General features: G+C 49.1%; 7 protein-coding genes across 10 annotated transcripts; 3 read left to right on the top strand and 4 right to left on the bottom strand.

Annotated features, from left to right (window-relative positions):
* Positions 1–20,794: 20,794 nt before the first annotated feature.
* Positions 20,795–21,754, bottom strand: LOC135998293 (olfactory receptor 5F1-like). Its single transcript, XM_065651449.1, is given in 1 exon segment — positions 20,795–21,754. A coding segment is annotated over 1 exon segment (960 nt).
* A 25,952-nt stretch (positions 21,755–47,706) lies between these two features.
* LOC135998013 (feather keratin Cos1-1/Cos1-3/Cos2-1-like) lies at positions 47,707–48,456 on the bottom strand. Of its 2 annotated transcripts, none has more exons than XM_065651037.1 (2): positions 48,325–48,456; positions 47,707–48,033 (listed from the first exon to the last, which is right to left on the bottom strand). In XM_065651037.1, the coding sequence occupies exons 1-2, from the start codon at positions 48,454–48,456 to the stop codon at positions 47,707–47,709; spliced, it is 459 nt and encodes a 152-aa protein (XP_065507109.1). The 2 variants fall into 2 exon arrangements, with proteins under 2 accessions (XP_065507109.1, XP_065507110.1); XM_065651038.1 differs by having other exon boundaries at positions 47,707–48,014; positions 48,325–48,397.
* A 1,106-nt stretch (positions 48,457–49,562) lies between these two features.
* LOC135997941 (feather keratin Cos1-1/Cos1-3/Cos2-1-like) lies at positions 49,563–50,257 on the top strand. The gene is made up of 2 exons (XM_065650886.1): positions 49,563–49,635; positions 49,950–50,257. The coding sequence occupies exon 2, from the start codon at positions 49,952–49,954 to the stop codon at positions 50,255–50,257; it is 306 nt and encodes a 101-aa protein (XP_065506958.1). The 5' UTR covers positions 49,563–49,635; positions 49,950–49,951.
* A 4,903-nt stretch (positions 50,258–55,160) lies between these two features.
* LOC135998213 (feather keratin Cos1-1/Cos1-3/Cos2-1-like) lies at positions 55,161–55,910 on the bottom strand. Of its 2 annotated transcripts, none has more exons than XM_065651360.1 (2): positions 55,779–55,910; positions 55,161–55,487 (listed from the first exon to the last, which is right to left on the bottom strand). In XM_065651360.1, exons 1-2 carry the CDS (start codon positions 55,908–55,910, stop codon positions 55,161–55,163), a joined length of 459 nt encoding a protein of 152 aa, XP_065507432.1. The 2 variants fall into 2 exon arrangements, with proteins under 2 accessions (XP_065507432.1, XP_065507431.1); XM_065651359.1 differs by having other exon boundaries at positions 55,161–55,468; positions 55,779–55,851.
* Positions 55,911–57,016: 1,106 nt separating this feature from the next.
* On the top strand, positions 57,017–57,711 carry LOC135997947 (feather keratin Cos1-1/Cos1-3/Cos2-1-like). Its single transcript, XM_065650910.1, has 2 exons — positions 57,017–57,089; positions 57,404–57,711. Exon 2 carries the CDS (start codon positions 57,406–57,408, stop codon positions 57,709–57,711), a length of 306 nt encoding a protein of 101 aa, XP_065506982.1. The 5' UTR covers positions 57,017–57,089; positions 57,404–57,405.
* Positions 57,712–62,614: 4,903 nt separating this feature from the next.
* On the bottom strand, positions 62,615–63,364 carry LOC135997925 (feather keratin Cos1-1/Cos1-3/Cos2-1-like). 2 transcript variants are annotated; one of them, XM_065650853.1, is made up of 2 exons: positions 63,233–63,364; positions 62,615–62,941 (listed from the first exon to the last, which is right to left on the bottom strand). In XM_065650853.1, exons 1-2 carry the CDS (start codon positions 63,362–63,364, stop codon positions 62,615–62,617), a joined length of 459 nt encoding a protein of 152 aa, XP_065506925.1. The 2 variants fall into 2 exon arrangements, with proteins under 2 accessions (XP_065506925.1, XP_065506926.1); XM_065650854.1 differs by having other exon boundaries at positions 62,615–62,922; positions 63,233–63,305.
* A 1,106-nt stretch (positions 63,365–64,470) lies between these two features.
* On the top strand, positions 64,471–65,165 carry LOC135997926 (feather keratin Cos1-1/Cos1-3/Cos2-1-like). The gene is made up of 2 exons (XM_065650855.1): positions 64,471–64,543; positions 64,858–65,165. The coding sequence occupies exon 2, from the start codon at positions 64,860–64,862 to the stop codon at positions 65,163–65,165; it is 306 nt and encodes a 101-aa protein (XP_065506927.1). The 5' UTR covers positions 64,471–64,543; positions 64,858–64,859.
* Positions 65,166–68,970: the final 3,805 nt, after the last annotated feature.

The following is a 68,970-nucleotide window of genomic DNA, read 5'->3' as shown; positions in this document are numbered from 1 at the left end:
TACTCTTGGTGCACCCTGCATCGTGGCCCATACTCGGGGGACGTCCTTTCCCTCTTTCAACTCATTAAAGTTCTGCTGCATTCCAGCCTGGGCCTCTGTGTTGTCCTTCTCTGTCCAGATGCTCTCGCCGTCTGCCAGAGTGAAAGGTGTCACTCCGGGGATATATTGCAGGCACAAAGGAGAGCTGGCAGCATTCCAGGAGGAAGTGGAGGGTGAGACAAGGGTGGTGGGATCTTTCCAAGACACTGTCCCTTGCAGCTGAGGAACATGTTCGTGACTCCTGCAGAGGCAGCAGCACTCAGGGCTTGGTTCTCTACATGCCTGCACACAAATGGCCTCCTCAGCCTTCGAGCAAAATCTGTAGATGACGGGGAGCCCAACTGCTGTTCAAGTGATGAGTCCATCCCCCCAGCCACACCGATGGGTGCGGTGGCACTGGGAGCTGGTTCTGCATCCAGCAGCACCTGGGACCACTTGCTGGCTTGTGGTTCTTGCATTGAGAGGGCCCTCTGGCAGGTGTGGGAGTGTTTGTTTTTGTGGATGTGTCACAAGTTTCTCCTCACGTGCCCTGTGCTCCTCCCTGCCACCTCTCCCCAGTGTGCCTCTGCCCACAAGACATCTCAGGCCACCACGTCTCTCTCCTTCAGCTGAGGAGAGAGGTGGGCTGTTCCTTGCCCACCTCCCTTTGTGGCTTCCAACTACAAGCCCACGCTGCTGCAGCATGGCAGCTCAGCTTGCGTTCCCTTAGCCTTCCTTGTAGGTCTTGCAGGGATCTTGTATATCCCCAGTCAGGCTGCCAGCATTTTCTCCATACGGCTAAAAGACATGGAGTTACTAAGTGCAGATGTTGTCTGTTTCCTGGCAGCTCTCTCTCTGTCTCTCTGAGCGTGCGTGTACAAAGCATACGTCGGAGGATTTGTGTTATCTGCAAAGGGGATGTGTAGAGCCTTAATCCCCTTTAACACCTACTATTTCACAATGCGTCTCCCATCCTTTGCCGTGCACCATTTGCAGCGTCCCCTGTCCCAAATGAGAGTTTCAGATTTGATGGAGTTTCAGCACTCCCCTCTTTCCCCTCCAGTGCTGACAATCCCACGGACCCACTGCCTCGCTCCACTGCATCTGACACCTCTGTCACCAACCTCTGCCAGTCCACCAAGGCTGCTGGGAAAGCTGGACCGTGTCACGCTCTTCGCTCAACAAGGTGTCCAGGGAGTTCCCAGGAAACGGGAGCTGAAGCTTCTCACCTCCTGTGCTCTTCTCCCTCTGACAGCTCAAAGACACCTCCAAACCTCAGCCCAAGGTGCAGAGGAAAACACTCTGAGGGCTGCCTGGGATCCCACACCTCTGCCCCAGGGAGCCTTTCTACTCGCATGGCCTAGTTATTAGAGCACTTGCCCAGCCGGACTAAGTGAATGAAGCCGCCTCCAATTCTCTGCCCCAGGCTCCTCAGGGCCATGACCAGGTTTTCCAGCATTCGGAGCTGCCAACTGGTGCAGCCAAGTCAAATCTCAACTTTTCAAAAATGTTCTCAGTCACAAGAGCCCTGGACATCCTTGCAGGCACACATATCCTCTTGTAAAACTGCTGCCTGTTGTAGAACTCCAGGCCAGGCTTCTCAGGGGAAGCGCATGCCTACCACAGGCAGGTAGGAACCTGCTGACAGTTCCCAGAACCGGAACTGCAGTGCTCAGGCAGAACCAGACAAAGGAGGTGGCCAGGGTAACAACCCTCACAGTCATCTCCAGCAGGGCAAATGGTTCCTTGGCCTACTTCTCTAGCCACCCACTGCACTGCTAGAGTCAGGGCAGCATCTGCGTCAGAGCACCATGCTGAGCAGTGCTGCTTTTCTCCTGCATGATGATACCAGTCCCAATCCTTCTCTTGCCTTCTCCATCCAACACCTTCCCGGACATTCGGCTGGACTTCCTTCTCCTCAGAGATTTCGCCCACTTGGTAATTCTGTCTTCCTTAATAAATATTGAGAACGCCACTGGGCTGAAGCCACGTCTCATGACACTGATACTGTTTTGTATGGAAGAAGAGAAGGCAGTAGACTCAGAATGGTAGAAAGATTGTCAGCAGGGTCTCACACAAAACCAGTTCTCTGCACCAAATAAGCGAAAAGCCCTGGCTATTAATGGCAATCCCCCAAGGGGATAGCTCCTCCCCTTCTTGGCTTCTCCATGCCTTTTTGCATCATAACTACCCAGTTATTGTTCCTAGACAGCAAGGGGGTTGCCATGGTGTCGCGGTTTAACCCAAGCTAGAAAAATAACCAAGTGAGCCACTCACTCAGTCCCCTGCCTCCAGCCCCCAAATAGGAGAGAAAATTGAAAGGAAAGGGACAAACTTGGATTGAGATAAACACGGTTTAATACAACAACAAAATACTAATACACTACTAGCAAATACATATATATAATAGAAATAGAATATAAAATAAAACATGCTCAAGGCAATTCCTCTCAAAGTCCATCCGCACTGAGCAGCCAGTCCCAGGAAGCAGTACCCTGGTCCTGAGCAGCTCATCCTGGAGAGAGAAAAGAAGAAGGCAGAAAGGCTGAGAGGCCTCTGCAGCATGGCAGGATGGCAAAAGTCTAGACTAAAGAAAGTCCCAAACAAAACTCCCCCCTGAACAGGTCTCTGTCCCGGCTCTGACAAAGAGGGAGCGTGAGAAGAAAGAGAGAGAGAAACCAGAAGATCTCAGCTCTCCTTAAATAGGAAGCATGATGCTAAGGGGATGGAATACTCTTATTGATCAGTCTGGATGTCAGTCAAGGTCTGTCCCCATCTATGCGCATGTTACTCATCACCTCACATCTGTGGGCAGAGCGCTTGGAACATCCTGGATTCTCAGACCAGAGCAATTAAAAGTATTAACTCTGTCCTGGGGTGGTATCTCCTGTTCTCAGACTAAGGTCAAACAATGACTGTGATAGGTACAAAAAATAAAGTTTTCTAAATGCGTGAAGACAATGACTTCGTTTTCAGTCAAACCAGCAGACATGGAAAACTAAGAGCAAATGCCAGTGACTTCAACCAGGGTTCTGTCTGTGCAGAAAAGCTGGCAAGCTTCAGCACAGGTGTCTTCTCCTGTGATCAGTCCTTTGTACTGGGATGGACTTTGCTCACCAAGTGGTCCCACTGACTGTAGCACGAGGTGTCCACAGAGCCCTACCACCAACAACTATGTCCCGAAGAAGAATGAGCTGGGTTGCATCACCTTGCACCTCCAGTCCAGCCATTCATCTACAATACAAGTCAGCTATACTGTGTTCAAGGCAATCACAAATGCTTCCTGCCACTTACTTGTTTTGACAGAGGAAATCCACATCTAGCTCTTTCATTTGACTATTCTGTCAGAAAATGAAAGGCGCCAACCAAAGAGATCTACATCCTGTATTCCCTTCCCTTCCCTTCCCTACCCTTCCCTTCCCTTCCCTTCCCTTCCCTTCCCTTCCCTTCCCTTCCCTTCCCTTCCCTTCCCTTCCCTTCCCTTCCCTTCCCTTCTCCTCCCGTCCCGCACCTTCCCTTCCCGCACCTTCCCGCAACTTCCCTTCCTGCACCTTCCCTTCCCTTCCCTTCCCTTCCCTTCTCTTCCCTTCCCGCACCTTCCCGCACCTTCCCGCAACTTCCCTTCCTGCACCTTCCCACACCTTCCCGCACCTTCCCTTCCCGCACCTTCCCGGACCTTCCCTTCCTTTCCCTTCCCGCACCTTCCCTTCCCTCACCTTCCCTTCCCTTCCCGCACCTTCCCTTCCCTTCCCTTCCCATCCCTTTTTCTCCTCTGCTGGTTTCCCACCCAGTCCGTGAATCCTTCTCCACTCTTGTTGCAACCTCTTCCCCTCCATCCCACCTCCTGTGCTCCAGAAAGAAACTTGTCATAATTGGGTGCTCCCAGTCCTTCCACCATCTCTGCACATCCTGGCGAAGAACAGTGTTTCCCACTTTCTTGCCACTTGCTCCACCTTCTCTTTCTTTGGGCCCCAGATCAATGTCTTGAGGACAGGCAGCACCAGCACTGTTGAAGACAAACAATCCTCTGTCCCAGGAGAGGCTGGTAGGGCAGTGGGTGAAGCTGAAGGACAATAGCCTAAAGTAGAATACAGCCAGCCCTCAGGCCTGCCAGTGCAATGGCACAGACCTTCCCTCACTCGACACAGGGAACCCCTGGGGCTGGCACATGGCCATATATTGGCCGTAGGACATGACTGCGAGCAGGAAGATCTAAGCCACACAGCTGCCAAAGCAGCTTGTTCTCTCTACAGAGAGGAAGTCCAGCGTCATCTTGAACATTATGACCAGTCACCCAGGCCCAGAATCTCAGAATTCTTGAGGCTGAAAAGTGCCTCTGGAGATGGTCACTTCCAATCCTCCTGCTCAGAGTAGGGTCAACAACAGTAGGTTAATGAAGACACTGACCCGTGGGGTCCTGAATATCTCCAAGAACAGAGGATCCACAAGCTGTCTGGACAAGGTGTCCTGGGCTTGGCCACCACCACAGTACAAGAGTTTTTCCTCATGCTTCAGTGGAAATTCCTTGCACGCTGCTCCAGTCCACGCACAAGGGCGAGTAAGCAAGCACAGTGGCCTACAAATGGGCAACTATGATCTCACTCTAGGATTGGGGTGGTCTGTAGCACCCTGTGGCAGGACAAGGCCCCAGACGCACTGATGGTGCTGGCATTGGTAAGGGACTGCCAGAGAGAGCACAGGAGGCTGAATCGGCACACGAAGGCCTCCGCAGAGCTGTACGACGAGGACGAGAATCAAAAGCAGTGGTGAGGACCACCTGCCCTGCAGAGGCAATGGGCAGTGAGCACCAGAGAGACCTTGGAGGGTGGCAAAAAGGGGACAGGGCACATCGTCTCACTCTGGGGCCCTTTGGCATCCAGGTGAGGATGACAGGCCTGGGAGCAGCAGGGCCCTTCCTGCCAATGGGGCTGCAAACAAGACTACATGAGTGCCCCAGCCCTATGTCCCCAGCCTGCACGTGAGCCTTCGGGGACTTGGAAGTCATCTTCCGCACGCATTGATGTGCTTATGTCCCAGGAATCCTTGGGTCTCCCACTCCAGCTCTGCAAAAGAGCCCTCAAGGCGCAGAGAATATGGTCAAAGAAGGAAATGAAAAGACAGCTGTTCAGGAAACCAAAACACAGCCTGTATCATTAGCTGAGATGTTTTGCATTTTGGATGATCTTCTCAGAAAACTATGAGTTCCTCAAAGGCTTCCTCTGGGCCCGGGGCAATGCAGGACCGGTATAAAAGCCATCGCAGCTCTTCAGTCCCTCATCCACTTCTCTCTCCTTCTTCTCCTTTGGAAGCAAGTGAGTTGGAAGCTCTGTCTTGTACTGGGGCTTGGGGCTGCCAGTCCTGGGATGAGAGCAGGGAGAAGGCCTGGCGTGGAGAGGGGTTGAGTCTGGGCTGTGTGGATTTGTGAGCTGTGGGTTAGGGAAGACCATTTGTGGGCCTGGTTCTCTCTTTGCACGGTGCTTGGGGAGACAAGGAAGGAGGTGCATGGGTCTCCCAGCACTGCTCTCGCCTCCCCATCAGGCAGGTACCTTGGGTCGCTTGTGGAGGGCAGACAGGCCGCACCTCACACACCTCAACGCTTCTTTCTTTCCCTCTCTGCCAGGTGCACCTCCAGCCACAAGACATGTCCTGCTGCAACCCGTGCCTGCCCTGCCGGCCCTGCGGCCCAACCCCGCTGGCCAACAGCTGCAACGAGCCCTGTGTCAGGCAGTGCCAGAGCTCCAATGTTGTCATTGAGCCCTCCCCCGTGGTGGTGACCCTGCCCGGCCCCATCCTCACCTCCTTCGCACAGAACACCGTTGTGGGCTCCTCCACCTCTGCTGCCGCTGGCAGAATCCTCAGCTGTAATGGAGTGCCCATCAACTCTGGGTGCTGTGACCTCTCCTGCTTCAGCGACTGCTACTGTGGCACGAGGTGCCTGCCTTGCTAAAGTTGCCACAGGTGGCCACACTGAACAATTCCCGGGAACCCAGAAGACGGTAACGGACTGAGCATGGAGATCCTGGCCATTGCATTCAGAGGGACTGAGCGTTCTCAGCTCCACCTGCAATGGAAGGCAGGAAGAGGCGTGCCTGGGCTCTCTGAAAACATGGCCCTTGTCTAACTTGCCTTTTTCTCACTCTCTTGTCTCTCTCTCTTATCTCTCTCTTGTTCTTCTCCCCTGGGCTGTGAGTACCTGCTAAGCCTCATCCCAGGAAGGACCTGCTGCCCCGTTCCATCTCGTTGGCAGTCAGGCAGACAGATGCCCAGAGCTAAGTCCACCCTGGCCAAGGGGCAAGGCCCCAGCTACTCTTGGTGCACCCTGCATCGTGGCCCATACTCGGGGGACGTCCTTTCCCTCTTTCAACTCATTAAAGTTCTGCTGCATTCCAGCCTGGGCCTCTGTGTTGTCCTTCTCTGTCCAGATGCTCTCGCCGTCTGCCAGAGTGAAAGGTGTCACTCCGGGGATATATTGCAGGCACAAAGGAGAGCTGGCAGCATTCCAGGAGGAAGTGGAGGGTGAGACAAGGGTGGTGGGATCTTTCCAAGACACTGTCCCTTGCAGCTGAGGAACATGTTCGTGACTCCTGCAGAGGCAGCAGCACTCAGGGCTTGGTTCTCTACATGCCTGCACACAAATGGCCTCCTCAGCCTTCGAGCAAAATCTGTAGATGACGGGGAGCCCAACTGCTGTTCAAGTGATGAGTCCATCCCCCCAGCCACACCGATGGGTGCGGTGGCACTGGGAGCTGGTTCTGCATCCAGCAGCACCTGGGACCACTTGCTGGCTTGTGGTTCTTGCATTGAGAGGGCCCTCTGGCAGGTGTGGGAGTGTTTGTTTTTGTGGATGTGTCACAAGTTTCTCCTCACGTGCCCTGTGCTCCTCCCTGCCACCTCTCCCCAGTGTGCCTCTGCCCACAAGACATCTCAGGCCACCACGTCTCTCTCCTTCAGCTGAGGAGAGAGGTGGGCTGTTCCTTGCCCACCTCCCTTTGTGGCTTCCAACTACAAGCCCACGCTGCTGCAGCATGGCAGCTCAGCTTGCGTTCCCTTAGCCTTCCTTGTAGGTCTTGCAGGGATCTTGTATATCCCCAGTCAGGCTGCCAGCATTTTCTCCATACGGCTAAAAGACATGGAGTTACTAAGTGCAGATGTTGTCTGTTTCCTGGCAGCTCTCTCTCTGTCTCTCTGAGCGTGCGTGTACAAAGCATACGTCGGAGGATTTGTGTTATCTGCAAAGGGGATGTGTAGAGCCTTAATCCCCTTTAACACCTACTATTTCACAATGCGTCTCCCATCCTTTGCCGTGCACCATTTGCAGCGTCCCCTGTCCCAAATGAGAGTTTCAGATTTGATGGAGTTTCAGCACTCCCCTCTTTCCCCTCCAGTGCTGACAATCCCACGGACCCACTGCCTCGCTCCACTGCATCTGACACCTCTGTCACCAACCTCTGCCAGTCCACCAAGGCTGCTGGGAAAGCTGGACCGTGTCACGCTCTTCGCTCAACAAGGTGTCCAGGGAGTTCCCAGGAAACGGGAGCTGAAGCTTCTCACCTCCTGTGCTCTTCTCCCTCTGACAGCTCAAAGACACCTCCAAACCTCAGCCCAAGGTGCAGAGGAAAACACTCTGAGGGCTGCCTGGGATCCCACACCTCTGCCCCAGGGAGCCTTTCTACTCGCATGGCCTAGTTATTAGAGCACTTGCCCAGCCGGACTAAGTGAATGAAGCCGCCTCCAATTCTCTGCCCCAGGCTCCTCAGGGCCATGACCAGGTTTTCCAGCATTCGGAGCTGCCAACTGGTGCAGCCAAGTCAAATCTCAACTTTTCAAAAATGTTCTCAGTCACAAGAGCCCTGGACATCCTTGCAGGCACACATATCCTCTTGTAAAACTGCTGCCTGTTGTAGAACTCCAGGCCAGGCTTCTCAGGGGAAGCGCATGCCTACCACAGGCAGGTAGGAACCTGCTGACAGTTCCCAGAACCGGAACTGCAGTGCTCAGGCAGAACCAGACAAAGGAGGTGGCCAGGGTAACAACCCTCACAGTCATCTCCAGCAGGGCAAATGGTTCCTTGGCCTACTTCTCTAGCCACCCACTGCACTGCTAGAGTCAGGGCAGCATCTGCGTCAGAGCACCATGCTGAGCAGTGCTGCTTTTCTCCTGCATGATGATACCAGTCCCAATCCTTCTCTTGCCTTCTCCATCCAACACCTTCCCGGACATTCGGCTGGACTTCCTTCTCCTCAGAGATTTCGCCCACTTGGTAATTCTGTCTTCCTTAATAAATATTGAGAACGCCACTGGGCTGAAGCCACGTCTCATGACACTGATACTGTTTTGTATGGAAGAAGAGAAGGCAGTAGACTCAGAATGGTAGAAAGATTGTCAGCAGGGTCTCACACAAAACCAGTTCTCTGCACCAAATAAGCGAAAAGCCCTGGCTATTAATGGCAATCCCCCAAGGGGATAGCTCCTCCCCTTCTTGGCTTCTCCATGCCTTTTTGCATCATAACTACCCAGTTATTGTTCCTAGACAGCAAGGGGGTTGCCATGGTGTCGCGGTTTAACCCAAGCTAGAAAAATAACCAAGTGAGCCACTCACTCAGTCCCCTGCCTCCAGCCCCCAAATAGGAGAGAAAATTGAAAGGAAAGGGACAAACTTGGATTGAGATAAACACGGTTTAATACAACAACAAAATACTAATACACTACTAGCAAATACATATATATAATAGAAATAGAATATAAAATAAAACATGCTCAAGGCAATTCCTCTCAAAGTCCATCCGCACTGAGCAGCCAGTCCCAGGAAGCAGTACCCTGGTCCTGAGCAGCTCATCCTGGAGAGAGAAAAGAAGAAGGCAGAAAGGCTGAGAGGCCTCTGCAGCATGGCAGGATGGCAAAAGTCTAGACTAAAGAAAGTCCCAAACAAAACTCCCCCCTGAACAGGTCTCTGTCCCGGCTCTGACAAAGAGGGAGCGTGAGAAGAAAGAGAGAGAGAAACCAGAAGATCTCAGCTCTCCTTAAATAGGAAGCATGATGCTAAGGGGATGGAATACTCTTATTGATCAGTCTGGATGTCAGTCAAGGTCTGTCCCCATCTATGCGCATGTTACTCATCACCTCACATCTGTGGGCAGAGCGCTTGGAACATCCTGGATTCTCAGACCAGAGCAATTAAAAGTATTAACTCTGTCCTGGGGTGGTATCTCCTGTTCTCAGACTAAGGTCAAACAATGACTGTGATAGGTACAAAAAATAAAGTTTTCTAAATGCGTGAAGACAATGACTTCGTTTTCAGTCAAACCAGCAGACATGGAAAACTAAGAGCAAATGCCAGTGACTTCAACCAGGGTTCTGTCTGTGCAGAAAAGCTGGCAAGCTTCAGCACAGGTGTCTTCTCCTGTGATCAGTCCTTTGTACTGGGATGGACTTTGCTCACCAAGTGGTCCCACTGACTGTAGCACGAGGTGTCCACAGAGCCCTACCACCAACAACTATGTCCCGAAGAAGAATGAGCTGGGTTGCATCACCTTGCACCTCCAGTCCAGCCATTCATCTACAATACAAGTCAGCTATACTGTGTTCAAGGCAATCACAAATGCTTCCTGCCACTTACTTGTTTTGACAGAGGAAATCCACATCTAGCTCTTTCATTTGACTATTCTGTCAGAAAATGAAAGGCGCCAACCAAAGAGATCTACATCCTGTATTCCCTTCCCTTCCCTTCCCTACCCTTCCCTTCCCTTCCCTTCCCTTCCCTTCCCTTCCCTTCCCTTCCCTTCCCTTCCCTTCCCTTCCCTTCCCTTCCCTTCCCTTCCCTTCCCTTCCCTTCTCCTCCCGTCCCGCACCTTCCCTTCCCGCACCTTCCCGCAACTTCCCTTCCTGCACCTTCCCTTCCCTTCCCTTCCCTTCCCTTCTCTTCCCTTCCCGCACCTTCCCGCACCTTCCCGCAACTTCCCTTCCTGCACCTTCCCACACCTTCCCGCACCTTCCCTTCCCGCACCTTCCCGGACCTTCCCTTCCTTTCCCTTCCCGCACCTTCCCTTCCCTCACCTTCCCTTCCCTTCCCGCACCTTCCCTTCCCTTCCCTTCCCATCCCTTTTTCTCCTCTGCTGGTTTCCCACCCAGTCCGTGAATCCTTCTCCACTCTTGTTGCAACCTCTTCCCCTCCATCCCACCTCCTGTGCTCCAGAAAGAAACTTGTCATAATTGGGTGCTCCCAGTCCTTCCACCATCTCTGCACATCCTGGCGAAGAACAGTGTTTCCCACTTTCTTGCCACTTGCTCCACCTTCTCTTTCTTTGGGCCCCAGATCAATGTCTTGAGGACAGGCAGCACCAGCACTGTTGAAGACAAACAATCCTCTGTCCCAGGAGAGGCTGGTAGGGCAGTGGGTGAAGCTGAAGGACAATAGCCTAAAGTAGAATACAGCCAGCCCTCAGGCCTGCCAGTGCAATGGCACAGACCTTCCCTCACTCGACACAGGGAACCCCTGGGGCTGGCACATGGCCATATATTGGCCGTAGGACATGACTGCGAGCAGGAAGATCTAAGCCACACAGCTGCCAAAGCAGCTTGTTCTCTCTACAGAGAGGAAGTCCAGCGTCATCTTGAACATTATGACCAGTCACCCAGGCCCAGAATCTCAGAATTCTTGAGGCTGAAAAGTGCCTCTGGAGATGGTCACTTCCAATCCTCCTGCTCAGAGTAGGGTCAACAACAGTAGGTTAATGAAGACACTGACCCGTGGGGTCCTGAATATCTCCAAGAACAGAGGATCCACAAGCTGTCTGGACAAGGTGTCCTGGGCTTGGCCACCACCACAGTACAAGAGTTTTTCCTCATGCTTCAGTGGAAATTCCTTGCACGCTGCTCCAGTCCACGCACAAGGGCGAGTAAGCAAGCACAGTGGCCTACAAATGGGCAACTATGATCTCACTCTAGGATTGGGGTGGTCTGTAGCACCCTGTGGCAGGACAAGGCCCCAGACGCACTGATGGTGCTGGCATTGGTAAGGGACTGCCAGAGAGAGCACAGGAGGCTGAATCGGCACACGAAGGCCTCCGCAGAGCTGTACGACGAGGACGAGAATCAAAAGCAGTGGTGAGGACCACCTGCCCTGCAGAGGCAATGGGCAGTGAGCACCAGAGAGACCTTGGAGGGTGGCAAAAAGGGGACAGGGCACATCGTCTCACTCTGGGGCCCTTTGGCATCCAGGTGAGGATGACAGGCCTGGGAGCAGCAGGGCCCTTCCTGCCAATGGGGCTGCAAACAAGACTACATGAGTGCCCCAGCCCTATGTCCCCAGCCTGCACGTGAGCCTTCGGGGACTTGGAAGTCATCTTCCGCACGCATTGATGTGCTTATGTCCCAGGAATCCTTGGGTCTCCCACTCCAGCTCTGCAAAAGAGCCCTCAAGGCGCAGAGAATATGGTCAAAGAAGGAAATGAAAAGACAGCTGTTCAGGAAACCAAAACACAGCCTGTATCATTAGCTGAGATGTTTTGCATTTTGGATGATCTTCTCAGAAAACTATGAGTTCCTCAAAGGCTTCCTCTGGGCCCGGGGCAATGCAGGACCGGTATAAAAGCCATCGCAGCTCTTCAGTCCCTCATCCACTTCTCTCTCCTTCTTCTCCTTTGGAAGCAAGTGAGTTGGAAGCTCTGTCTTGTACTGGGGCTTGGGGCTGCCAGTCCTGGGATGAGAGCAGGGAGAAGGCCTGGCATGGAGAGGGGTTGAGTCTGGGCTGTGTGGATTTGTGAGCTATGGGTTAGGGAAGACCATTTGTGGGCCTGGTTCTCTCTTTGCACGGTGCTTGGGGAGACAAGGAAGGAGGTGCATGGGTCTCCCAGCACTGCTCTCGCCTCCCCATCAGGCAGGTACCTTGGGTCGCTTGTGGAGGGCAGACAGGCCGCTCCTCACACACCTCAATGCTTCTTTCTTTCCCTCTCTGCCAGGTGCACCTCCAGCCACAAGACATGTCCTGCTGCAACCCGTGCCTGCCCTGCCGGCCCTGCGGCCCAACCCCGCTGGCCAACAGCTGCAACGAGCCCTGTGTCAGGCAGTGCCAGAGCTCCAATGTTGTCATTGAGCCCTCCCCCGTGGTGGTGACCCTGCCCGGCCCCATCCTCACCTCCTTCGCACAGAACACCGTTGTGGGCTCCTCCACCTCTGCTGCTGTCGGTAACATCCTCAGCTGTAATGGAGTGCCCATCAACTCTGGGTGCTGTGACCTCTCCTGCTTTAGGAATCGCTACTGCGGCAGAAGTTGCCTGCCTTGCTAAAGCTGTGGCACGTGGCCCTGGCGAGGGAAACCTGGGAACCCAGAAGACCGTAATGGACTGAGCATGGAGATCCTGGCCATTGCATTCAGAGGGACTGAGCGTTCTCAGCTCCACCTGCCAAGGAAGGCAGCAAGAGTTGTGCCTGGGCTCTCTGAAAACATGGCCCTTGTCTAACTTGTAGTTTTCTCACTCTCTTGTCTCTCTCTCTTCTCTCTCTTGTCTTCTGTTTCCCTGGGCTGCAAGCTTCTGCTAAGCCTCATGTGAGGAAGGACCTGCTGCCACTTTCCCTCTAAAGGGCAGGCAGGGAGATGCCCAATGCGAAGTCCACCCTGGGCAAGGGGCAAATACCCAGAGGTACCGCTGGTGCTCCCTGCACCGTGGCCCCCACTCAGGGGACGTCCTTGCTTTTTTCAATTCATTAAAGTTCTGCTGCATTCCAGCCTGGGCCTCTGTGTTGTCTTTCTCTGTCCAGACACTCTCCCTGTATGCCAGAGTGAAAGGTGTCACTCTGGGGAGATCTTGCAGGTACAAGGAGAGCTGTCAGCGTTCCGGGAGTAAGGGGAGGGTGAGACATGGACAGCAGGCTCCTTTCAAGACACTGTCCCTTGCAGCTGAGGAACATGTCCCTGGCTCCTGCAGAAGAAGCAGCACTCAGGGCCTGATTCTCTACATGCCTGTACACAAATTCCCTCCTCAGCCTTTGAGCACAACCTGCAGATGATGGGGAGCCCCACCACTGTCTGAGTGAGAATTCCATCTTCCTGGCCGCACCGGTGGGTGGTGATGGCACTGGGAGCTGGTTCTGCATCCAGCAGCACCTGGGAGCACATACTGGCTTGTGGTTCTTGCTTCAGGAGGGCCCTGTGGCAGGTGTGGTGTTGGTTGTGGTGATTGTGTGACAGGTTGCTGCTCTCATGCTCCTGTGTTCGTCCCTGCCATCTCTCCCCAGTTCACCTCTGCCCACAAGACACCTCCAGCTACACCTGCTCCACCCCATCGGACATCCGTATTTCACCAACCTCTGCCAGTCCACCAAGGCTGTGGGCAAAGCTGGACCATGTCACACTCCTCGCTCAATGAGGTGTCCAGGGAGTTCCCAGGAAGTTGGGGCTGAAGCTTGTCATTTCCTGTGCTCCCCTCCTTCTGCCAGCTCTAAGGCTTCTCCAAACCTGAGCCCAAGGGATGCAGAGCAAAACACTCTGAGAGCTGCCTGGGATCCCACACCTCTGCCCCAGGGAGTCTTTCTTCTCACATGGCCTAGTTGATAGAAATTTGCTCTACCAAACTAAGGGAATCAAGCTGCCACGTCTGCTGGGCCCCAGGCTCCCCAGAGGTAGCAGAAGGTTTTCCAGTGCTGGGAGCTGCCAACTGGAGCAACCAGGCTATGGCTCAACCTTTCAACTGTCTTCTTGGTCACAAGAGCCCTGGATATCCTTGCAGGCACACATACCCTCTTGTAAAACTGTTGCCTGTTGTAGAACTCCAGGCCAGGCTTCTCAGGGGAAGCACATGCCTACCACAGGGAGGTAGGAACCTGCTGACAGTTCCCAGAACTGGAACTGCAGTGCTCAGGCAGAACGAGACAAAGGAGGTGGCCAGGGAAACAACACTCACAGTCATCTCCAGCATGGCAAAATTTTCCCTGTTCGACTCCTCTCACCAACTAGTGCACTGCCAGAGTCAGGGCAGCATCTGTGTCAGATCACCATGCCGAGCAGTGCTGCTTTTCTCCTGTATGGTGACATATTGGGCTCTTATACATGGACCTTGCCTTGTACTATATGTTCTTCTCCTCCCCTTCATCTCTCCTCTCCTCTCCTCTCCTCTCCTCTCCTCTCCTCTCCTCTCCTCTCCTCTCCTCTCCTCTCCTCTCCTCTCCTCTCCTCTCCTCTCCTCTCCTCTCTTCTTTCCTGTCCCTCCTCTCCTTTCTTTCACAGCCATCCTTTTTTTCCCAGGATAGGGCCCTCACAGTGCACACTTACTCTTCTGTGGAATGAGCTGTTTAAATATTTTGCAAATGGCAGTGGAGACGTTGTATCCCATAATGACGTTCTGCAGGAAAGAACTGAGGATGAGACTGGGTAGGGTCACCACCATGATGGTGTATGACAATGGCAGAGGCCGGTCACCGCTGGACACAGGGCTCATTGCGGCTGTTGGCCACCTTGGTTGGATCGTAGGACTGGCAGGGCAGGCACTGATTGTAGCAGGGTGGTTACTGCTGGCTGGTGGTGCACCTGGGAGTGAGGATGAGGAAAGCTGAGCATAGGTTTGGGTGAGGAGCAGCCTGTCACCCAACAATAAGAGATCCAAGGTACCTGTTGTATGAGGAGGTCGAGGCTATGCAGGGAGACGTGATTTATTGCATTTAGGTCCCAAGGAGTCTGCAAAGAGCAGCCAGGCCCAAGAAGGCTTTTGTCTGTCCCAGATCTCAGAATCCACCTAATCAAATCGCCTATCTTCCTTCATACTGGACCTTTTACTCACTTTCCACTTCCATTACAGACAGCCCCAAGCCTCACCATAGGACAGAGCTAAGATATCTATTCAGGCAGTAGCACAGCCTGGAGGAAGAGGATGGACCTTTCAACTCACCTGTTTCACAAGAATAAGAAGGCGACCAAAGCAGATGAAAGACTGAAACATTGGCCTGATCCCACACTGCTCCAGGCCTAGAGGAATCCTTTGTGCAAGTAATATTTTTCTTAGAAGGTCAGTTGCAAAACATCCCAGTTAATGATACGGCATGTGTTTAGGATTCCTTCCTTGTTATCTTTTGATTCGTGTTTATGCCATGCTAATTCCCCAATGGATATTTATTTTGACAGCTGGAATGAGAATTCCAAGAGTTTCCATGGCAGGGACATGTCATGAGGTGCGTCCAAAGTGCTGGAGGGTTCCCTTACAGGCCTAGGACACTGGCCTGGGGCACTCCTGTGGAATTATTTTCAGGTCAAGTGGCAGAGAAGGCCAGACTCCTCCCATTCATGCAATCCTTGACCAGACATCCAGGAATTCTCATGTGGGAGGACAGCTGCTGCTTTACCTGCAGGACTGCTCCTTCAGAAGGGGTGCCCTGGACAATGGTGAAGACAAAAAGACACATTTAAGGTAACTGATCAGAAACTGGCCCTGAGTCTTGAGGAATTGAGGGCTTCTCTACTGGGACATGAGGTTACCAGCTCCTGAGAGGTCCCCACCTTCTCCCATTACTCTGTTGCACAGGACTGGCACCCTTGTTCCTGTCGATGCCCCTGTGGTCTGACTCAGCCTAGTTGTATCTGGGCGTTTCTGACAGACCCATAAGGTGAGCAGCAAGCACTGCCTGGGACATGGCCATGGGGCCCAGACCACTGCAGACTAACTCCTGCTTTTCTTTCCCCATGTCACTTCTTTGCTCCTTCTCTCTTCTCATCCACTTGGTGCAATGTTTCACAGCTATGTCCCTGAGGGAGTTATCTCCTCTATTGCTGTCAAAGTTTCTGCCCTGGCAACACAAATTCAGTGAATATTTCAAAGGTGCAGCCACTCTCATCTATTAACATAGACCATCCCACTCTCTCTTCTTGCTGGCACATACAGTGAAACACGCTGTGGCCACTGATTTCTTCTTGTATGTCAAAACTGCCAAAGACCCCTTTTTCCTCCATTCTGGCTTTGATTTGTGGATACTTGGACCCAGGAATCACCCTGGATGACAGGAAATTGGAAACAGGATGCAACTTCCTGAGCTGTTGCATGGGCCCCAGATTGAGGGGGATTACTCCTTAGCAATATGGAACACATTAGAGGATGCGGGGTTAAAGCATGATGAGGTTGCTCAAGACTTAGTATGGGATGTTTATGGAAGGAACCAAAGGTGGGCTCCCTTCCCACCTTCCTTCCCATGGAGGATTTATGGAGGAACAAATGTGGCAAAACAGAGGAATAAAGGGATAAAAAGGACTGATCACGTGTAAAGAGGTAGATGGTTAGCAAACTTGTCTGATCATGCCCTGAGCCTAATAATTTCTGTGCCTCCTCTTTTCTCATTAAATTCAATTTCTACTTATTTCCCAGCATGAGAAACTTTGTTCTGTGTAAATTAGTGTGTATGGAGGTCTTGGTGCCAGCAACTGGAGTGTGACCTTGGGTAAGAGGGCCAGTATGTCTGTGGTGTTCATGTCTGCTGGTGGATCCAAAGGACAGCTTCTGAGTGTCTAAGGCAAGCTACTCCAGAGATTGATACTGTATATATTTATGCATATACTTCCCACTAAATGACCTTCTGATCAACCAGAGTGAGGAACAGGATGATGGCTTTAGCACTCTTTTGTTTGCATCTGAGTGCTGACTGTGCCTGCCTGTGTTGAGCTGTGTGGTTTGCTTGTGTGTGTGTGTTCACTTGGAATACATTCTGAGCCTTCCTGCTGGTTGACTTTGGACACATGGAACTATGGAATCATTTCTACTGGGCTACAAGATTTGGTACCCCTTAACAATAAGTGCCGCAGCTCTTCGAGGAATCTTAGCTATTTAGGTCATATTCAGCCTGGCCTTCAAGCTTAGCCAGAGGGGAACTTGGTCACAGGGATAAGTCCTCTACATGGCACTTCTGGTCTTCATGTCCCCGTCTGCATTTTTGTGGTCACTAGGATCATTTGATCTGACAAGGACATCAGCAAGCTGGGACTTTCCTGTACCTCACCATTTGGGAGATCCTGTCGGTTAAGTTGTCTCAAGAATTCCACATTTTTCATCAGCTGGGATCCTTCCTAGTAGCACTCATTCCAAGTTGGACATGATGACTAAGGCACTACATCTAAGTCGGGGGTGGAAGGAGAACTTTTTCCTTCCAGGAACCACATGTTCCAGACCCCAACCCCCAGAAATGACTTGTTAGTGGGTAGAGGGCACCCTCCAGAGGTTGTAGCATGAGGCATGTTATCTCCTTTTGGTCATGTGCAAGGCCTATCAGAGAGTTTTCTGTAGCTTGGTGATTAAGGTGTATTTCCATGTGCTGGGTGAGGAACAAAGGGGTGGAAGTGTGTGCACTCAGTCTTCTGGGATAGTAGTGGAGGAATGGTCAAGGGGGAGCAAGTCAGACATCCTGAAAGTCCACACCTGGCTTTGTTTTCTGAGGTTAAATGGGGATAGAACTGAATGAAAATTGTAGAAGCAATTGCAGTGAGACCCTGAAGGAGGACTAAGCAAAATGAAAGGATATGTGAGAGGCCCCACCAGAGGACCTGATCCATTTCGTCTGAGTACAAGTTGTAGAATGCTACATAATTAAAGTCTGAACTGGGTCGCATCATTTAAGTGCATCTTCTTAGTTTGGACCAAGCAGATCTTAACTAAAAAGAGCATGACCAGAAGCCCATCTTTAAAGCTCTTAAGAAATCAATGGCATCTGCTACCCACCTGTATATTCATCCTTCCCTTGGGTCTAATATTGGTGTTGAATCTGTGCAGTTCACTGCACTACTGAAGAAGTGTTAGACACAAGTGGATCCTCTTAGCACACACTGGTCCACCTAGAGTTCATTGAGGAACAGCTTTTCCACACTAGCATGAGAAGACTCAAGGCTCCTGCTGACTAGGTTGCATGCAATGATTTAAAGACATGTGCAATGCCCCCAAGGAGACCACCCAGCCTTGCCCCTACTGGTGTGGAATGTTTTTTACCACTCATTAAGACTTGGAAGATAGGTCATTCTCATGTGGCTAATTAGGGAGCTTTTCCAGTTTTGTTCATTTGTTCATTTTTATTAGCAAGCAAGATGGTAAACAGGAGGATTTTAATGAGGTCTCAAGACAATGACATTTCTTTCTGCCTTTTGTACGAGCTTTTGCCTTTTGTTTCTAGTAAAGACAATACATTCTGATGTTGCAAATTCAGTGAATCAAGGTGCTTTCATGGGAGATGGAGTATTTACCTCTGGTGAGAATCTTCTGAGCTCAGAAATCTAGTCAATTTTTCACTCACCTCAAACTCCACTTCTCTAGACTGTACCTCCACAGTTTGGCTATAAAGGTAATCTATGATAGAGGGCAGAAAGTGTTAGTGAAGCAAATGTGAACAAAATGTCCACTGATCTAGTTGTAAAATATAAACTAGTTGCATGACCAATATGCATTGCCACGTGTGCATGCCTTGCTTCATCAAATGATCAGAAGTGAACTCACTACCTGCCATACCAATCATACGAGCACCTCCATCTGATTGCTGAACCTCACACCCATGTCAAAAGTACTCTAGGGAGAGAGAGAGCTGGCAGGGAACGGGCTTTTTGTGTGGAGAAGTTGGGCAGGTTGCTCTGATCATCTGCATCTGTCACACAAAGCACAAGCAAATTGCCTTCCTTTATCTACATTGAGACCTTCGACTTGACACAGGAGTTGCAGAGAGTGATTTTGTCATGCCCAACATCTCTCTGTTTTGGCGCTGGATAGTGTAGACAGTGTGTTTTGGGGTGGAAGTTTTCTCAGGAAGACATGGGTATCTACTGTGAACTTTCTTGTGCCTAGGCCACCTTTAGTTTTTAGACTCTCTTGAGCACCACTGGGAGAAAAACTGATCCTTCTAAAACATGGTTTGCCCGACTTGTACAGTAACAATTGTAGGAGGTGAACTAAGGCCTGAGATTGCCCTTTTCTCTCCACTGATGATCAGTGGAGCGAAGGTGAGTAGCTCAGGTGAAGAAATTGATCTCCCTGCTCTGGAGGTCAGGATGATCAATTCCCTTTTAATTATAATTATATCTGAAAAATTCTCAATTATCTCAGAGAAGCCAAATCCTGGAAAACAGTTTTTGCTCATTTATAACATGAAAGGGAGGTTTATGAGGCTGATTCCTTGCTGATGTCTTCACTGAGATGGTAAAGCTACCTGTAGTGTATCAACGGCATTAATCTCAGTTCTTTCCTTCACCCAAGCAAAAAAAGGAGAACTTTCCATGGGTGATCCATCATCTAGAACAAATTACTACCTCTGCATCACCAACAATATCTGTCCCTACTAATCTGAGTAAGGGCACCAGATTAATTGCCTGATGCACAGCTCAGATATTTATTTAGATTGTTATGACTCAGACCTTAACTGTGATAGATGCTCTGACATCTAAAATGAGGTCGAATGAATTAAACCTTAATATTTCTGTATTTAGACCAGTTGCTCACCTAAAAGGAAGAGCTGGGTATGAGGTTTGAAAGCACCTTTGGCTGCAGTGAATATGAGATGGCAGAATTTAAGATCCCGAGAATAGTTAAGTAAGACAAATAGTATCATCAGAACCATGACAGCAGACTTCAACTGGTTCAGGGACCTACTTGTCAGGAGATGGGCTACCCAGGAGGAATATAGATACATTGTTTTTATTACATCCCTGAGCCCAGGGCAGAATCTACATCAGGGAATTATCAGCCACAGAGAAGAAAGATTAAGATAGTGAGCACAAAACCAAATTGGGCCTATGCAAGTCCAGGGAAGCAGATGAGATGTAAGGTCCATTTTCTACCTTATTTAAAAACTAGTCCTATATTTGGATAGGTCTAAAGCATCTTCTCAAATGTTACCTATGAAAACTAAACCTCTCACCATCCAACGCCAACTCCATTTGCAGTCTGGATTCCCTGTAAATAAGTAAATGGTGAAACAGAGAGGAGTGTCACAATAGTGAAAGGGCGTTCACCACTCCACCTGATTCTGCCATACTCCTAGGGCACACTGCAAAAAAGAATTAGGTGCTCGGAAGGCATACTGTGTGTGACCTGTGTTTAGCACTGATCTCAAGGTGAGTTTATGACAAACCTTTTTCCACTGGAGTCTCTGATGTATCAAGTGTGACTGCTGCTGGCCACAGTAAGAGCTAGGGACCCTCTCAGATACCTTCATCTTCCTTCCTACGTCCATTTTCTCCCCATATGCATAGAGGTCACTGCATCATACCCCTGAATCTTCCTGGCAGGGACACCTGGATGTGTGGGATACTCAGTGACATCTCAAACCAAAGGAGGCATCAGCAGGCATGTGAGCAGCTGTGCTGAGCCAAGGATTTCCACTAAATAAAAGTGACATCAGGGTCAAGGTCTGAATGATTTTCTCACTGGAAATGTGCATGGCTAAAGGAAGACAGTTCCCACTCCAGGATCTCACAGTCAGAAAAAATGGTACCACACTTGTCTCAAGACCAAGGTCACATTTCAATCCGGATTGTTTTATTCACTTCCTCAACAAAGAGAAGTTCAGTACTTGGTTTCAGTTCCCACATACAGTAGCCCAACCATTCCATTGCCTCTAAGGAAAAAGCAAGTCAGAGGAAGATATTACCTTCTCTTCTCAACCGAGCATGTGTTTCCCTGAAGACCTCTTTTATCTCTGCGTCTTGTCATTGCACAGCCTAGGTGAAAGCCAGACACTTGCAAAAATATTCCTGGGATGAAGCACATGCCTTCCTATGTTCTCTTCATCAGTCTGCAGGAGAAACAGATATGACCCCTGAAATCCACACCTAGTTGGAGCTGTCAGTGCAGGCAGAAACTCGCCTGAGAACCCTCCCCAGTGCCCCCTTGACCTCGCTGTTCCTCAGACTGTAGATGAGTGGGTTGATGAGAGGTGTGAGGACCATGTAAAAAAAGGAGAACATTTTGTTGAGCTGTCTCAGTGGCACTGTTCTGGGCAGGGTGTAGACAATGATGAGGGCCCCATAGAAAGCAATGATCATAGTGAGGCGAGAGGAGCAGGTTTAAAAGGCCTTGTGCCTCCCCATGCTGGATGGGATCCTCAGGATAGCATCTATGATGTAGACATAGGATGCCAGAGTGAACATAAGTGGGAAAACTACATCAGGGAAAGATAATATGATACCAAGACTTCTGATCATCCCAGTGTCACTGCAGGAGAGTTCTAGCAATGGAGCTTCTTTACAGAAGAAATGATCAATTGCACTGTAGTCACAGAACCTTTGACGAGATATGACAGATGTGATTCCTGTAGAAATTAGCAGTCCAACAATCCATGATCCAGCCACTATTTGGAGACATATCTTCCAGTTCATGAGGCTTGCATAAAGCAGGGGTTGACATATGGCCAGGTACTGATCATAGGACATGGCAGCCAGCATGTAACGCTCAGAAGTTGCAAAAGTGCCAAAGAAGAAAAACTCTGCCATACATCCCGGCACAGAGATGGTCTCGTCTTCAGTCAGGAAGCTGGCTAGCAGCCTGGGCAGGATAGTGAAGCTATAGCAGGTCTCTGGGCTAGACAGATTCACCAGGAAGAAGTGTATGGATGTGTGGAGATGTGGATCTGTGACCACCAGTACAATGATGAGGATGTTCCCTACTATGGTCACTGTATATATAGTGAGACAAAGGAGAAAGAGAGGTGTCTGGAGCTCACGGGCATCCCCCAGTTCCAGGAAGAGGAACTCCATCAACAATGTCTGGTTGTCCCATTCCCCTCTCTCCATGCTGTGCTGTAGATCTGTCTTTTTCCAACTTGCCAGGCAGAAGAGCAGCAATATAGAGCTCGTGTTGTTTCACAAAGGAATAGTGGAGGCAGTTTCTTCTAGAGAAAACATGGACGTTCACACACAGCTGAGAATCTCCATATTCTCAAAAAAAGGAAAACGGAGAGGAGAGGAGAGGAGAGGAGAGGAGAGGACATCTGAATCAATGAGGCAATGAGAAGAAGCAAGATTGTTCTAGAGAAGATCATGAAGAACATATGCTTCATATCTTTTCCCCTTCAGCTGTGTCTAGGCTGTCTCCCTGCAGCAGTACAGCACCTATACCTCCATACTGCAATGTGTCCTCAGAGCTCTCTACTCTGATAGGGAAAGGGACGCCAAGTGGGAGCTGAGATGGGGCAGGACCGGTATCTAGTATTTGATGGAGATAAACACCCAGTAGGCATTTGTGTATATGCACAGGGAAAACCCATGCTGAGAAACAAAGTCCTCTGCCCAATCCTCCTCCTTGCATTTCTGCAAAATTGAGGAGGGACACACTGACGTGCTTATGGTTTCCCATCTGAGGACTTCAGAGATTTTACAGTGAATTGGAGACAACCATGGCAGGCACTGACACACGACAGCTGCCGGGAAGGACTATTACCTCACAGTGGGCAATCACACCAGCTCCATGACAGCCATCTCCTGGGCTAGGAAAAGCTGTTCTGTGAAGTATTTCTGTGGACAGAGAGCCAAAAGTCAGTGCTGTACCTGGAGAACAGCGTAGAGTCTACTGTCAGAAAGCTGAAGATGGGAGGCTGAACTCTGAGACAAATGTGTGATGAGAGAGATAAAACTAAGTTGAATTTCTCTGTGAGAGAGGAAATGACATGCGCAGGCAGACACCTGCTCAGACCCTTCCTGCAGCTCAGCTGAGATATGGGAGTGCCCCCAAGCTGGCTCCTGCATGCAGCTCTAACTGAGCAGCAGCCTCACTGCCAGAGAGCTCAGCAATGCCAAGGACACAGAGACAGTATCTGGAAGAAGGAATGAGCTCAGGAAGGAAGACACCCAGGAAAGACAAGACAGAGGCACAGGTCTTGTGTAACTGACACCAAGCAAACTCCCATGAGCTAGGTAACACCACCAAATTTGGCTGTGCAAATGCAGCACCTACCTGTAACCCTCAGCATGAAACACTTCTCTGATGGTACCTGTGAAAAAGCGATGACTTCTGTAAACACTGCAGCAAAGACAAGGGAGATCCCAGGCAGATCTCCCCATGCAGAAGACTATTTTGGAAGTAACTCCCTCAGAATTAGGCATCTGTGGCTCATGACAGTCATCTTCCCCAGGTCTACCAATGCTCAGTGGGTAGAATAAGAAACAAGCGGAAGGCATTTTCTCCATGGTGACCTGCAAGGTAGGATGGCATAAGTCAGCTTTAGAATCATAGAATCATTTTGGTTGGAAGAGACTCTCAAGATCATCAAGTCCAACCATTAACCTAACTCAAGCACTAAACATGTCCATAAGAACCCCATCTATATGTCTTTCAGACACCTGCAGGGTTGGTGACTCCACCACTTCCCTGTGCAGCCTGTTCGAGTGCTTGACAACCCTTTCCATGGAGAAACTTTTCCTAATAACCCATCTAAACCTCCCCTGATGCAACTTGAGGCCATTTCCTCTCATCCTATCACTTGCTACTTGGGAGAAAAGACCAACACTCTCCCTGCTACAACCTCCTTTCAGCTAGTTGCACAGAGCGAGATGATCTCCCTTCAACCTCCTTTTCTCCAGGCTAAATAGCCACAGCTCCCTCAGCCACCCCCCTAAGACTTGTTCTTTAAACTCTTCATCAGCTTCACTGTATTTCTCTGAACTTTCTCCACCACCTCAAGGTCTTTCTTGTAGTGAAGGGCCCAAAACTGACTCCAGGATTCAAGGTGCAACCTCACCAGTGCCAAGTACAGGGAGATGATCACTTCCCTAGTCCTGTTGGACACACTGTTCTTGATGCATGCCAGGATGCTGTTGGCCTTTTTGGCTACCTGGGCATGCTGACACACCTGGCACTCTGGCCACCTGGACACACTTTGAGGGTGCCAGGCTCTCTTCTCAGAGGAGAGAGGCCACCCAAACCTCACTTTGATGCTTAGGGTCTAGACCTGTCAGGGCTGAAGTAAGCTGAGCTGCTTATATGTCCCCATAGTTTTGAATCATCTTTTCAAAATGAGAAGTCCATAGTGCCTTGAATGGTTCATCTCTCTGCTGGCTGGCAAATTCAAATGAACTTTTGTGCCCTGACTCCTCAGGGTGGGTGAGATGAATCTCAAAGAAAGGGTGAGATTCTGCTGGGAGTCACACTCTGAACTGTGAGTATGAACATGGAGATGCCAACATCTGGACTGCACATGTGTGGTCCTCATCTGCTCAGTAGCGGCTGAAACAGGGAGTCTCTCACCTGTGCACTAAATCATTTCCACTAAATAGTGGGTCTCTTTCACCTCCCACAGCCACTCCAAGAGGGGCAGACTTGCTTCCAACCCTTGTGTCATAAGTCTCTGACCAATATGGATGCCTCAAACAGCCCATGGGTAACATAATTACTTCCAGTGTCCTGTGTTCAGGAAATCCCACCACAGAATGGCATGTAGATGCTTAGCTGAAGGGTGCTGACTTTCCATCTGGATCCAGACCTATGGATTTGGGCCTATGTCTCCAGTTCACTTGAGAGGGCCCAGGGTATTCCACTGACATTCCACTGCTGGGGCAAGTCAACCTGCCTCTCCTAGGGGTCCTTGATCCTCACTGAGAGCCCTAAGCAGGGCCTTGAATATCCCAGTTTATGTCAGAAGCCTACTGATTGAATTGATGTGGAACTGTCTGCAGCCGTCAGTGTCCTGCACTCATCTATGCCTCAGGTCCCTTAGACATTTGAGGTCCTGCTTTTGGTTGCTCTCTGGGACTGAAGAGGGATCTAACAGTCAAACAGGTAGAATTCACCCACAAATGAAATATCATCCCAACCAGGAAATTAAGCAGTTACAGACAGCACAGAGCAGGTGTGATCCAGCCTCAGTGGGCTTTCTAAAGAATTTGCGCAACTACTATCAAGAACAGCAGAGCTGACAATGGTGGACAGTGCCACATCCTTGAGCAGAGAGACATGGGTCCAGCTGCAGACCTCATGTGCATGTGCCTGGAGCCCTGTCCACGGTGATTCAGATGACTTCCTGGCAGTCTGGAGCGAGAGTAGGAGCCAGCTTGGAGAAAGTAAGTGCTAAATGTGGGACTGAGAAAAAATACAGCAGTGCAGATTCCAGCACTACATATGGATGCTCAGCTAGAGGATGCTGTCTCTTCAAGTGGACTCCATCCATGTGTTTGAGTCTGTTTAACCTCCCCCCCTCACACCCTGCACCCTCTTCACCCCTGTGAGCTGTTCTACTCATTGTAATAACTCTTCTTCACTGCTGGAGAATCACCAGCGTGGCAGGAAGTGGAGCCTCTGTTCATGCACTCCTGGGAAATTCCTATTTCTGTGGACTAATTTTTTCCTCTGTGCACAGTGGTTTTGGCCATTTCTCTTTGGTGAAGTAAACAGCTGGCCCTGGAGGGCAGCTGCGGTGGAAGGTTACAAAAGCAGCCATAGTGACCAAAAGTAGTAATTAGTTGGATTTTCTTTTCTGAAGGAGCAAACATGTGGTTGTTTGCAGTGAGGTCTTCTGAGGTGACACACAAAGCTCAGTTTTTGTGCAAAGGTGGGAGTGGGTTAGGTCAGAAGGAAAGACAAGAGAAAGAGAATCAGAGGGAGGCAAAGACAATGGGACACCTGCAGAAAAGAGATGATCTGTGATTGTGGGAAAATGAAAGGTGAATGAATACTTTCATTTGCACACAAAACCAAGGTAGGAAAATTGTGGTCCCACTGTATGCATGCCCAGTAAAAACCCCAAAACTGCTTGAGAGAGTCCAGTGCAGAGCCATGAAGATGATTAAGGGAGTGGAGCATCTCCCTTATGAGGAAAGGCTGAGGGAGCTGGATCTCTTTAGCTTGGAGAAGAGGAGATTGAGGGGTGACTTCATTAATATTTATAAATATGTAAAGGGTGGATGTCACGAGAATGGAGCCAGGCTCTTCTCTGTGACAACCAATGATAGGACAAGGAGCAATGGGTACAAACTAGAACACAGCAGGTTCCACTTAAATATGAGAAGAAACTTCTTCACAGTGAGGGCAACAGAACACTGGAACAGTCTGCCCAGGGAGGTTGTGGAGCCCCCTTCTCTGGAGACATTCAAAACCCACCTGAACACATTCCTGTGTAACCTCATCTGGGTGTTCCTGCTCCGGTGGAGGGATTGGACTAGATGATCTTTCGAGGTCTCTTCCGATCCCTAGCATTCTGTGATTCTATGATTCTATTATGCTAGAATGCATTTTTCTGTCCCTGGTACATCTCATACTAGTCCCTTTATGTTCTTAACCTCCTGGGTGGCCTGTAAAGCAAATGTGAGAACTTAAAATTGCTTGATATTTTGTAGGAAGACTTTTCCAAGGGTGAATAGTCACTAGCAAGTTCAGTCAGAAGACATGTGCTTAGCCTATGTGTTCACACCTTTTGTGTTTCTCTGACCACAGTTGGGGCTGGAGCTGGAAAAACATTGTAGCTGTAGGGATGTCCAGGACCATCTTCCACATGGATATAGGCAAGCTTTCTTGTGTTACCTCCTGCCATGTATGGCTCATCTTCCACAAGGACTGACACATTAAGAGCAGAGCAAATTTCTGGTCTCTTTTTCCTCCTGTCCAGATGCCAGGACAGGAACAGAAAGACTGGCCATCTGAAGATTCTCCCCCTAAGGCTTAACTCAGGAGATGTAATTTCCTATGGGGTCAGGAGCCTTTCGTCTTCTTGAGGTACTGTGGTTCTGTGGTTAATGACTTGCTTGTCCCTGAGAAGCAGAAATGTTCTGTGCTAGGCTCGAGTTGTGCTGGAGTAACTGGATGATCTCTGAAAGCATCAGGGGCCTGAGCTCTGCCTGTGGAGTTCCACACTAGGCAAGGAATTCAGACTTTCCATGGAACTATATCTGGGCCTGAATGTCTGTCCTCCTCTTGTTGTAGGGCACTGCTTGCTTGCCCCAGACTGAGTCTTCACTTTCTAGTTCTGCTTCTCTAAATATTGGATCATACACTTCAGAAAAGCATAGAGGATTGGAGGAATGGGGTCTATGAACATGAGACCTCACCCTTCCTTGTGAGACTTGAGCATTTGACAAGGCACTGTGTGTCCCAGCAATGCTTACTTTAACTACTAGGTCACACCTTTCCTCTAGACATGAACCCACAAGTCCAGCCCTTTGAACTGGAGCTCAACAGCCACCCCTCCCAACCAAAAACCCAGGAGTTCAAACTCCAGCCCCCTGGTGTTCTCTAGACTGTGGGATTCCAGGCTCTGCCCAGATGTGGGATCAAACAACAGAGCTGGATCCACAACAGGCAACTTCCTTCTTCTCCAGCTCTTGGGAATGTAGAGTTTCTTCAATTTGCAATTCTATAGAAAGCAATGTCTTATTCTGCTTTGGCACATCTTTGTCATGCCTAGAGAAAATGCCTGCCCTGACAAAAGCAGGGGTCCCAAGCAGGGGCAGCATAAATTCACTGTCTCCGTTGGCATCAGAGGGCCAAAATACCCCCACTGTTGTAGGTTATGGTAACCAGTTTATGCCAGATGAAGCTCTGATCCTGCTTTACTAGAGGAACAGGTGGCAGACGAGAATAAAGATTACCTTACAGATCTCTGACCAACATTTCCTGTTACTGAATGTCAGGCTCCTATACAATTCATTATGTACATGGTAATTTCAGGGTGCATTCATTTCTGAATTGTCTAACTGGCTACGTCCTTGCAAGGTGAATCATCCCCAGGGCTCACTGGGAAGAGCTAATAACACACACCCATGGCGCCTGTTTGCCATAATTCAAAACCTGTGTGAAGAACTCAGACTGTGTGGTTGGGAAGATGAGGGAAGGCTCTAAATGCCATCCTGTCGGTTCTCCCAGGATTAGCTGGCTTTGCTCCTATGCTGGTGCAGCCACCCATGCTCCAAGGTGTGGGCCTTTGTGCTGGCTGGGGAGAGAGATCTGATGCCGGTCATCTGGCTGGGCCAGCACTGGCCTGCTCTTCTGCCCTTGCTAGCAGAGAAAACAGGTGGGAAACAGGAGTTCTAGGGCCAGCTCCCAGCTCCTCTGGGCACTGTTAGCAAGTTACTGAATGCCCATTGTTACAAAGTGCAAAGAGGCACTGGGCAGCCCTCCCTGGCTGCTCCAAAATAAGGGTTTGTTTTGGCAATGGGTTTATTATAAACTAAAAGAAAGAAAGAAACTGCATTGGATTTGAAGCTGCCAGATCAGCTCCAGGTGTTCAGCCAGACAATAACTATCTGCATGTAAAAAAATTTCCTGGTTTTGGCTGGAATAGAGTTAATTTTCTTTCTAGTAGCTGGTATAGTGCTGTGTTTTGGATTTAGAATGAGAATAATGTTGATAATATGCTGATGTTTTAGTTGTTGCTAAGTAGTCAAGGACTTTTCAGCTTCTCATGCCTTGCCAGGTACACAAGAAGGTGGAATGAGGACAGCTGACCCAAACTAGCCAAAAAGATATTCAATACCATATGATGTCATGCTCAGTATATATTTTGGGGGAAGAAGAAGGAAGGTGAGACGTTTGGAGTCATGGTGTTTATCTTCCCAAGTAACTGTTACACATGATGGAGCCTTGCTTTCCTGGAGATGGCTGAACACCTGCCTGCGATGGGAAACAGTAAATGAATTCCTTGTTTTGCTTTGTTTGCATGTGTTGTTTTTGCTTTGCTTATTAAACTGTGTTTATCTCAACCAATGAGTTTTCTCACTTTTGCTCTTCAGATCCTCTCCCTCGTCCCACCAGAGCCAGAGTGAGCAAGCAGCTGTGTGGTGCTTAGTTGCCATCTGGGGTTAAACCACAATGGGAAAAAAAATAGGACATGTAGAACAACTCCTCTTGGCAAAGACTCAAGTGTTCCTCATGTTTGCGAAAAATAAGCAAACGAATGAATACATGAAACCTTGCAGCTCCCCTGTGATTGTAAACTCCTTAGAGAAAGACGTGGCAGTTTGGAGCTGGCCAAAGTGCCTACGCAGGAAGCCATGCTGCAGCAGTGAGTTGTAAGTCTAGGACAAGCCTGACTTCCCACAAGTTGCAAATGCTGTGGTGAGGAAATAGAAATAAAGCTCAGCTGATGAGGTTTATTCCAGCATTAATTACTGACAAATACACTCCCTATAGAATGCAAAATATTGCTAATTAGCAGATGGAAATTTTTTATCAGCATGTCATTTCACACCTAACATAGTTACACCCCACCCTCAGCAGGTTTTCCTTTCTCACCCCTTCAGCTTTGTTTGTGAAGGGCTGGAAGGTGTATTGGCTCAGAGCACGGGTTTAGTCCCCCTGCTGCAGGGATCCTCAAACAAGGCTTTGAGTGGATGTGTGTGAGCATACCCAGCAAACGTCCTGCAAACTGTTTAGGAACTCACATTTCTCAGGTAGATGACATCCTCTAATGTCTTCTGTGGTTGAAATGTATAATTTGGAAAACTTCTGACCACCCTTGAGACATATAGACAACATCCCATCCTCTCTTCCTGCAATCCAACTCACTCCCTTCGCTCTCCCCACTATACAGGAAAATGTGCCATCCTTAAAGATCATTTTCTGTCAGAGCCACCTCACCATCACAACTTGATGTGGAGCAAGAGGAACACCTTTCCCCAAGAGTCTGTGGGGATGTTGCCCTCTAAGTGCCTCCTGCAGGCCCCAAGGTCCTCACATCTACAGGACACGTTCTATGTCTGTGAGGACAGTTCTTGGGAGAGACAAAGCAAGGCAGGGCCTCATGGACACTTGCTCTGGAGAAACCTTCCTTACCTTCAAGGGAAAGGTCCTGAAAGGGGCCTGTTCAACATGTTCCACTGTACCTTTCCTCGAGGAATGGTGAAGAGTTACCATGTACCACTCTTTACTAGCAGCTTCAGGAGGGGAGACACCTACTGCAGTAGCAGCTGGGCAAGCTGGAGAGGCCACAGTCTCCATGGCATGCTGGAATGGTAGGGACAAGGTTTTCAAGGAAGGAGTGTGTTAATACTGGCAGAATATGTGGACCAAGTACCAGAAAGCTCCCATGTAAGCAGGTGATATTGGCCTGGGTCCAGCTACTTGCACCTGTGCAATCCTCAGCTGGACACCCAAGGGCTTCTTTGTGACAGAACACATTACACCCTTCTTTCTTCCTCCATCCCTTTCTCCCTCTGGTGATTGCAACCTCCCCTGAGCCACCTGAGCACCTGGATGCCCAAGCAAACAGGGTATATCACAGAATCACAGAATCACAGAAAGTTAGGGATTGGAAGGGACCTCAAAAGATCATCTAGTCCAATCCCCCTGCCAGAGCAGGAACACCTAGATGAGGTTACACAGGAAGGCGTCCAGGTGGGTTTTGAATGTCTCCAGAGAAGAAGACTCCACAGCCTCCCTGGGCCGCCTGTTCCAGTGTTCCGTCACCCTCATTGAGAAGAATTTTCTTCTCAAATTTAAGTGGAACCTCTTGTGTTCCAGCATGAACCCATTACCCCTTGTCTTACTGCTGGTTGTCACCGAGAAGACCCTGGCTCCATTCTCGTGACACCCACCCTTTATATATTTATAAACATTGATGAGGTCACCCCTCAGTCTCCTCTTCTCCAAGCTAAAGAGACCCAGCTCCCTCAGCCTTTCCTCATAAGGGAGATGCTCCACTCCCTTAATCATCTTTGTTGCCCTGCGCTGGACTCCCTCCAGCAGTTCCCTGTCCTTCTTGAACTGAGGGGCCCAGAACTGGACACAATATTCCAGATGAGGTCTCACCAGGGCAGAGTAGAGGGGAAGGAGAACCTCTCTCGACCTACTAACCACCCCCCTTCTAATACACCCCAGGATGCCATTGGCCTTCTTGGCCACAAGGGCACAGTGCTGGCTCATGGTCATCCTGCTGTCCACCAGGACCCCCAGGTCCCTTTCCCCTACACTGCTCTCTAAGAGGTCATTCCCCAACCTATACTGGAACCTGGGGTTGTTTCTGCCCAGATGTAAGACTCTACATTTTCCCTTGTTATATTTCATTAAATTTTTCCCTGCCCAACTCTCCAGCCTGTCCAGGTCTCGCTGGATGGCAGCACATCCTTCTGGCGTGTCAGCCACTCCTCCCAGCTTGGTGTCATCAGAAAACTTGCTGATAGTACACTCAATTCCCTCATCCAAGTCGTTGATGAATACATTGAATAAAATTGGTCCCAGTACTGACCCTTGAGGGACTCCACTAGATACAGGACTCCAACCAGACTCTGCCCCATTGACCACGACTCTCTGGCTTCTTTCCTTCAGCCAGTTTGCAGTCCACCTCACTACCCGATCGTCCAGTCCACACTTCTTCAGTTTAGCCGTGAGGATGCTGTGGGAGACGGTGTCAAATGCTTTACTGAAGTCAAGGTAGAAACAATCGAGGAGAAAGAATTCCTATTATGCAAATGTAGAGAGACAAAGCATTGAGGCACCCCGTCCATGCTCTCAAAACTCCTGCTGAATGGGAAAAGAGCCCCCTTCTGCCTGAGAAAGGTAGCAATGATTAATCACTCCTGACAGCTTAATGTGCCTGTGGATCTCCTGATACCCAGATTGTAGTCTGAGTAGGATGGTACAGAACTATATAATCTGAAAAGTTCTGGACATAGATAAATGGTGGAAAGCACCACAAATTGCCTCATCCTAAGTGTGGCCAGAGTGGAAATTTACTGACAAAAGGTAATGATCAATAAATGGTGATCCTAAAGTGAGACCCTTTGAGCTCTCCTGGATTGCATGGGCTGTGATCAGAACCTCCCTCTGATGGAAAGCCACCAGAGCTGACTTCATGAAAACTCAGTAATCATCTGCTGATGATTCTGCAAGGATCTAAAGACCTAACTGAGCAAAGTCTGCTAGCGAAGATAGATTTTTCAAGATTCAGCAAGTGCTCCTTAAGAAATTCACACTAAAAATAATTTCTAAACTCAAGAGGGAAATTTTAGCAATACCTACACATATATTATGCATACATTAAATGTATATTCACATATCCATGGTTTAATGTGTGTTAGTGTGTGAGCGTGTGTGATTTATAACCCTGTATGTGTGGGTATTATCCCCAGATTTATGTATGTGTTTATGCATATATAATTCAATTTATCTCTTTTGTAAGTATAGTGTGACCCTGCCATCATCAAATCTTTAATTAAGTTGCTATATTGATTATAAAAAAAAAATGAATTAAGTTGCATCACTTTATTAATCACCTGTTCATTTGGAGCTATTGGAAAACATATATTAAACTGGTGATCTGCCTCAATAAATCTCAAATCACTGCTACACCAAAATAGTGCTATAAATCCATTCCGTGACACTCCCATCTTGCTCCCTCCCCACTTGCCAGACAGGCATTTGTTGCCACTTCCTCAGGTGAGTGGGCTGTGTTGCTGCGATTTGATTTGAGAATATCGACAGCCTATTTGGCCTCCTGCCCACTCTGGGAAGTCCCTGGGAGTCCTCAGTACACAGTATTGATGTGTCTGGAGCTTTATTCTACCTCAAGGTGCTCCAAATATTCCTTACTGGAATGGAATCCAGCATCTGCTTGCTTAAGTGCACAGTTAATTTGTGTTGATGCATGTGTGCTTGCTTGTGTGAATATTTGTGCATATGGATCTCTGTGAATGCATGCAGGTGCAGAAAATTGTGCATGTGTCCATGCAGATTTTCATGATCGTGTGTACTTGTGTGTCCTTGTATGTCACTCATAATGAGGGAGTATGCTACTCATGGCAGGGGCACTCTCCACTACTCTGACCATGAGCATCACAGAGGAGCAAGTTCTCCAGATGTGGAGGACCCTGAGTACAGGTGAACAGTGATGGCACTGACCTGGCGAAGAGCTGCCAAGTGCACAGGCACTGAGTCCTAAGCCCTCCTTTTCCTGCCTCTCCATATTTCACACTCTGCCACAGCAGATTTCAAGACCCAACAAGGACATTTTCATATCGGTATGGAATCTTAGTTTAATTCAACATAAAAATAATTGGAGTCTTGCAGTTCTACCAGCAAACAACTTTTGCTCTTCATCTAAGGTTGGATATATCTCGTCTCCCCAGTGCTAAGGTGTCTGAAGGAATGAGATTAACTCTACATACAGGGAGACAGACAGAGGAATCCCACCCATCATGTGCAGGCCATCCCTGAGCAAATGCTTCTGATGGATTGCTATTAATGTTTGCAAAGGGTTACAGTCCCCTTGTGACTAAGCCAATACAATCAGCTCATCAACCTGGTTCTGAGTCAGGCAGGGCCTGAGATGAAGGGATGGGGGAGTCCTTATGTTGCTGTGCTGAGAAAGGAAGGATGGCCCCTGTGGGTGTCACAGGGAGAGTCGGAGGAGTTGACAACTCCTTTGGTTTTCAGGCACCAAAATCTTGAAACCTCAGTCTGAGTATCCAGCAACTGCCCCTGGGGGAAAATGGACATCTGATTGAATGTCACACACCCCTAAGCCTGCTGCAATTCCCTGGGTGGATCAGGAAAACGTCCTCTTTACCTCAGGGGCTTCTGGCAGTGGAAGAAAGACCACTTTAGGAGGCGGTGAAATGCTATACCCTTTTGGGAAGGAACTCCTCTTTTGTGTTTCTCCTTGGGCTATTCCTCTTGGTGACTTGCTTCTCTTCTTCCAGGCAGGTTTTCCATATCTGTAGTTATTGCACAGTGATATTTGCTGGTGGGAAACAGAGGATACCACGGCAGTAGGGACCCCTCTTCCTTCCCTGTCTCCCAAGAACACCTCCTCCTATCATGTCCCCATGCACAGATCCAACTCTCCCCATGCCCCCTTCACCTCTGCAAGAGTCTCAGGCATTGGCTTTGGGCTGCAGGAAAGCACCTGGAGGGAGAATCCCGTCCTGCTCAATGCCATTCACAGGAAATCAGTGGATACTGTACCTAGCCCTTGAGATCTTAGAATGGGAAGCCTGCCATCTCTGGAGGCTATGACCACTCAGCTGTCACAGAACAGGGCTGGTGGTGTGGTGGTTTACTCTTGCTGGGTACTCTCCGGGTTGTCTGTTACATTATTCTCTGCTGAAGGAGCCATTTCAGTCTTTTCCCACATTTTCCTCTTTTGCTCCTGTCTCCTGGGCTGCGCTGGAGGAAGGGGAGAGTCCAGTTCCCAAGTGTCAGCACTCCTGCATCTTAGCAAATGGGACTGCAAGCACAGGGGCTGTTTTCCAGATAACATCCAGCAGGGATGATGAAGCAGTCATGGGCAAACCTGCACAGTCACAGCATCTTGCCCCTGTGAGATGTCTGAGTCAGACCACAGTTTCACTGAAGGTTTCACTTGGACCCCTTGTTTTTATCCCAATCTCACCTGTTGACATCACAAGCAAATGGAAGGAATTTCACAACCACATACACAGAGATGCATGTAAAACATGCTCATGTGCACATGCAAAGAGTTCACATATATATGTGGTTATTTAGACACACCTTTATGTATTAGCACAAGCATGCATACACAGATGTGTGTGCACATCTCACACATATATAGGTGAAAACACACACAATGTGCCTCCACAAACAAGAGCATGTACTCACAAGTGAGCATGTAGGCACTGAGTCTGGTTGGAATGGAATTAATTTCCCCTATAGCAGCCCTCATAGTGGTAAACTTCATATTTGTAGCTAGAGTGATGTTGATAAAACGGCAATGTTTTGGTTACTGCTGAGCAGTGCTTGCACAGCAGCAAAGTTGCCTCTCCAACCCACCTTCCCAAAGACCAGTAGTCTGGGGGTGGGCTAGAGGTTGGGAGGGGAGATAACCAGGACAGCAGACCCAGACTGGCCAAGAAGATATTTGATACAATATGACATCATGCTCAGCAACAAAATGCAAGATAAAGGTATGGGGCGGGGGGGGACGGGGCATTTATTGTTCAGGTGTTTGTCTTCCAGAGCAACCACTACATGTGCTCTCGTCCTGCTTTGCAGGAAGGGGCTGAAAATCCCCTGCTGATGGCAAGTAGTGAATAAATACTTTTGCTTTGTTTTGCTTCCACGTCTTACTTTGTTTTTCTTCATTAAAATGTCTTTATCTCAATCCATCAGTTTTTCAACTTACTATCTCCCTCTGCCACTGAGGAGAGGGAATGATAGAGCATCTTGGTGGACACCTGGCAACCAGACAAGGTCAACTCATCCCAGTCTTTTTGATGCTTTATGTGGGGCTCGAGACAACAACAGTTTTGAACTGAGCAGGCCCGTTGTGGTTTGATTGTGGGGTGACAATAAAACCATGGCAAATGTATTGTTAAACCTCTCTTCCCCTCTTTCCCCCTTCAGCCCCTCCCTCTCCCCCTTCCCACTAAGGACAGGCGATTGGGAGGGAAAGAAGGACAGAGAGAAGAGAGTTGGAAAAATTAAATATGTTTTACTAATGCTACCAATAAAAATAGAGAAAATAATACAAAATACACAAAACCAATCTTGAAAGTCCCAGCAACTGATCCAGCAGATGTATGGCTGGCACCCGAAGTCCTGGACTGGACTCTGCAGCCAACCGGAACTGGATTCAGTCTGTCACTAGGCCTCAGTTCGCAGGGACAACTCGCAGGGTCCTCTCCCAGTGTCAGCCATAAGCAAAAGGGACGAGATCCTCGTGATCCCCCACTTTTATATGAAGTATGATGTGAATGGGATGGAACACTTTAGTTGGTCAATTTTCAGTTCACCTCCTACTTGCACATCTCGCGAGATGCATCATTATCAATGACCTTGCATTCCATTGCTATGTCTACAAAAACATGTACCTAACTCAGGAAAACTGCAGTTAATAAGAAGGCTTTAACTGACAGGGAAATTCACTAAAAGAGAAACTTGTTTTTTAACAAAACCAGGACAGGGCCTTAGCTGTAGCAGTTACTGATTTACAGGCCTCTGTGCAGTGCAGGCAGTTTGCTCGCTGCACTGCTTATCCCTTTGTTTTGCTAAGGTTGGGAACATGTTAACAGAACCAAATGTTCTGTGCTTGGTCCTGGCATTGGGGCTCTTACAGTGTTGGGGGAGCTATCTAGTGGGGCGGATGAGGGAATTCACCTCCCTCTTCCCATCTGAGTTGTTTTGTTGTGCGAACTGCAAGGTCCTCATTCACCCTTGAGCTGTTTAATTAACAGCTGTACTCATTAACACTGTTGGCTTCATGTGGGGTTTGTGGAATACGGTGTCATGCTGGCATAAGTGGAGACAACTTTTGGGTAAAGTGATAGTGAAATATGCCCTGAGGTGGCTGGTTCCTCGGTGGCAGGGTGTATGGAAGAATTTAGGCAAGTTCCAAGGGCATTTATCACCTCTCATAGCCTAGAATTTTACACTTGAACAGGGTAGCATTCCTGGTAAATTGACATGCCACCAGATAAAAGGATGCCTTGCCTACCCCAGTGAAAACTAGCAGCTTTTAACAATATATTGAGGCTTGGCCTGTGTCTATCAAACAACGATTCAGTTCTTTCAGGGGCCAAAACACCTCTCAGAATGTCATATTTGATTCATACATGTCATGTTTATTGATACATCTAAGAACATGATGGCTGAGACAGAGACCCAAACTTCATCTGAGGACAACATGATTGAGAAAGGGTGCCAAATACTAACTACAGTAATCATCCCTTCCAACCCAATGAATAATGGTCTATGATTCTATCATCCTATGATTTTAGATTTGTGTTCTGTGGAAACATGTCCATTTGCATTCCTGATGGCATTTGGAGTAGACTCAAGGAACAGAATAGGCATCGTCTGACTGTGGAAGATTTTCCTGTCTACGCCAGGCACTGCAGGGGGACTATGGCTTGGTAGCCTTGTGCTCCCTGTCCTGTCCCACTTTTGTCCCACCCACCCCAACCCTTCAGCCTCCATGGACCACAGCCCCACCAAGCACCCCACTCCCACCACTCTTGTATTCCTGTTGCACCCTAACAGGGCCTAGGACTGAGTGAGATCCCATGTGATACCAGAGCAGAGCACTGTCCCAGAGCAGAGCTGGTGGCAGTGTAGGAAAGGAGGTGGCAGAGAAGAGGCACCGTGGCTGGAGCAGAGATCCAGGGCTGGTAGGAGGAAGCAGGTGTGGGCAACAGGGCAGAGGCATGTGGTTGTACCGGGGTGGTTGTCTGGTGGGGCTGACCGCAGTGCTCCTGAGTGTGCAGGGGGCAGAGGTGAGTGTCCAGGCTTGGAACTGCATGGGGCCAGGACTGGGATTTGGCATGGAGCGGCCCCACAGATCCCTCAGTATCCTGTAACCCCTGGCTTCTTCACAGACCTCTTTTCCAGGATTGTCCTTCAATCCATCCCTCCCTCCACACTCATCGCACCTTCCCTCAGCAAACTCATTGGTCTATTCTTCATCCAACTCTCCCTGTTTCTGTCCTTTCCTTTGTGTTTTTCTGTACGACACTGGAATCCTGCTCCTTTCCCTATCATCTCTGTATGTTCCTGGCTGCTTCTGTGGGATTTGTCCTGAGAAAGAGCAGGCAGGGCTTGGCAGAAGGCAGGTTTTGTCTCCTTGGCAGTGGCTTCAGGCAGAGCCCAGGTAAAGCAGGAGCTGTTGGCAGAGACCATCAGGGGCACCATCACCAGAATCAACTGCTGTTATGCTGACATACAGTCCATCAAATTCATCCATTCTCAGTTCTTAGACTGAGACTTTGCATTCATTATGAGCAGTCACAAAGAATCCAAAGCACTGTCGGACACGCCAGGGCGGCTGTCGGTGGCGGCAGACCGCCGGTCCAGCGCCCTGTGGCTCACCCGGCCCCGGCGCAGGGATGCGGCGGTGTATTACTGCGCCGTGGGAGACACGGGGAGAGGAGCCGGGACTGCGGCCGGACACGAACCGCCGCGGGTGGGGTTGGGCGGGTGTGGTGGGAGCGGGGGGACCTGCCAGGGGGCGCTGCCGCCCTGTCCGCCCCACCCATCCCCAGGGCGGTTCCCCCACCCGGGCGGCACTGGAATCGGCACCAGCATTGGCATTGGGCCAGTAAAACACTGCAGCCCTGTGAGGTCCCCCCACTTGAGCTGTAGATCCGCCCATCAGGCAGAATACCTCTCCTGCCACTTGCACCTTGTTGAGGGGGAATCCCAAACAACTCCTAACAAATAAAGTCTTAAAACAACTTTGGAACTGAAATCAAAACAAAATGGCAGAGCAAATCTAAATGACAGAAAAAAATGCAAGCAGGGGGGCAATCCAAAATCAGCCAGCACTCTGCCATCATTTAGTAAACTTCAGGTTTGATATGCCAGTTGGGGATATTATTACCATATGACCACGCAAGAATGATGACCCACAGTGTGTATGCATTCACTCAGAAGAGAAGCTTCTCATACTCACGGGTACCAAAAAGAAATAATCGCTTGCCTGGTGCGGGGGGGAAAGGGGCTCACTCAAGGATACATCAAGAGGAAATAATCACTCACCAGGGAGAAACTGAGGGCCCTCAATCCCAGGAAGTCTTCCTAGATGGTGTCCCACTCTCAGGGGAGGCGTCTATTCACAGACCCACTATTCCGAGAAGACCAACTCAAAGGAGTTCTTTGGTGTGGGCTCCATTTATTCCCTGGCTGGATCTGGCTGTGGTCATTACAAGCATGACCCAGAAGCTTCTCTGGGCTTGGGCACCTTGTTGGCTGAGGACCCTGTCTATTGATCTTGACTATCTTGTCCTTGCTGCCTTCCTGAGACAATTGCTGGGTATATACTTGCTTTGACTCAAGGTATAATGCCTCTTCTGCCTCAAAACCCCTCACTGTCCTGTCAGGTCTCTGCAGGGATCTGCTCTTGAAGAATCAGAGAAAATGGGAAAATTTTGTCTCTCATGTTTATCCGCATCTTTTCTCAAGGTGTCACCACTGTTGGAAAAGAGAGAGCAGAGAAGTAGCCTTTCCTGATTCCAAATCAGACAGCTTCTCCTGATTTCTTTTCCCAAGCCATCCACTTTTGTCCCTCTCTTCTCATCCACCTGTACCCAATGTTTCTTAAATGTGCTGCCACTCTCTGCTCTCCTGCAGTCTCAAATTTCTTCCTTTGCAAGACAAATACACTGGACTTCTCAAAACTGCCAAAGGGATTCGGAAGTTCTCATCTAACTAACATTATGAGAGTGTCACAATCTGTGTGTTGGCACATGTAATGCAGCATACTCTGGCCACTTGTTTCTCCCTGTGTGTCAACAGTTCTAGGGTTTCCTTTTCCCATCTGTCATTGTTTAACTCTGGCCAGCAACTAAGCACCACACAGTTGCTCGCTCACTCCCTCCATTCCATAGGATGGGGGAGAAAATTGGGAGATTAAAGTGAGAAAATTCAAGGGTTGACAGAATAACAGTTTAATAATTGGGGGGAAAAAAAAAAGTAGTAATAATCATGATAAAAGAATATACAAAACAAGTGATGCACAGTGCAATTGCTCATCACCTGCTGACTGATGCCTGTTCAGTTCTCAAGCAACGGCCTCCCCAAAAAAATTTTCCCTAGTTTATATGCTGTGATGTCATATGGTATGGAATATCCCTTTGGCCAGTTTGGGTCTGCTGTCCTGGCTGTGCTACCTCCCAGCCTCTTCTGCATCTCCAGCCTTCTCATTGGCAGGACATGAGAAGCTGAAAAGTCCTCAACTTTGTGTAAGCACTACTTAGTGACAACTAAAACATCAGTGTATTATGAACATCCTTTTCATAGTAAATCCAAAACACGGCACCATGTCAGCTACTAGGAAGAAAATTAACACTGTCCCAGCCAAAAGCAGGACACCCTGCCTTCCAGCTTTGATTTGCATGAAGCCCACCAATGTGACAAGAAACTGGAAGCAGAATATAACTTTGCTGCAGGTGCCCAGGTCCTTCATCCCCCTGAAGGTGTCCTGATCCCAACACAAGGGCCAGGCACTACAGGATGTTGTCCAGAGGCTCTGAGCAGCAGAAGAGCAGGAAGCTGGAAGCTGAGGCACAGCACAGCTCCCCTCTGGGGCATCCTAACAGGAGATGGGTGTTATTGCTCTTCAGTATCCACACTGAGTCAAGAGTTTTGAGTAAATTCTACATTTTGCAGCTTTAAAAATATTGTGTTTCAAAAATATATATAGTTATATCAACAGACATACAAAAACACACACACTGAGCCATTGCATTTACATATTAGTGGACTGTGAATCATGACTGCATGCCTTCACTGGAGCAGCTCCCTGAGAAGTCTCTCTCTGGGACACCGAACACCACTGCACATATGGATGAACTTTGTCACTGTGCTCTGATTACTCCTCTCCATCCATCTAATGCTTCTTTCTCTAAATCAGGAGATATTGCGACTCCTTCTCCCTGAGAGAAATCATGCCAGGTCTGGTAAGCTAAGCTGTGGGCACAAAGGACAATGCCTGGTGCCTGTTCCCAGTCCTAAGAGAAAACGATAGACTGGATCAAAGCAGGGAATGTAGAAATGCTGGACAGTGCTTCCTAACTCGTGTTTTGACAGAAGCCCAAAGCCTCATGAGCCACTATGTCTGCGCTGGAATTGGAATCAGGACATTGGGCTTCTCTCGAGGCGCTGAGAATCTTGGTAATTTGTGACTACATGCTAGTGATGGACAGCTCATTTTCAGAACTTGCTCTTGATTCTGAATGAGAAGATTTGGTGACTGGAGCAAGAGGGAACTGGATGAAAGGAGCTTGTTTGAGTCTTTGAGTCCCTGGGGAGGAAATTGGGAGGCCAGCACACTCAAGCCAGGGTGCAGGGAGAGACTATTGTGAGTTTATTGCTGACACTGAGTGGAGTGGGGTTTGGCATCCATGGCAAAGTTGTCTAACACTTCAGTGTTTGTATTTTTATTCCTAGACAGCTCCATGGTGACTTTAGCTCTTCTGTTGTTAAATTGTATTCAGTTTTTAGAAAACACTACATATGTGAATGATGCAGGCTAATAGTGTTTAAACTGTGAATAAAAAAAATGACGTGAAGAGATCTGGTTGCTCTTTCACTCATGTGAATCATCAGAGAAATGCAGTATGAGGAGAAATAACAAATTTAACTGTGTTCTGAATCTGAAGAAAGCAAACATTCAAAATATCTTTTTATTTTCCGCTCTAAATCTCTAAGGCAATCGTCCAACATGTTTGCTTTATTCCCTGAAATGTGCCTGCTACTGCACCCCAAAGCTACTGTGATTGGCCAGAGTGAACCCAAATTCTTGAGAAGGTGGGACACTAAGATGTCAGTTGCTGCTTTCCTGGATCACATTTAGTTATCCAGTGCACATGCTTTCCAATCCTTGCATGCTTTTAGCTTCAGGAAATATCTTTTTTTTTCTATTGATCTGCCTTGCTTTCCAGGGTTTTCCACCTCACTCCAGGCTATTTTTAAAGTAGCATCCCATTTTTCCTCAGCCTCTGTCATCCTCTTGCTAAGGATCCTGAGCTCTTTTGGCCTCTTACAAAACACCCAATTCTCCCATGTCCAAGGCATAATCAACTTCTGCCATTGCAGACAGACACTTGTCCATCCTGTGCCCGAAGACAGAATGCAGTGGAATCCCTGAAGCCCTTCTAAGCATCCCACAGATCACATGCAGTTCCCAAGCCTTGTCTGTCTTATGTCTTAACATCTACAGGAGAAACAAATTACATAGGTGCTCCTGATAGTGCCTCTCAGTGAGCAAGTTCCACTCCTGGATAATCCCACTTCTCTTTGCAGTCATTCCCATCGCTGAGCACATCTTCTCATTGATGATCAGAAGAGTTGTGCCTGGTCACCGTTACACGTGGAAACTGAAATGATCTCTGCAAGGGATGGGGAAGTAAGGTCTTTCCCACCACCTTCTTTTGCTTCTCCACAAGGACATAAGAATGTTTTGTGTAAAGTTGCATCTTCCAGCCCGTCTGTGAAGAGGAGCCAGAATTGTCTCAGAAATGAGTCAAACCGTTAAGGGACAGATTTCCATCCAGTCCATGTCAGGCTGGTTCCCCTGAAGACAAACAGACAGCTGTGGGTCCTTCGCTTGACAACATGGTAAATTGATTTCATGTTTTCAGAAATGAACTAAGTGCTCCAGAAGGATGCTTATATTAGTAGGTGTCTCACCATAGCTTAGCTGCCCTGTGCAAAGACATTGGCAGTGTTCTCTTCCTAATCACACATGATAAAATCTCCACACATGGTCTACATTATAGAGGGAACTGGGGTTACTTAATCTGGAGAAAAGGAGGCTCAGGGGTGTTAGGGAATAGACTGCCTTAGCTTATCAAATTTTTGAGTATACTGCTATCGAAGAACTTATTGAGAAACTGCTTACATTGAATACATTTAGTATAAGTAAGTTTGCTTAACAAATTCTGCAAGCTGTGAACCTTTGAACTTTCTGCTCTGTGAAGTAAAAAATGACTCAGAGTCTTTAAGGTAGAAGATAAGGGGAGCTGCATCTCCACAGATAAGTAAAGGAACAGAACTCAAACTAACAGAAGACGAGAAAAAGAAGAATGTTTTAGCTGTTACCAAGAACTTATTTTTCTATAGCTGCAGGTGCAAAATAGCAACTGGAGCTCAGGACTTTGATGGCCCATCTGATGAAAATGAATATATCCAATGAAGAACGGGGAGACCCCAGAATCTAATTTTGCAATTTTCCTGGAGTGGCGTGTGGGGGGCAGGGCTTGGATTGTGGGGGTAATAATTATCCAAATATTTTTCTGCTTAGTGCCTCTGCAGGGGGAACCCAGCTTGAGCTGCCCGTAAATAAATTATTTATTTAAGAAGAATTTCTGGAATCCATGCCTGAGTCTCTGATATCAGAAACCTAGAGAAAAGGAAGTTCCTTAAAAGAGGAGAACTTATGGCTCTCTAGAACTACCTGAAAGGAGATTGTAGCCAGGTGGGGGTTGGTTTCTTCTGACAAGTAACAAGCAATAGGATGAGAGTAAATGGCCTCAAGTTGCACCAGGATATTAGGAAAAATCTATTCATGGAAAGGGTTGTAGGGCATTGGAACCGGCTGCACAGGGAAGTGGTTGAGTCACCATCCCTTGAGGTGTTTAAAAGACATGAAGATGTGTCACTTAGGAGCATGGTTTAGTGGTGGCATTGGAAGTGCTAGGTTGATGGTTGGACTTGATGATCTTAAAGGTCTTTTCCAACCAGAGTGATTCTAAGATTCTACAATTCTATAACTAACACACAACTTGGGCATTTGAACTAAGCAATCAAGAAAAGGCAATTAAGAAACCAATTCACCCAGGAATTGCCACGTATCTGATTAGGTGCAACAGGAGTCAGCCATTTCATGGCAATGGTGAGTTCCAGCAGAGCAGAAATGTTGGTCACAACTCTGCCAGGTCCTTTCTGCTCTGATCTACAATCTACACCTCAGCCCAGGCATGATCAGAACTTTATTTGGGGTGCTGGGTTCTCTCAGTCAGAAACAGTGGCTGATTTGTCCCTCTGAGAACAACAGAAATAATAGATTTAACCCATCACATCTTTGTTCCTTCACTCTTGTCTGGGAAGGTGAATACTTCTGGTCATGTACTGGGTCACGACAAAGGAGAAACAAGACACCTGTAACTGATCTCATTTCCCCTGGGCTTCCCATCCCTCCCAAGGTGGGCACATGGCCCCATGTGCCATTATCTTCTCCATGCATCATCTAAATCTGGTGAAGAATGACCTCATTGTCACTGAGTGGAGCAATCAACACCTGCAGATATTTCTTCCTTTCTTCATCCTCATCAGTTTTCCTTTGTGGAGAGCTGGTACATGTGGGGGACTACGGTGGGTCTGTGGATTCCCTGACGGAGGGCGTGGGAACAGAGATTAGCCTTGAAGGTATTAAGGTCTACCTGAGAGAAAGATGGGAGTAAAGGAGTATCTGGAGATATTAAGGTGTACCCGTGAGAGAGAAGGGAGTAAAAGAGTAACATTGATGATAGCAAAATTAGCCAATGAGATCTTACTACTGCAACTTGTAACCAATAGCAAAAAGACACTTGTGCTGGTAAAGACTATATAAAAAGGCGTTTGTGGCAACAAATGGAGACTGCTGTTTGTACTTAAGATCTTGGTCTGTGTCATCTGTCTGTCTCAACTGCGACAGGTACACCACCACTATTTGTCAAAAATGATGAAGACTCTCTTTGTCCTGAGGAAAACCTTTTGTGTTGCCTGTTGATACAATCAGTTTCATTTTTTCCTGTCTTCCTGGTTATCACTGAGTTCATGATCTTCTCAGTGATGTCAACGTACGCAAACTTCTCCACTCCAACACTCCCACGAGAAAGAAAAATCTGCTTCTTGGAAGCCCTGGTAGCATGGGCGTTTGGATGCTGGTCATCTTCACACAGGTAGCACTTCCACTGACCGGCCATACCACAACAAAAAAACCCATGGCTGGGATCCAATCCCCCAGACTCAGCCTTCACTGATCCTTATCCAGGAGCCACCACCACTCCTGTGAATGTGTCTAATTGGACCAAAGGGCTGGAGAACCTGTCCTCTGAGGGAAGACTGAAATGGTTTGGTCTTTTTCGCCTTGGAGAAGAGAAGGCTCGAGGGCACCTCATCACAGTATGCGAATTCTTAAAGGGTATCTAGAAAGAGGACAGATGCTCTCTCATCACAAGGAGCCAGGTGGAGAAGGCAAAGGCCAATGAGTAAATGTGTCACTGGGAGAGGTTTTGTTTAGACAGAAGAAATACGTATTTTTTTCCCATTAAGAACAATCCTTCACAGGAATGACTTCCAGGGATGTGGTAGAGTCCCTGTCACTGGAAGTTTCCAACATGTGATAGGACAGAGTGGTGGATAATCACACGTAGTCTCTCCTTTTCATGAAAGATTGGACCAAATGATCTTTCAAGGTCCCTTTCAATATAAAATATTCTATAATTCTATGACCTCCCAGTGATGTGCTTCAATCATGATGTCACAATATGCAAACCACTCTGCTGCACCACTGTCATCACAAAGAAAATCCTCATGCCAAAGGAGTTTATATACATTGATACTGGCATATTTTGCAGAGAAAATAGAATGCTGCATGGCCAATGTCCTCTTCATTTCCAAGACTTGTTCAACAAAAGACACATACTCTGCAGGCAGGGAATAGCAAAGAGGGACATGAACCTTTCAACTTCTTCTCTAGAAGGATAGTCACGATCAAGAGAAATGAGAATCCCCAAACTGTGAATCAGCAGGTCCATATGAGACTTTCATCTAGAGTGGCAGACATATGTAGCCAAAGGAGTGTCTTGACTGTCTACGTCTTCTAGATGACAGCTCTCTTGTGCATGCACAGGCTCCATGCTGGGGTCCATTGCCTGGGCCCAAGGCAGAGTGGGTCCATGGCACCACGCTGGGGGCTTGCCTTCTGGGACTAAGGACCGGTACTCATCCTCCCAGTGTAACTCCCCAGACTGGTGCTCTTCCCTGCAGAGCCCCATGTGGGGAGAGGTGTCCTGCCATGAGGACACAGGCCTTCACTTCGGTGTAACCATGTGATTCCCAGGGGTGTGCAGGGTCTCTTACAGGACAGCTCTCCAAGGGCCAGGGGCTGCACTGCTGGGATGACCCTGGCCTGCAAGTGAGGAGCAGTGGTGACATGAGCAGAGCTCGGGCTGGCCCTGCCTCAGAGCTCTTGAGGAAGTACAGGAAGCTGAAGTACCAGCAGGGGCAGCACTTGTGAGATGGATAATGGTGGTGTCTCTGCCCTGAAGTGTGGGCAGGACGAGATTGAGGGGAACCCCATGTTGTCCATGGGTCGCTGTGTGCCTGAGCCATCATTCTGAGCCCAACGGTGCCACCGAGTTGCTTTTCTGCACCCAGGACAACAGGGATATCAGAGGAAAGTCAGGATTTAGAGTAAAAGCCAGGGCGAAGGCCAAGGTCTGTAAAGATACTTTCCAATATCATTGAAAAATAGACCTAAATTTTGACATGAACAGTGAAAGCCCAAACTCAGGGAAGATGGACACCAGAAACAAGCCATGAGAAGGCAAGGGACCACTGGATCGTGGAGAGCCAAAGCTGCTGTGAGGATGCTCTGTACCCTGCTGCCATCTGCCCAGTAACCCTCCACTTATAAAAGGTGGGGTGGTGGCCAGAAAATCGGTCTTTGAACACTGGGTGCTGTCCTGGAGCTGCAGTGACCCATAGGGTCTTTGAGTTCACAGGAAGTGGTGACTCCATTATGTAGCCTGAGTGTGGCTGATAGCAATCCTAACTTGCAAATTATATCAGCCCTGAACGGAGGGTCAACCTGCAGGATGACCTGGAGAAGCTGGCGGATTGGGCTACCAAGAACCTGATGAAGTTCAACAAGGACAAGTGTAAGGACCTGCACCTGGGAAAATATAAACCAGGAGTGCAGCACAGGCTGGGATCTACCTGGCTGGGGAGCAGCTCTGTGGGAAGGGACCTGGGGGTCCTGGTGGACAACGAGCTCAATATTAGTGAACAATGTGCTGCTGCGGCAAAGGAGGCCAGCAGGATGCCTGGTTACATTTGCTAGGGCATCACCAATGGAGACAAAGAAGTCATAATGATGCTCTACTCAGAGCTTGTCAGGCCAAATCTTGAATACTGTGTTCAGCTTTGGTCTCCTCTATACGAAAAAATGTGGACAGGCCGGAAAGGGTCCAGAGAATGTCCACAAAGATGATCAAAGTACTAAGAAGATGCAATATAACAAAAGGCTAAGAGAACTGGGTTTGTTCAGCTTTGAGAAGCTATGGGGAGACCTCAGCACCATGCTCCAGTATTTAAAGAGTGCCTAGAAAGAAGATGGAGACTCCCTTTTTACAAGCAGTCACATGGAAAACATGAGGGGCAAAGGCTACAATGAACTCCTGGTAGGATTCTGATTGGACACAAGGTGGAAATTTTCCATGATGAGAGCAGGGAGATATTGGAGACATCTCCCCAGGGAAGTGGAGGATTCTGAAATATTGGACACATCTAAGATTCAGCTGGACAGGGTGCTGGGCCATCTTGGCTAGCGTGTGCTTTGGCCTAGAAAGGTTGGTCGTGGAGATCCTCGTGCTCCCTTCCATCCTGGTGTTCTATGATGATGATGCAGATGTATGTCTAGAGAGCAGCTGGGCCCTGCCACATGCTGAAGGACTGTATGAGGCTCCTCCATCTCATCTTCCTGTGCCCATATGTGTTGGCCATGCACACTAGATCGGGTAAAGGAGAGAAAGGAATGAGAGAGAAGAGAGTCTGGATTGTCCTCAGGAATTGTTGTTTCCCAGCCCCACTCCTGCCACCCTTTGAAGCCATTTCCTCACTTCTGGCCATTGGCTGTGGAGTGGCCATGAATATCTTCCGCAGCTCCAAGGGAAAGTAAACAAAACAAACTGCAAAGCAGGGAGTCCCCCCATCCTCTTCTTCCAAATTTTTGCCTAATCGGACTGGCAGGGGTGCCTCAGAAGGAAGAAGGACTCAGAGGCCCAGGCTTGAATGCAGCACAACTTTATTGAGTCTCAAGAAGAAAAGGAGGTGGCTCACAGGGAGTACCATGGGCAGCCACAAGGATGCAGTGAAACTCCTGCAGGGTGTCGGTCTGCCTGCCCTGCAGAGGGAAGGAGACCAACAGGTCCCAACTAGGCTGGCCTTGGGAGACAGAAAGAGCAGAGGAAAGAATGAGAGAGAGAGGAGTGGAAGAAGGAAACATTGGTTCAAAGCTCTGAATGCAATGCCATGGAGCTCTATCTCCTTTCAAGGACCATGTTCTGAGGTCTTGGGAGGTTCTCGCTCGAGAATGGTCCCAGCAGCTTTAGCAGGGTCGGCATCTGTTTCCGTAGTAGCGGCTGGTAATGCAGGAGAGGTCAAAGCCCCCAGAGTTGATGGGAACTCCCTCAGAGCTGAGGATGCTGCCAACAGCAGCGGAGGTGGAGGAGCCCACAACGGTGTTCTGTGGGAAGGAGCTGAGGATGGGGCCGGGCAGGGTCACAATCACTGGGGAGGGCTGGATGACGATGTTGGAGCTCTGGCACTGCCTGACACAGGGCTCATTGCAGCTGTTGGCCAGTGGGGTTGGGCCACAGGGCTGGCAGGGCAGACACGGGTTGCAGCAGGACATGTCTCTGGGACAGACGTTCACCTGGGAGACAACATAGGAGAAAGCAGAGTAATGTGGCAGATGGGAAGCAGCACTGCACCCAAACACAGCGGAGCCAAGGCACCTCCCGGCACAGCATACGCTGCCCAGCTCAAATCCTAGGAGCCACCTCCACTACATCCCAGGCTCTCTCTGCAGAAGACCTTCTCTCCCCTTCCCTGTCCCATGAGAAGCAGCTCCCACCCAGGGCCAGGACGGACCCTATCAGCTGAGACACACATTGAGGAAAGACACCTGATCCAGAAGCAGGAGGAGAAGAGGCTTCAGACTCACCTGGTTCCCAAGGAGAAGGAGGCAAGAGAAGTGGATGAGAGAGCAGCGAGTTGGGCTGCCTTTTATAGCAGTCCTGCACTGCCTCAGGCCCAGGCAGCCTTTGTGGAAGTAACAATTTTCTGACAAGCTCATGTTGAATGTAAAACACAGCAGCTAATGGTATGGGCCATATCCTGGTTTCGTGTACTGCCACCTTTTCTTTTCCTGGTTTCTGACACATGCTTTCACATACGAAGGCTTCTTCTGTAATCTGCAGGATGAAGAACATAGGCAGAAGATGAAGCCGAATGCTGGTGGCACCCTGTGCAGGCAGGTGATGAGGACGTGGGTCATTTCTGTGGGCTTCTTTGCAGGAAAGTTGTTAAGAAATGGGCAACGCTTTTATGTTTCACATCCGTTTCCCAAGGACTGCCATTTGGGACAATATGGTATATTATTTTCTGTCGTCAGCCCATATGTCTCTGATGGTTGCTCATTCTTTCACACAGGTGGGTCACTGCTGAGAGGGTTTGACACTATAGCAACAGTGCTCTCAAGATAATTTGCTTGGGCTCCTCCTTGCTCCTCTCCGTGCACTTCCCACAGGTCCTCAGGAAACAACAGGAGCATGTCTGAGCCCTGGGTTTTCCCTGGAATATTTTATCTCCACTCAGTGCTCATGGATACACCAGTGGAGAGTCCCCAACTCTGACCTGCACATTTCCTCATGATGAGGTTCACGCAGGTACAGAGTGACACAGATGTGTTCATGCAGGCCTGCAGGAAACCATGCAAAAATCTTTATGCCCCCAGAAAGACTGGAAAACATCAGCAACTGGGGACTCTGCTGAGGAGATTCCAGGGACCACATATGTAATAACCTCTCAGATGTGATTCTTGGGCATCTGGACCTGAACATGACAGTGTTGTCCATTTCCTAAAAACTTTGCCACAAAGGAGTCCAGAGGAATGACCAAGGTTCATATCACCTGACTGCACAGGATGATGTCACCAGCACCTGAGCTGAGTCTTCTGCCTGTACTGACGTGCATCCCCTCTGGAAATACTCAGAGCTTTCATCCTGGTACTTAGAAAATATATCATAAAAAAGCATATGGTGGAAGCCAGGAAATGAAAAGGTGGCAGTGCAGGAAACCAGGACACAGCCCATACCATTAGCTGGCGTGACTTACATTCAACATTGGCTTGTCAGAAAATTATTACTTCCACAAAGGATGCCTGGGCCTGAGGCAGTGCAGGACTCCTATAAAAGGCAACCCAACTCTCTGCTCTCTCATCCACTTCTCTTGCCTCCTTCTCCTTGGGAACCAGGTGAGTCTGAAGCCTCTTCTCCTCCTGCTTCTGGATCAGGTGTCTTTCCTCAATGTGTGTCTCAGCTGATACGGTCTGTCCTGGCCCTGGGTGGGAGCTGCTTCTCATGGGACAGGGAAGGGGAGAGAAGGTCTTCTGCAGAGAGAGGCTGGAACATAGTGGAGGTGGCTCCTGGGATTTGAGCTGGGCAGTGTATGCTGGGCCAGGAGGTGTCTTGGCTCCACTGTGTTTTGGTGCAGTGCTGCTTCTCATGATCAACCCCTCACGCTCTGCTTTCTCCTATGTTGTCTCCCAGGTGAACGTCTGTCCCAGAGACATGTCCTGCTGCAACCCGTGTGTGCCCTGCCAGCCCTGTGGCCCAACCCCACTGGCCAACAGCTGCAATGAGCCCTGTGTCAGGCAGTGCCAGAGCTCCAACGTCGTCATCCAGCCCTCCCCAGTGATTGTGACCCTGCCCGGCCCCATCCTCAGCTCTTTCCCACAGAACACTGTTGTTGGCTCCTCCACCTCTGCTGCTGTTGGCAGCATCCTCAGCTCTGAGGGAGTTCCCATCAACTCTGGGGGCTTTGACCTCTCCTGCATTACCAGCCGGTACTGTGGCAACAGATGCCAACCCTGCTAAAGCTGCTGGCAACTAATTTGGGCAAGAACATCCCAAGACCTCAGAACATGGTCCTTGAAATGAGATAGAGCTCCACGGCATTGCATTCAGAGCTTTGAACCAATGTTTCCTTCTTCCGCTCGTCTCTCTCATTCTTTCCTCAGCTGTTTCTGTCTCCCAAGGCCAGCCTAGTTGGGACCTGTTGGTCACCTTCCCTCTGCAGGGCAGGCAGACTGACACCCTGCAGGAGTTTCACCAAATCCTTGTGGCTCCCCCTGATACTCCCTGTGAGCCACCTCCTTTTCTTCTTAAGACTTATTAAAGTTGTGCTGCATCCAAGCCTGGGCCTCCAAGTTCTCCTTTGTTCTGAGGCAACTCTTCCGGTCGGGTTAGGGAAAAATGTGGAGGAAGGGTAGGGTGGGGCTCCCTGCAGTGGATTTTGTCACTTGGACACACAGCAAATTAGTTACATGGTTTTATCAATTAACTGCCTGGAGTTGAGCCTGAGCGATGTTCAGCTTAGTGGGTGTTTCTCCCTTCCTGACCTTGCTTGGGCAAAGACACTGGTATTTCTTACCGGACATTCTCTCCGCTGTCACACTCGATGAAATCTCCAACCGTGGTCTGTATTAGACTTAACAGGTACTTTGGACATTTGAAGGAAGCAATTAAAAGGAAGCAATTAATAAACCAATGCACCCAGGAATTACAACACATCCAATTACGTGCAATGGGAGTCTGCCATTCCATGGCAATGGTGAGTTCCAGCAGAGCAGAAATGTTAGTCAGAACTCTGCCAAGTCCTTTCTGCTCTGGTCCACATCCGCACCTGAACCCTGGTATGGTCAGACCTTTATCTGGGTTAAGTGGGTTCTCTCAGTCAGAAACCAGGCCTGGTTTCTCCATCTGAGAGCAACAGAAATAATATATTTAACCCACCACATCTTTGCTCCTTCACTCTTGTCCGTGTTCTGATTACTTCTGGTCATGTACTGGGCCATGGCAAAGGAGAACAAGACACCTGTAATTGATCTCATTCCCCTGGGCTTCCCATCCCTCAAAAAGTGGGCACATGGCCCCATGTGCCATTATCTTCTCCATGTACCTTCTAACCCTGATGGAGAATGGCCTCCATTCTTTATCCTCCTCAGGTTTCAGTTGTGGAGACCTGGTATACCATCACTGTTGTGTGAAAAATAATGGAGACTTTCCTTGTCCTGAGAAAAATCTTTTGTGTTGCCTGCTGGCTGGCACAGTCATTCTCATTTTTGCTGTCTTCCTGGTTATCACTGAGCTCATGATCTTCTCAGTGATGTCTTTTAATTGCAATGTCACTGTACACGAAGTTCTCCATTCCAACACTCCCATGAGAAAGAAAAATCTGTTTCTTGTAAGCCCTAGTAGCATGGACATTTGGATGCTGGTCATCTTCACACAGGTAGCACTTCCACTGACCGGCCATTCCACAACAAAAAAACCCATGGCTGGGATCCAGTCCCCCAGACTCAGCCTTCACTGATCCTATCCAGGAGCTACCACCACTCCTGTGAATGTGTCTAATTGGACCAAAGGGCTGGAGAACCTGTCCTCTGAGGGAAGACTGAAGGATATAGGCCTTTTGTTCTGGGAGAATAGAAGGCTTGGGGGGACCTCATCATAGCATTCGTGTACTTAAAGGGTATCTAGAAAGAGGACAGATGCTCCCTCATCACAAGGAGCCAGGTAGAGAAGGCAAAGGCCAATGAGTAAATATGTGACTGGGAGAGGCTTCATTCTGAGAGAAGAAATATTTTTTTTTTCCCATTAGGAACAATCCTTCACAGGAATGACTTCCAGGGATGTGGTAGAGTCCCTGTCACTGGAAGTTTCCGATGTATGATAGGACAGAGTGGTGGATAATCACACGTAGTCTCTCCTTTTCATGAAAGATTGGACCAAATGATCTTTCAAGGTCCCTTTCAATATAAAATATTCTATAATTCTATGACCTCCCAGTGATGTGCTTCAATCATGATGTCACAATATGCAAACCACTCTGCTGCACCACTGTCATCACAAAGAAAATCCTCATGCCAAAGGAGTTTATATACATTGATACTGGCATATTTTGCAGAGAAAATAGAATGCTGCATGGCCAATGTCCTCTTCATTTCCAAGACTTGTTCAACAAAAGACACATACTCTGCAGGCAGGGAATAGCAAAGAGGGACATGAACCTTTCAACTTCTTCTCTAGAAGGACAGTCACGATCAAGAGAAATGAGAATCCCCAAACTGTGAATCAGCAGGTCCATATGAGACTTTCATCTAGAGTGGCAGATACATGTAGCCAAAGGAGTGTCTTGACTGTCTACGTCTTCTAGATGACAGCTCTCTTGTGCATGCACAGGCTCCATGCTGGGGTCCATTGCCTGGGCCCAAGGCAGAGTGGGTCCATGGCACCACGCTGGGGCTTGCCTTCTGGGACTAAGGACCGGTACTCATCCTCCCAGTGTAACTGCCCAGACTGGTGCTCTTCCCTGCAGAGCCCCATGTGGGGAAAGGTGTCCTGCCATGAGGACACAGGCCTTCACTTCGGTGTAACCATGTGATTCCCAGGGGTGTGCAGGGTCTCTTACAGGACAGCTCTCCAAGGGCCAGGGGCTGCACTGCTGGGATGACCCTGGCCTGCAAGTAAGGAGCAGTGGTGACATGAGCAGAGCTCGGGCTGGCCCTGCCTCAGAGCTCTTGAGGAAGTACAGGAAGCTGAAGTACCAGAAGGGGCAGCACTTGTGTTTCAGCTGCGCTTGGGTTGGTGCTTGTCCTATCCGCTGCAAGTGCCCAGCATCCAGTGAGATGGATAATGGTGGTGTCTCTGCCCTGAAGTGTGGGCAGGAAGAGCTTGAGGGGAACCCCATGTTGTCCATGGGTCGCTGTGTGCCTGAGCCATCATTTTGAGCCCAACGGTGCCACCGAGTTGCTTTTCTGCACCCAGGACAACAGGGATATCAAAGGAAAGTCAGGATTTAGAGTAAAAGCCAGGGCGAAGGCCAAGGTCTGTAAAGATACTTTCCAATATCATTGAAAAATAGACCTAAATTTTGACATGAACAGTGAAAGCCCAAACTCAGGGAAGATGGACACCAGAAACAAGCCATGAGAAGGCAAGGGACCACTGGATCGTGGAGAGCCAAAGCTGCTGTGAGGATGCTCTGTACCCTGCTGCCATCTGCCCAGTAACCCTCCACTTATAAAAGGTGGGGTGGTGGCCAGAAAATCGGTCTTTGAACACTGGGTGCTGTCCTGGAGCTGCAGTGACCCATAGGGTCTTTGAGTTCACAGGAAGTGGTGACTCCATTATGTAGCCTGAGTGTGGCTGATAGCAATCCTAACTTGCAAATTATATCAGCCCTGAACGGAGGGTCAACCTGCAGGATGACCTGGAGAAGCTGGCGGATTGGGCTACCAAGAACCTGATGAAGTTCAACAAGGACAAGTGTAAGGACCTGCACCTGGGAAAATATAAACCAGGAGTGCAGCACAGGCTGGGATCTACCTGGCTGGGGAGCAGCTCTGTGGGAAGGGACCTGGGGGTCCTGGTGGACAACGAGCTCAATATTAGTGAACAATGTGCTGCTGCGGCAAAGGAGGCCAGCAGGATGCCTGGTTACATTTGCTAGGGCATCACCAATGGAGACAAAGAAGTCATAATGATGCTCTACTCAGAGCTTGTCAGGCCAAATCTTGAATACTGTGTTCAGCTTTGGTCTCCTCTATACGAAAAAATGTGGACAGGCCGGAAAGGGTCCAGAGAATGTCCACAAAGATGATCAAAGTACTAAGAAGATGCAATATAACAAAAGGCTAAGAGAACTGGGTTTGTTCAGCTTTGAGAAGCTATGGGGAGACCTCAGCACCATGCTCCAGTATTTAAAGAGTGCCTAGAAAGAAGATGGAGACTCCCTTTTTACAAGCAGTCACATGGAAAACATGAGAGGCAAAGGCTACAATGAACTCCTGGTAGGATTCTGATTGGACACAAGGTGGAAATTTTCCATGATGAGAGCAGGGAGATATTGGAGACATCTCCCCAGGGAAGTGGAGGATTCTGAAATATTGGACACATCTAAGATTCAGCTGGACAGGGTGCTGGGCCATCTTGGCTAGCGTGTGCTTTGGCCTAGAAAGGTTGGTCGTGGAGATCCTCGTGCTCCCTTCCATCCTGGTGTTCTATGATGATGATGCAGATGTATGTCTAGAGAGCAGCTGGGCCCTGCCACATGCTGAAGGACTGTATGAGGCTCCTCCATCTCATCTTCCTGTGCCCATATGTGTTGGCCATGCACACTAGATCGGGTAAAGGAGAGAAAGGAATGAGAGAGAAGAGAGTCTGGATTGTCCTCAGGAATTGTTGTTTCCCAGCCCCACTCCTGCCACCCTTTGAAGCCATTTCCTCACTTCTGGCCATTGGCTGTGGAGTGGCCATGAATATCTTCCGCAGCTCCAAGGGAAAGTAAACAAAACAAACTGCAAAGCAGGGAGTCCCCCCATCCTCTTCTTCCAAATTTTTGCCTAATCGGACTGGCAGGGGTGCCTCAGAAGGAAGAAGGACTCAGAGGCCCAGGCTTGAATGCAGCACAACTTTATTGAGTCTCAAGAAGAAAAGGAGGTGGCTCACAGGGAGTACCATGGGCAGCCACAAGGATGCAGTGAAACTCCTGCAGGGTGTCGGTCTGCCTGCCCTGCAGAGGGAAGGAGACCAACAGGTCCCAACTAGGCTGGCCTTGGGAGACAGAAAGAGCAGAGGAAAGAATGAGAGAGAGAGGAGTGGAAGAAGGAAACATTGGTTCAAAGCTCTGAATGCAATGCCATGGAGCTCTATCTCCTTTCAAGGACCATGTTCTGAGGTCTTGGGAGGTTCTCGCTCGAGAATGGTCCCAGCAGCTTTAGCAGGGTCGGCATCTGTTTCCGTAGTAGCGGCTGGTAATGCAGGAGAGGTCAAAGCCCCCAGAGTTGATGGGAACTCCCTCAGAGCTGAGGATGCTGCCAACAGCAGCGGAGGTGGAGGAGCCCACAACGGTGTTCTGTGGGAAGGAGCTGAGGATGGGGCCGGGCAGGGTCACAATCACTGGGGAGGGCTGGATGACGATGTTGGAGCTCTGGCACTGCCTGACACAGGGCTCATTGCAGCTGTTGGCCAGTGGGGTTGGGCCACAGGGCTGGCAGGGCAGACACGGGTTGCAGCAGGACATGTCTCTGGGACAGACGTTCACCTGGGAGACAACATAGGAGAAAGCAGAGTAATGTGGCAGATGGGAAGCAGCACTGCACCCAAACACAGCGGAGCCAAGGCACCTCCCGGCACAGCATACGCTGCCCAGCTCAAATCCTAGGAGCCACCTCCACTACATCCCAGGCTCTCTCTGCAGAAGACCTTCTCTCCCCTTCCCTGTCCCATGAGAAGCAGCTCCCACCCAGGGCCAGGACGGACCCTATCAGCTGAGACACACATTGAGGAAAGACACCTGATCCAGAAGCAGGAGGAGAAGAGGCTTCAGACTCACCTGGTTCCCAAGGAGAAGGAGGCAAGAGAAGTGGATGAGAGAGCAGCGAGTTGGGCTGCCTTTTATAGCAGTCCTGCACTGCCTCAGGCCCAGGCAGCCTTTGTGGAAGTAACAATTTTCTGACAAGCTCATGTTGAATGTAAAACACAGCAGCTAATGGTATGGGCCATATCCTGGTTTCGTGTACTGCCACCTTTTCTTTTCCTGGTTTCTGACACATGCTTTCACATACGAAGGCTTCTTCTGTAATCTGCAGGATGAAGAACATAGGCAGAAGATGAAGCCGAATGCTGGTGGCACCCTGTGCAGGCAGGTGATGAGGACGTGGGTCATTTCTGTGGGCTTCTTTGCAGGAAAGTTGTTAAGAAATGGGCAACGCTTTTATGTTTCACATCCGTTTCCCAAGGACTGCCATTTGGGACAATATGGTATATTATTTTCTGTCGTCAGCCCATATGTCTCTGATGGTTGCTCATTCTTTCACACAGGTGGGTCACTGCTGAGAGGGTTTGACACTATAGCAACAGTGCTCTCAAGATAATTTGCTTGGGCTCCTCCTTGCTCCTCTCCGTGCACTTCCCACAGGTCCTCAGGAAACAACAGGAGCATGTCTGAGCCCTGGGTTTTCCCTGGAATATTTTATCTCCACTCAGTGCTCATGGATACACCAGTGGAGAGTCCCCAACTCTGACCTGCACATTTCCTCATGATGAGGTTCACGCAGGTACAGAGTGACACAGATGTGTTCATGCAGGCCTGCAGGAAACCATGCAAAAATCTTTATGCCCCCAGAAAGACTGGAAAACATCAGCAACTGGGGACTCTGCTGAGGAGATTCCAGGGACCACATATGTAATAACCTCTCAGATGTGATTCTTGGGCATCTGGACCTGAACATGACAGTGTTGTCCATTTCCTAAAAACTTTGCCACAAAGGAGTCCAGAGGAATGACCAAGGTTCATATCACCTGACTGCACAGGATGATGTCACCAGCACCTGAGCTGAGTCTTCTGCCTGTACTGACGTGCATCCCCTCTGGAAATACTCAGAGCTTTCATCCTGGTACTTAGAAAATATATCATAAAAAAGCATATGGTGGAAGCCAGGAAATGAAAAGGTGGCAGTGCAGGAAACCAGGACACAGCCCATACCATTAGCTGGCGTGACTTACATTCAACATTGGCTTGTCAGAAAATTATTACTTCCACAAAGGATGCCTGGGCCTGAGGCAGTGCAGGACTCCTATAAAAGGCAACCCAACTCTCTGCTCTCTCATCCACTTCTCTTGCCTCCTTCTCCTTGGGAACCAGGTGAGTCTGAAGCCTCTTCTCCTCCTGCTTCTGGATCAGGTGTCTTTCCTCAATGTGTGTCTCAGCTGATACGGTCTGTCCTGGCCCTGGGTGGGAGCTGCTTCTCATGGGACAGGGAAGGGGAGAGAAGGTCTTCTGCAGAGAGAGGCTGGAACATAGTGGAGGTGGCTCCTGGGATTTGAGCTGGGCAGTGTATGCTGGGCCAGGAGGTGTCTTGGCTCCACTGTGTTTTGGTGCAGTGCTGCTTCTCATGATCAACCCCTCACGCTCTGCTTTCTCCTATGTTGTCTCCCAGGTGAACGTCTGTCCCAGAGACATGTCCTGCTGCAACCCGTGTCTGCCCTGCCAGCCCTGTGGCCCAACCCCACTGGCCAACAGCTGCAATGAGCCCTGTGTCAGGCAGTGCCAGAGCTCCAACATCGTCATCCAGCCCTCCCCAGTGATTGTGACCCTGCCCGGCCCCATCCTCAGCTCTTTCCCACAGAACACTGTTGTTGGCTCCTCCACCTCTGCTGCTGTTGGCAGCATCCTCAGCTCTGAGGGAGTTCCCATCAACTCTGGGGGCTTTGACCTCTCCTGCATTACCAGCCGGTACTGTGGCAACAGATGCCAACCCTGCTAAAGCTGCTGGCAACTAATTTGGGCAAGAACATCCCAAGACCTCAGAACATGGTCCTTGAAATGAGATAGAGCTCCACGGCATTGCATTCAGAGCTTTGAACCAATGTTTCCTTCTTCCGCTCGTCTCTCTCATTCTTTCCTCAGCTGTTTCTGTCTCCCAAGGCCAGCCTAGTTGGGACCTGTTGGTCACCTTCCCTCTGCAGGGCAGGCAGACTGACACCCTGCAGGAGTTTCACCAAATCCTTGTGGCTCCCCCTGATACTCCCTGTGAGCCACCTCCTTTTCTTCTTAAGACTTATTAAAGTTGTGCTGCATCCAAGCCTGGGCCTCCAAGTTCTCCTTTGTTCTGAGGCAACTCTTCCGGTCGGGTTAGGGAAAAATGTGGAGGAAGGGTAGGGTGGGGCTCCCTGCAGTGGATTTTGTCACTTGGACACACAGCAAATTAGTTACATGGTTTTATCAATTAACTGCCTGGAGTTGAGCCTGAGCGATGTTCAGCTTAGTGGGTGTTTCTCCCTTCCTGACCTTGCTTGGGCAAAGACACTGGTATTTCTTACCGGACATTCTCTCCGCTGTCACACTCGATGAAATCTCCAACCGTGGTCTGTATTAGACTTAACAGGTACTTTGGACATTTGAAGGAAGCAATTAAAAGGAAGCAATTAATAAACCAATGCACCCAGGAATTACAACACATCCAATTACGTGCAATGGGAGTCTGCCATTCCATGGCAATGGTGAGTTCCAGCAGAGCAGAAATGTTAGTCAGAACTCTGCCAAGTCCTTTCTGCTCTGGTCCACATCCGCACCTGAACCCTGGTATGGTCAGACCTTTATCTGGGTTAAGTGGGTTCTCTCAGTCAGAAACCAGGCCTGGTTTCTCCATCTGAGAGCAACAGAAATAATATATTTAACCCACCACATCTTTGCTCCTTCACTCTTGTCCGTGTTCTGATTACTTCTGGTCATGTACTGGGCCATGGCAAAGGAGAACAAGACACCTGTAATTGATCTCATTCCCCTGGGCTTCCCATCCCTCAAAAAGTGGGCACATGGCCCCATGTGCCATTATCTTCTCCATGTACCTTCTAACCCTGATGGAGAATGGCCTCCATTCTTTATCCTCCTCAGGTTTCAGTTGTGGAGACCTGGTATACCATCACTGTTGTGTGAAAAATAATGGAGACTTTCCTTGTCCTGAGAAAAATCTTTTGTGTTGCCTGCTGGCTGGCACAGTCATTCTCATTTTTGCTGTCTTCCTGGTTATCACTGAGCTCATGATCTTCTCAGTGATGTCTTTTAATTGCAATGTCACTGTACACGAAGTTCTCCATTCCAACACTCCCATGAGAAAGAAAAATCTGTTTCTTGTAAGCCCTAGTAGCATGGACATTTGGATGCTGGTCATCTTCACACAGGTAGCACTTCCACTGACCGGCCATTCCACAACAAAAAAACCCATGGCTGGGATCCAGTCCCCCAGACTCAGCCTTCACTGATCCTATCCAGGAGCTACCACCACTCCTGTGAATGTGTCTAATTGGACCAAAGGGCTGGAGAACCTGTCCTCTGAGGGAAGACTGAAGGATATAGGCCTTTTGTTCTGGGAGAATAGAAGGCTTGGGGGGACCTCATCATAGCATTCGTGTACTTAAAGGGTATCTAGAAAGAGGACAGATGCTCCCTCATCACAAGGAGCCAGGTAGAGAAGGCAAAGGCCAATGAGTAAATATGTGACTGGGAGAGGCTTCATTCTGAGAGAAGAAATATTTTTTTTTTCCCATTAGGAACAATCCTTCACAGGAATGACTTCCAGGGATGTGGTAGAGTCCCTGTCACTGGAAGTTTCCGATGTATGATAGGACAGAGTGGTGGATAATCACACGTAGTCTCTCCTTTTCATGAAAGATTGGACCAAATGATCTTTCAAGGTCCCTTTCAATATAAAATATTCTATAATTCTATGACCTCCCAGTGATGTGCTTCAATCATGATGTCACAATATGCAAACCACTCTGCTGCACCACTGTCATCACAAAGAAAATCCTCATGCCAAAGGAGTTTATATACATTGATACTGGCATATTTTGCAGAGAAAATAGAATGCTGCATGGCCAATGTCCTCTTCATTTCCAAGACTTGTTCAACAAAAGACACATACTCTGCAGGCAGGGAATAGCAAAGAGGGACATGAACCTTTCAACTTCTTCTCTAGAAGGACAGTCACGATCAAGAGAAATGAGAATCCCCAAACTGTGAATCAGCAGGTCCATATGAGACTTTCATCTAGAGTGGCAGATACATGTAGCCAAAGGAGTGTCTTGACTGTCTACGTCTTCTAGATGACAGCTCTCTTGTGCATGCACAGGCTCCATGCTGGGGTCCATTGCCTGGGCCCAAGGCAGAGTGGGCCCATGGCACCACGCTGGGGCTTGCCTTCTGGGACTAAGGACCGGTACTCATCCTCCCAGTGTAACTGCCCAGACTGGTGCTCTTCCCTGCAGAGCCCCATGTGGGGAAAGGTGTCCTGCCATGAGGACACAGGCCTTCACTTCGGTGTAACCATGTGATTCCCAGGGGTGTGCAGGGTCTCTTACAGGACAGCTCTCCAAGGGCCAGGGGCTGCACTGCTGGGATGACCCTGGCCTGCAAGTGAGGAGCAGTGGTGACATGAGCAGAGCTCGGGCTGGCCCTGCCTCAGAGCTCTTGAGGAAGTACAGGAAGCTGAAGTACCAGCAGGGGCAGCACTTGTGTTTCAGCTGCGCTTGGGTTGGTGCTTGTCCTATCCGCTGCAAGTGCCCAGCATCCCGTGAGATGGATAATGGTGGTGTCTCTGCCCTGAAGTGTGGGCAGGAAGAGCTTGAGGGGAACCCCATGTTGTCCATGGGTCGCTGTGTGCCTGAGCCATCATTTTGAGCCCAACGGTGCCACCGAGTTGCTTTTCTGCACCCAGGACAACAGGGATATCAAAGGAAAGTCAGGATTTAGAGTAAAAGCCAGGGCAAAGGCCAAGGTCTGTAAAGATACTTTCCAATATCATTGAAAAATAGACCTAAATTTTGACATGAACAGTGAAAGCCCAAACTCAGGGAAGATGGACACCAGAAACAAGCCATGAGAAGGCAAGGGACCACTGGATCGTGGAGAGCCAAAGCTGCTGTGAGGATGCTCTGTACCCTGCTGCCATCTGCCCAGTAACCCTCCACTTATAAAAGGTGGGGTGGTGGCCAGAAAATCGGTCTTTGAACACTGGGTGCTGTCCTGGAGCTGCAGTGACCCATAGGGTCTTTGAGTTCACAGGAAGTGGTGACTCCATTATGTAGCCTGAGTGTGGCTGATAGCAATCCTAACTTGCAAATTATATCAGCCCTGAACGGAGGGTCAACCTGCAGGATGACCTGGAGAAGCTGGCGGATTGGGCTACCAAGAACCTGATGAAGTTCAACAAGGACAAGTGTAAGGACCTGCACCTGGGAAAATATAAACCAGGAGTGCAGCACAGGCTGGGATCTACCTGGCTGGGGAGCAGCTCTGTGGGAAGGGACCTGGGGGTCCTGGTGGACAACGAGCTCAATATTAGTGAACAATGTGCTGCTGCGGCAAAGGAGGCCAGCAGGATGCCTGGTTACATTTGCTAGGGCATCACCAATGGAGACAAAGAAATCATAATGATGCTCTACTCAGAGCTTGTCAGGCCAAATCTTGAATACTGTGTTCAGCTTTGGTCTCCTCTATACGAAAAAATGTGGACAGGCCGGAAAGGGTCCAGAGAATGTCCACAAAGATGATCAAAGTACTAAGAAGATGCAATATAACAAAAGGCTAAGAGAACTGGGTTTGTTCAGCTTTGAGAAGCTATGGGGAGACCTCAGCACCATGCTCCAGTATTTAAAGAGTGCCTAGAAAGAAGATGGAGACTCCCTTTTTACAAGCAGTCACATGGAAAACATGAGAGGCAAAGGCTACAATGAACTCCTGGTAGGATTCTGATTGGACACAAGGTGGAAATTTTCCATGATGAGAGCAGGGAGATATTGGAGACATCTCCCCAGGGAAGTGGAGGATTCTGAAATATTGGACACATCTAAGATTCAGCTGGACAGGGTGCTGGGCCATCTTGGCTAGCGTGTGCTTTGGCCTAGAAAGGTTGGTCGTGGAGATCCTCGTGCTCCCTTCCATCCTGGTGTTCTATGATGATGATGCAGATGTATGTCTAGAGAGCAGCTGGGCCCTGCCACATGCTGAAGGACTGTATGAGGCTCCTCCATCTCATCTTCCTGTGCCCATATGTGTTGGCCATGCACACTAGATCGGGTAAAGGAGAGAAAGGAATGAGAGAGAAGAGAGTCTGGATTGTCCTCAGGAATTGTTGTTTCCCAGCCCCACTCCTGCCACCCTTTGAAGCCATTTCCTCACTTCTGGCCATTGGCTGTGGAGTGGCCATGAATATCTTCCGCAGCTCCAAGGGAAAGTAAACAAAACAAACTGCAAAGCAGGGAGTCCCCCCATCCTCTTCTTCCAAATTTTTGCCTAATCGGACTGGCAGGGGTGCCTCAGAAGGAAGAAGGACTCAGAGGCCCAGGCTTGAATGCAGCACAACTTTATTGAGTCTCAAGAAGAAAAGGAGGTGGCTCACAGGGAGTACCATGGGCAGCCACAAGGATGCAGTGAAACTCCTGCAGGGTGTCGGTCTGCCTGCCCTGCAGAGGGAAGGAGACCAACAGGTCCCAACTAGGCTGGCCTTGGGAGACAGAAAGAGCAGAGGAAAGAATGAGAGAGAGAGGAGTGGAAGAAGGAAACATTGGTTCAAAGCTCTGAATGCAATGCCATGGAGCTCTATCTCCTTTCAAGGACCATGTTCTGAGGTCTTGGGAGGTTCTCGCTCGAGAATGGTCCCAGCAGCTTTAGCAGGGTCGGCATCTGTTTCCGTAGTAGCGGCTGGTAATGCAGGAGAGGTCAAAGCCCCCAGAGTTGATGGGAACTCCCTCAGAGCTGAGGATGCTGCCAACAGCAGCGGAGGTGGAGGAGCCCACAACGGTGTTCTGTGGGAAGGAGCTGAGGATGGGGCCGGGCAGGGTCACAATCACTGGGGAGGGCTGGATGACGATGTTGGAGCTCTGGCACTGCCTGACACAGGGCTCATTGCAGCTGTTGGCCAGTGGGGTTGGGCCACAGGGCTGGCAGGGCAGACACGGGTTGCAGCAGGACATGTCTCTGGGACAGACGTTCACCTGGGAGACAACATAGGAGAAAGCAGAGTAATGTGGCAGATGGGAAGCAGCACTGCACCCAAACACAGCGGAGCCAAGGCACCTCCCGGCACAGCATACGCTGCCCAGCTCAAATCCTAGGAGCCACCTCCACTACATCCCAGGCTCTCTCTGCAGAAGACCTTCTCTCCCCTTCCCTGTCCCATGAGAAGCAGCTCCCACCCAGGGCCAGGACGGACCCTATCAGCTGAGACACACATTGAGGAAAGACACCTGATCCAGAAGCAGGAGGAGAAGAGGCTTCAGACTCACCTGGTTCCCAAGGAGAAGGAGGCAAGAGAAGTGGATGAGAGAGCAGCGAGTTGGGCTGCCTTTTATAGCAGTCCTGCACTGCCTCAGGCCCAGGCAGCCTTTGTGGAAGTAACAATTTTCTGACAAGCTCATGTTGAATGTAAAACACAGCAGCTAATGGTATGGGCCATATCCTGGTTTCGTGTACTGCCACCTTTTCTTTTCCTGGTTTCTGACACATGCTTTCACATACGAAGGCTTCTTCTGTAATCTGCAGGATGAAGAACATAGGCAGAAGATGAAGCCGAATGCTGGTGGCACCCTGTGCAGGCAGGTGATGAGGACGTGGGTCATTTCTGTGGGCTTCTTTGCAGGAAAGTTGTTAAGAAATGGGCAACGCTTTTATGTTTCACATCCGTTTCCCAAGGACTGCCATTTGGGACAATATGGTATATTATTTTCTGTCGTCAGCCCATATGTCTCTGATGGTTGCTCATTCTTTCACACAGGTGGGTCACTGCTGAGAGGGTTTGACACTATAGCAACAGTGCTCTCAAGATAATTTGCTTGGGCTCCTCCTTGCTCCTCTCCGTGCACTTCCCACAGGTCCTCAGGAAACAACAGGAGCATGTCTGAGCCCTGGGTTTTCCCTGGAATATTTTATCTCCACTCAGTGCTCATGGATACACCAGTGGAGAGTCCCCAACTCTGACCTGCACATTTCCTCATGATGAGGGTCACGCAGGTACAGAGTGACACAGATGTGTTCATGCAGGCCTGCAGGAAACCATGCAAAAATCTTTATGCCCCCAGAAAGACTGGAAAACATCAGCAACTGGGGACTCTGCTGAGGAGATTCCAGGGACCACATATGTAATAACCTCTCAGATGTGATTCTTGGGCATCTGGACCTGAACATGACAGTGTTGTCCATTTCCTAAAAACTTTGCCACAAAGGAGTCCAGAGGAATGACCAAGGTTCATATCACCTGACTGCACAGGATGATGTCACCAGCACCTGAGCTGAGTCTTCTGCCTGTACTGACGTGCATCCCCTCTGGAAATACTCAGAGCTTTCATCCTGGTACTTAGAAAATATATCATAAAAAAGCATATGGTGGAAGCCAGGAAATGAAAAGGTGGCAGTGCAGGAAACCAGGACACAGCCCATACCATTAGCTGGCGTGACTTACATTCAACATTGGCTTGTCAGAAAATTATTACTTCCACAAAGGATGCCTGGGCCTGAGACAGTGCAGGACTCCTATAAAAGGCAACCCAACTCTCTGCTCTCTCATCCACTTCTCTTGCCTCCTTCTCCTTGGGAACCAGGTGAGTCTGAAGCCTCTTCTCCTCCTGCTTCTGGATCAGGTGTCTTTCCTCAATGTGTGTCTCAGCTGATACGGTCTGTCCTGGCCCTGGGTGGGAGCTGCTTCTCATGGGACAGGGAAGGGGAGAGAAGGTCTTCTGCAGAGAGAGGCTGGAACATAGTGGAGGTGGCTCCTGGGATTTGAGCTGGGCAGTGTATGCTGGGCCAGGAGGTGTCTTGGCTCCACTGTGTTTTGGTGCAGTGCTGCTTCTCATGATCAACCCCTCACGCTCTGCTTTCTCCTATGTTGTCTCCCAGGTGAACGTCTGTCCCAGAGACATGTCCTGCTGCAACCCGTGTGTGCCCTGCCAGCCCTGTGGCCCAACCCCACTGGCCAACAGCTGCAATGAGCCCTGTGTCAGGCAGTGCCAGAGCTCCAACGTCGTCATCCAGCCCTCCCCAGTGATTGTGACCCTGCCCGGCCCCATCCTCAGCTCTTTCCCACAGAACACTGTTGTTGGCTCCTCCACCTCTGCTGCTGTTGGCAGCATCCTCAGCTCTGAGGGAGTTCCCATCAACTCTGGGGGCTTTGACCTCTCCTGCATTACCAGCCGGTACTGTGGCAACAGATGCCAACCCTGCTAAAGCTGCTGGCAACTAATTTGGGCAAGAACATCCCAAGACCTCAGAACATGGTCCTTGAAATGAGATAGAGCTCCACGGCATTGCATTCAGAGCTTTGAACCAATGTTTCCTTCTTCCGCTCGTCTCTCTCATTCTTTCCTCAGCTGTTTCTGTCTCCCAAGGCCAGCCTAGTTGGGACCTGTTGGTCACCTTCCCTCTGCAGGGCAGGCAGACTGACACCCTGCAGGAGTTTCACCAAATCCTTGTGGCTCCCCCTGATACTCCCTGTGAGCCACCTCCTTTTCTTCTTAAGACTTATTAAAGTTGTGCTGCATCCAAGCCTGGGCCTCCAAGTTCTCCTTTGTTCTGAGGCAACTCTTCCGGTCGGGTTAGGGAAAAATGTGGAGGAAGGGTAGGGTGGGGCTCCCTGCAGTGGATTTTGTCACTTGGACACACAGCAAATTAGTTACATGGTTTTATCAATTAACTGCCTGGAGTTGAGCCTGAGCGATGTTCAGCTTAGTGGGTGTTTCTCCCTTCCTGACCTTGCTTGGGCAAAGACACTGGTATTTCTTACCGGACATTCTCTCCGCTGTCACACTCGATGAAATCTCCAACCGTGGTCTGTATTAGACTTAACAGGTACTTTGGACATTTGAAGGAAGCAATTAAAAGGAAGCAATTAATAAACCAATGCACCCAGGAATTACAACACATCCAATTACGTGCAATGGGAGTCTGCCATTCCATGGCAATGGTGAGTTCCAGCAGAGCAGAAATGTTAGTCAGAACTCTGCCAAGTCCTTTCTGCTCTGGTCCACATCCGCACCTGAACCCTGGTATGGTCAGACCTTTATCTGGGTTAAGTGGGTTCTCTCAGTCAGAAACCAGGCCTGGTTTCTCCATCTGAGAGCAACAGAAATAATATATTTAACCCACCACATCTTTGCTCCTTCACTCTTGTCCGTGTTCTGATTACTTCTGGTCATGTACTGGGCCATGGCAAAGGAGAACAAGACGCCTGTAATCGATCTCATTCCCCTGGGCTTCCCATCCCTCAAAAAGTGGGCACATGGCCCCATGTGCCATTATCTTCTCCATGTACCTTCTAACCCTGATGGAGAATGGCCTCCATTCTTTATCCTCCTCAGGTTTCAGTTGTGGAGACCTGGTATACCATCACTGTTGTGTGAAAAATAATGGAGACTTTCCTTGTCCTGAGAAAAATCTTTTGTGTCGCCTGCTGGCTGGCACAGTCATTCTCATTTTTTCTGTCTTCCTGGTTATCACTGAGTTCATGATCTTCTCAGTGATGTCTTTTAATTGCAATGTCACTGTACGCAAACTTCTCCATTCCAACACTCCCATGAGAGAGAAAATCTGCTTCCTGAAAGCCCTAGTAGCATGGACATTGGGACTGTAGTCATCTTCACACAGGTGGGTCTTTGCTGACTGGTGATTCTGTATCAAGAAAACCACTGCCTGTATCCAAGTCTCCTGATTTTGCCTTTGGTGATCCTTATCAAGCAGCCACCATCATTCTTGTGCATGCGTCCAACTGGACCAAAGGGCTGGAGAACCTGTCTTCTGAGGGAAGACCGAAGTTGTTTGGTCTTTTTCTCCTTAGAGAAGAGAAGGCTCAGGGTGATATCATCACAGTGGTTTAGTACTTAAAGGACATCTAGAAAGAGGACAGAGGCTCTCTCATCAGAAAGAGCCAGATAGAGAGGACAAGGGCCAATGAGTACAAGTGTTACTGGGAGAGATTGTATCTTGACATAAGAAATACATTTTTTTACAGTAAGAACAATCCTTCACAGGAATGACCTCCCAGGAATGTGGTAGAGTCCCTGTCGCTAGAAGTTTCCAACATGTGATTGGACAGGGTGGTAAATAATCTCATCTAGTCTCTCTTTTCCGTGAAAGATTGGACCAGATGAACTTTTCAAGTTGTGTGAGTTGACTTTGGCTGATCACCAAGTACCCTCCAAACCATTATATTAGTCCTCCTCCTCAACTGTACAAGGGGAAAAAATGCAATGATAGGCTTATGGATTGAGGTAAGGACAGGGAGAACACTCAGCAATTACCGTCATGGGCAAAAGAGACTCGACTTGGGGATATTAACTTAATTATTGCAGATTAATCACAGAGTAGGATAATGAGAAATAAGAACAAATCTAAAACCACCTTCCCTCCAGCTTTCCCTTTTTCCTGGGCTCAACTTCACTGCCAGCTTCTCTACCTTCTGCCCACTGAGTGGCATAGGAGGATGGAGAATGGAGGTTTCAGTCAGCTTAACACATGTAGTCTCTGCCACTCCTTCCTCCTCATGCTTCTCCCCTGCTCCACTGTGGGGTCTCACGCATGGGAGACAGTCCTTCACGAAATTCTCCAAAATGGGTCCTTCCCATGGCCTTCATTTCTTCATGAAGTGCTCCAGTGTGTGTTATTTCCAAAGGGTGCAGTTGTTCAGGAACAGACTTCTCTATCGTGTGTCCTCCAAGAGGTCACAGGTCCTGCCAGAAGAGAGGCTTTTCTCCATGGTACTGCAGTTCCTGACAGGAAACTGTTCCAGTGCAGGCTCTTCACGGGGCCACAGCTTCCACCATGGTACATCTACCTGATCTGGGCTGAGGTCCTCCGCAGTCTGCAGAATGGATATCTGCTCCACCATGGTCCTCCGTGGGCTGCAGTGGCACTACATGCACCACCATGCGCTGCAGGGGAATCTCTGTTCTGGCACCTAAAGCAACTTGTTCCCCTTCTTCTTCATTGTCCTTGGTGTTTGCACAGTTGTTTCTCCAACATATTCTCACTCCTCTCTCCCAGCTGCTCCTGAACAACAGTTTTTATACCTCCTTAAATACGTTATCACAGAGGCACAAGCAATGTCGCTGATTGACTCAGCTTTGGCCAGCAGTGGGTCCATCTTGGAGCCAACAGAAACTGGCTTCATCTGACACGAGAATAGATTCTGGTGTATTCTCACTGAAATCACCTCTGAAGACCCCTCTGCTAATAAAACTTTGCCATGTAAATGGAATACAATCTTCCAACCAGGACTTCTCAATGTTCTGTGATGTTCTTAGCGATGTCTTTCAAAGGCAATGTTGCTGTATGCAAAGAGCTTCAATGCACCACTGTCATGACAAAGAAAATCCACATTCTGAAAAAGTGTATTACAATGAAGACTGCAGTTTATTACAGAGAAAATAGGATTCTGCATGGCTAATACCCTGTACATTACTTAGACTTGTCACTTAGAGAAAACTACTTTGCAGGCAGAATTAGCCAAGACTGCAGATCTGGGAAGACCCTGGGCTGCATTTGAGGAGCAGTGGTGGTGTAAGCAGAGCTCGGGCTGGCCCCGCCTCAGAGCAATTGAGAAACCAGGGAAGCTGGGTACGGATAGGATCATCACCAGTATTTGTATTCTGTTTGGATAGGTGCCTGTCCTGTACTGTGGAAGGTACCCAGTGCCCAGTGAGATGGACAAAGATGGTGTTTCTGCCCTAAAATATGGATAGGGAAGAGCATGAAGGGAACTTCACATGGTCCATGGGGTGCTGTGTGCCTGAGCTGTCATTTTGAGGCCAGCAGAGCATTCAGGATTTCATTTTCTGCACTCAGAAGACCAGGGATACATAAGGGATGAACTGATTTAAAGTATTACCCAGGGCTGGAGGCCAAGGTCTATAAAGGTATTCTCAAGTATCATTGAAAAACACACCTAACCGTTGACATGAACAGTGAAGCCAAACGTCATTTGCACAAACTCAGGGGAGATGGACAACTGAAACAAACCATGAGGAGGCAGGTGGGT

The sequence above is a fragment of the Caloenas nicobarica genome, chromosome 24 (genome assembly GCF_036013445.1).
Source record: "Caloenas nicobarica isolate bCalNic1 chromosome 24, bCalNic1.hap1, whole genome shotgun sequence".
Taxonomy (NCBI): Eukaryota; Metazoa; Chordata; class Aves; order Columbiformes; family Columbidae; genus Caloenas; species Caloenas nicobarica.
This window is presented reverse-complemented; position numbering and strand designations above follow the sequence as displayed.

What these genes read in the sequence shown, in the direction of transcription:
- LOC135998013 (XM_065651037.1), bottom strand. Translation starts at nt 48,456, where the DNA reads ATGAGCTTGTCAGAAAATTGTTACTTCCACAAAGGCTGCCTGGGCCTG. An exon ending in TCCTTCTCCTTGGGAACCAG is followed by an intron (nt 48,034 to 48,324) that starts GTGAGTCTGAAG and finishes GTTGTCTCCCAG; the next exon opens with GTGAACGTCTGTCCCAGAGA.
- LOC135997941 (XM_065650886.1), top strand. Translation starts at nt 49,952, where the DNA reads ATGTCCTGCTGCAACCCGTGTGTGCCCTGCCAGCCCTGTGGCCCAACC.
- LOC135998213 (XM_065651360.1), bottom strand. Translation starts at nt 55,910, where the DNA reads ATGAGCTTGTCAGAAAATTGTTACTTCCACAAAGGCTGCCTGGGCCTG. An exon ending in TCCTTCTCCTTGGGAACCAG is followed by an intron (nt 55,488 to 55,778) that starts GTGAGTCTGAAG and finishes GTTGTCTCCCAG; the next exon opens with GTGAACGTCTGTCCCAGAGA.
- LOC135997947 (XM_065650910.1), top strand. Translation starts at nt 57,406, where the DNA reads ATGTCCTGCTGCAACCCGTGTCTGCCCTGCCAGCCCTGTGGCCCAACC.
- LOC135997925 (XM_065650853.1), bottom strand. Translation starts at nt 63,364, where the DNA reads ATGAGCTTGTCAGAAAATTGTTACTTCCACAAAGGCTGCCTGGGCCTG. An exon ending in TCCTTCTCCTTGGGAACCAG is followed by an intron (nt 62,942 to 63,232) that starts GTGAGTCTGAAG and finishes GTTGTCTCCCAG; the next exon opens with GTGAACGTCTGTCCCAGAGA.
- LOC135997926 (XM_065650855.1), top strand. Translation starts at nt 64,860, where the DNA reads ATGTCCTGCTGCAACCCGTGTGTGCCCTGCCAGCCCTGTGGCCCAACC.